At 44.4% G+C, this 72,089-nt stretch overlaps 1 long non-coding RNA gene across 2 annotated transcripts; it reads left to right on the forward strand.

The window, feature by feature from the left end:
- Positions 1–11,600: 11,600 nt before the first annotated feature.
- Positions 11,601–58,261, forward strand: LOC115089311. Of its 2 annotated transcripts, none has more exons than XR_003856062.1 (5): positions 11,601–11,640; positions 24,018–24,071; positions 55,725–55,812; positions 55,905–56,061; positions 57,322–58,261. It is a non-coding gene; the product is annotated as an uncharacterized LOC115089311 (long non-coding RNA). The 2 variants fall into 2 exon arrangements; XR_003856061.1 differs by lacking the exon at positions 11,601–11,640 and adding an exon at positions 20,881–21,012.
- The last annotated feature ends 13,828 nt before the right edge of the window (positions 58,262–72,089 follow it).

A 72,089-nucleotide genomic window follows, 5' to 3' on the forward strand; every position in this document is an offset into this window, starting at 1 on the left:
AGTGCAGGAGGTCGCTCCCGGGCCCCCGCTGGACCACCAGGGAGTTTTGGTAAGTCTTGGGGGGGTCAGGAGGGTGGGGGGTTGTAGTTAATTTAATTTTAGCGGGGGAACGAATCGAAATGGACGTATTAATGGATCAGGGCGCCATACGGCCGAATGCAACGTATCCGCCCCCCGACAAATCCGAATCCCGAATGCAACATATGGCATCCCTCTGCACATCCCTACTCTCTAGACACGCTAACCTTCAGTCTGTAAGCAGAGGCATTTATTTCCAAAGTGCTACAGCTAGCAGTTGAGATCCTATAACTTCTGTTTCTATTGACTTGATTCCATTTTGAATTTTACCAATAGAGTATTTCATTGTCTAAGTTTTATTCAGAACTGTAGCTTTGGAACTGAGAATGCTGTTTTGTCAGACTGGTTTGTAAAGCGCAGAGGCTTGCCAGAAGTCATAGCCATTGATGACCCTTTACCAGGGGCGGATTGACCTATCGGGGGATTGGGCATCCCCCGGTGGGCCGGTCTAGCTGGTCACGTGGTCTCAACCGCGTGCTTCTTCCTCAGCCCAGCCTCAGGGCCTCCCAGCCAGCCCCCGCCATTAGACCAAGCCAGCGTGGGTCGAATAAAAGAAGATCAGCCAGCCCCCGCAGAAGACCAAGCCGGCAGGGGCCGAAGAAATGAAGATGGGAGCCTCCCAGCCAGCCCCCGCCATAGAGCAAGCTGGCAGGGGGCTGACTAAATTAAAATCGAGGCTGACGGTGGCGGCCGAAGAAAAGAAGATGGGCGCCTCCCAGCCAGCCGCAAGCGGGGGCTGGCTGGGCAGCGCCTATCTTCTTTTCTTCGGCCGCCGCTGCCGGCCTCAATTTTAATTTCTTCGGCCCCCTCTGGCCTCGATTTTAATTTCTTCGGCCCCTGCCTGAGACCAAGCCGGGGAGCCGAAGAAATTAAAATCGAGGCCCCCACTGAACAGCTGGTCTCCGGCGGCGGTTAGCAGCACCGGTGTTCACTTCTTCGGCCCCCGCCGGCCTCGATTTTAATTTCTTCAGCCCCCGCCGGAGACCAAGAGGGCCGAAGAAATTTAAAATTGAGGCCGGCGGGGGCTGAAGAAATTTAAAATCGAGGCCGGCAGAGGCCGAAGAAGTGAACACCGGTGCTGCTAACCACAGCCGGAGACCAGCTGTTCAGCGGGGGCCTTGGATCGGAAGGGTGCTTCTGTGTGTGAGAAAGGAATGGTGCTTGTGTGTGTGTGTGTGTATGTGAATGTGAGAAAGGAATGGTGCTTCTGTGTGTGTGTGTATGTGAATGTGAGAAAGGAATGGTGCTTCTGTGTGTGTGTGTATGTGAGAAAGGAATCTGCCAGTTTAAAAAAAAATGAAATGTGATAGTACATATGCAACTTTTGAAAAGTTGGATGAAAGATTAAATTACTGAATGTTAAGCATCCCTCTTCTGGAAAATAAAATTTAGCAAAGTGGGTAGAGACAAATACTAAAGCAAAAAAAATTAAACTATTTAAAATGTTCATCTCAGCAAAATCACAAATTTAAGATACTGATGCCAGGTGGGGTTTGTTTGTTTTTTTTTAAGCATAATTTAAGCATGAAGACTAGAATAGTTCCAATCTGAAACGGTTTTGCCATTTTTTTTAAGCCTTTAGAAAATGTATATTTTTAAATGACTAAGACTGGAATCTTCCCATTTAAAAGGGAAGTTGACTAAGGATGTCTTTCGGTGCCATATCTCCCACATGAATAATCATATGACTGATAGTTTGAAGAAAGACACTTGCTTTATTGCCTGAAAGTGCAAAACAAGAGAAGCTGTACGGTGTGGGTGGCTGTCCCTTGGGAGGACAGAACCTGAAGGAAGGATGTCATTTCGCCTTCTGATAGGAATGTGGTTTTCTTATTTAATGGTTGGGATCATCACTTTCACTTTTAGTAAAAGTAAAAAATGCTGCAAGTCTGAAAGCAAGGTGCTTCTGTGAGAGTGTAATGTGTATGTGAGACAGGGAGGGTGCTTCTGTGTGTCAATGGTGTGTGCAAGAGAGATGGAGCAATTTTTTGGCTGGCTTGTGGCTGTGAGATAGAACATGTGTGTGATTGAGAGCTTGTGTGTAAGTGAAATAGAGAGAGCATGTGTGTGATTGAAAGCCTTTGTGTAAGTAAGCGAGAGCATGTGTGATTGAGAGAGACTGGCCAGAGAGGTGACGTGTATATGTGTGAGACTGATCAGGGAGATGACTGGTATGTATGTGTGTGTGTGTGAGAGAGAGAGAGACTGGTTGGGGAGATGATTGGTGTGTGAGAGACAGAAATTGGTCTTGAGGGTATGACTGGTGTGTGTGTGTGTGTGTGTGTGTGTGTGTGTGTGTGTATGTGTGTGAGAGATAGAGAAGAGATTGGTTGTGGTCCCTAAGGAAGAGGACCATGAGGACAGCTTCAGCAGCTACTGCTGCTTCTGGTGTGGCCTGCAAGGGAAAGGAGTAGGAGAACTGCTGGAGAGGGTAAGTAAAGGTGGCTTTTTAAGTTCATTTTTCTTGATTGACTACCATTTTAATTATTGGGTAGTATGTGATGTGTCTGCTGTTTGAAATATTTTATTGGTGTTTGGTAAAGGTTTCAAAATTTGCTTGAGTCTTTAATTATTGGATATTCTATTCATCAGCTGTTTTGAAATTATTTTATTAGTATGATTTTATAATTATAATTCATGATTTATATATCTTGATTTTATTGATTGTTTCATGATGATTAGTGACATTTTTGTTTTTCCATTGTTGCACTGTATAGAGTCTGGCATGATATGTTTTACAGTTTAGATTTTGTCTGCACATTTCTATTTATACTTTATGTGGCTTTATTCTGTATTTGGTGAAAGTTTGTGTTCTGCATGCAATGACTGAGATGAAGCATTCTTTTAGCATGTGGTTTCTCTGTAGGGATCTGTAATAGCTTGGCCTGTTCTGTTTTCCTGATAGGAGGTGTATTGATATTTTAGATTCTGGTGTAATATTTTTGGTATTCTTTTTCATAGGTGGGGTTGTTATTCTTTGAGTGTTGGCAGATAGTACTGTGTTGATACGGGAGGACCATGCTGAAATATAGGGGTGTGTGCATATATATGTAAATTATATATGTAAATTATATTGTATGTGTAATTGGGTACCCATGGGCCAGTATGGAGAAAAATCCCCCGGGCCACTATTTTCCCTCAATCCGCCCCTGCCCTTTACTTAGTGTCTGCCTTGGTACTGTGGGAAGCTACAATGGGCAGGAAAGAACATTGGGGCCGATGCAATAAATATGCGCAGGTGCCTCCCCCCCCCCAGGAGGAGCCATGCAATATTTAAATTAGGGGGTTGCATTAGCAAGGAGGCGCTAGGGTCACTTGCGCACCCCTAGCACCTCCTTGCTAATGGAAACCCGATCGGCGTCAGCCGTCCACCGGTTAGGAAAACCGACGCTGAGTTTATCAGCGTTGGTTTTCCTAAATGGCATACAACCTCACAGCTGGGGGTTCAAGAAATAGACGCTTGTCAGTTGAGCATCCATTTCCTGCACCAGACTGCCAGCGGTTTTTTTTTTTTTTAACTTTATTTAGTTTTGGTTTTCCTCCTACTTAATAGGAGCATCGGCCCCATTGTGGGCAAACAACAACACAAAATACCTGGATAGTGACTTCAGCTCAGAGGAAGTTTCTGAAGTTTTGACCTTCCACCCTCTGCTGTCTTTGCCTACCGCAATCCCAGCTTTAATTTAGCCATAGGAATTCAGAGAAAAGTGAGTGTTTGAATATTTACAGAAGATGAACGGATGTGACAGGACCAGAGGCTGAAGCCTTAACAACTATGCTTACTGCTCATAATGTTCAAGCTTGTCCTAATTCAACCATTTTTCACTATGGGCAAAGCCTGAAACCTAAAAGATCTTAAGACTCGACACAAGTATCTGCTGAGCTAGTGCTGCAGCTGAAGGGAAAGTAGGAAACATGGACAGGGAATATTTTTTCATGTAGTAGGAATAAGCGCTAAGGCTGGAACCAGATTCATTTGCCGGGTTAGCAAGCTTTGCTTGAAAAACAAAATTACTTTCTACACAGGGATGTTCCTCTTGCAGTTCTCTGTATACCACCTGCCCCCTCCGTTTCTGGGATCCTACTCGTCAACTTGGGCAGAATCTTCATTGCAGTTTAGGTGTCTGCAAGCCCCAAGCAAACCTTGCATGCAAGGGGAAGCCAAATCCTTGGATGGGAGATCCTAAAGGCCCCTACACCTCCAGGGCTTAATCTCTGACAATGAGTGCCAAGCTCTGATTTAAAATCAGCAGGAATTATCTGCAGAACTGAAGGATCACATCAAAAGAAAAGAATGACATTTATTGGGAAGAAAAGACCAATGAGGGAAGGATTCAGCCAAAATTTGCTCCAGTGCAAAATATTGCTCCAATTTTATCCAACATTTTGCTCATTGTGAATACAGGACATGTCCACTAATTCCATCTCACAACACCCAGGAAATCCTTAATTCATGTTTACATTGTTTTTCTAGGCTGACATAGTGGAGACAGTAATTTAAAAGTCACTGCTAAGCTGATTATCACATATCATGTACTTTCAAAGACTGCAGGGGTGTGACTGTGTGATCTTGCAGCAAGTACAAGATATTTCTAAATTGCGTGCCAGTCATAAAGGAAACTAGATTCTTAGTAGGTTGTGATATCTTCCATATGGCATCAATATAACAATTATCCAAAGGTGGCGTCCGTAAGATTTGAAATCACATAGGTCCTATGACATCGAAGAAGGGTTCTGTGTGGTTTCGAAAGCTCATCTTTGAGTAACTCTGGTCCAACAGAACATATCACAACCTGCAAAGAATCCAGGATATATCTGCAGCAATTTTCAAAATGATCTTGAATTGCTGTTTGACATGTAACACTGCCACTTTGCCACTAGATGTCACTATGCCCTCATTTACCTGCACTTAGAAACTGAAGCAATTAGAGCAATGAACTGTGTTGAATGATTACATATTAAGGCACTAAACAAACAATTAACACATAAATACTTCCGGCACTGTACTTCTAGGATTTAAACAGACAGTGAAAACCAGAATCCCACAAAACCTGCTGCCTTCACTCTCCTCTCTGCCTCCTTTCATCCGTTCCTACAGCCCATAAAACAGAGAATCTCACAGGAGAATAATCCGCATTAAACGTTTAGGATTTGCGGAATATAAATTGTTTTAAATAAATAAATGATAAATCCCATTCAGTCTGCCCATTTACCCTTCTCACTGTAGATTCTACAATATCTCTGGCTTTGCCAGGAGAGTTAAGTGCCATTTCTTGCACACAGACATTTCAAAAGCAATTAAAAACATATCTATCTAATCAAGCATTTGTAATAATGTTAAACACATGAGGACATCAAGACAAATGTCGGCCATTTCTTGGATTCAGATATTTATATATTTTTCTATCATGCTTTGACACCACTTGAGATTTTTAAGGTAGTTTTGTTGTTTTATTTACTCATTTGTAGCCTTTCGATGATGCATTTTAATTTTATGGATGTACATTTGTAACTTGCTTTGAACTGTGACGAGTGTGAGAAATCAATGTTTTATTATTATTATTATTATTATTATTATTAATAATATTATTAATTCTCACTTCTATGCAACTAAAGATCCTCTGTGCTCATCCCATGTCTTCAGAGCTGAGCATAGAAGGATGCAGGCCTAGGGCAAATCAACCGCAGCTGGGCCCTGGAAGTCTGATTATGCATGGCTCTACCCCCAAACTGACAAAAAATAATAATGTTGGGGATGGGGCTACCATGGCAGCATAGGGCCCCCCCCCCCCCCCCGCACATACAAACACAGTGTAGGGCCCAGGGCAGTCTCTCTCTTTTTGCCCCTACAAGGCCAGCCTTGCATGCCGTCGTGAGTTTTGTTTTCATTACTGCCATTGGGAAGCAATTCCATACATCCACCACTCTTTCTGTGAAGAATGATTTTCTTGTGTTACTCCTGAGTCTGCTCTACTTTACCCCCATACTATGACCTTTTGTTTCAGGGCTTCCTTGCCATTGAAAAACAGTGCTTTCCTCTTGTGCATTATTTATAGCTTTGAGGTATAAATAATGTATGGTAAAGTGGCTTACTTCAATAAAAGCAGCAGATTCTGTCAGAGCCTGTCTCACTGTGATGTTAAACACCAATAGGCAGAGCTTTTCTGGCTGAGACAGTTTGGCTCAAGCCCCAAGCCCTATAGACCCCAGGCCAAGCATGTGTAGTCCTTTGGACTCCGTGTCCCGTGGACTGGTTCGTTTGATGTATAAAATTACTAGTAATAAATGGCACCTAGGGAATCGTGGCAAAGGATGACTCCTGATTCAGCTTAAGCAGTTCTACATGATCTATCCTAAAACATTATTGGTAAGATCCTACAGATTTGCCAGATTGTCACCCTATATCATCTCTGCCACTCTTGGGTGAAAGAATCGAGAGAGTAGTTTGTAGTCAGTTATAGGAATTTCTGGATGAAAACATCATCTTAGATCAACACCAATTTGGGTTTTGTCTAACCATGGCATGGAGACATTATTACTATCTATCCTTGATATATTTAGGTGGCATGGAGACATTATTACTATCTATCCTTGATATATTTAGGTGGGGGTTTGAAATGGCACCAATTTGTTTTGGTCCTATTGGATATATCGGCAACTTTCAACACAATCAACCATCTTGCTGACTCACCTATCAAATCTTGGCATCTCAGCATTACTGCCGAAATGGTTTACATCATTTCTGACTAATCTTCCACAACAAGTAAAGGTTGGCCATGTATCATCTCACTGGTATTTGGCTGAAGCCAGTGTCCCTCAAGGCTCTACCCTATTGGCAACACTATTTAACATTTACTTACGTCCAATCTGTATTCTTTTAGTATTTTAGGTCTAGGTTATAGAATGTACACAGATGATATTCAGTTCTTTGTTCCTGTAACATCTACCTTTGATGATGCTTTGACTTTGGTTGCTGTTTCAGATGCATAAAATTTGAATGATCAGGAATAGCTAGTTGGCATTAACCTTAGGAAAAACTGAGCTCATGGTATTGATAATGTCGTCATGTTCTTCCACTTTGAAGCGAGGGTCATCCCAGTGGCCCAACATTTAAGGAACTTAGGAGTCTTCTTAGAACCTGATCTCTCTTTACATCTACAAGAAAAATCGGTAATAAGTATGGAAGCTGAAGCCTTGCTTATTGCTGACTGATTTTCATAGGTTTACAAACTTTAGTGTTGTCGGGTCTCCATTATTTCAATTCACTTTATATTGGGTTGCCAAGTTCGGTACTGTGTTCTTTGCAAGTGGTTCAGAATGCTGCCACCAGAGAATAAACTCATGCGATCTCATCATGCTTGTCGCGTCGACCCATATGCTGGTATATTAAATTTAAGATTTTTACATTGGTTTTGAAAACCTTGAGTGGTGAGACCTCATTTTGTGTCAGTGCTCTATTAAATATCTATAAGCATCCAAGGGTTTTAAGATCTGCTGGATGAAATCTTTTAGATGTGTTTTTGGCAGAAACTCGTGTAAGACAGCTGAGCCACTATTGTAGAATGCTCTTCCAGAAGAATTAAGGGCAATTAAGTGCACTCAAACATTTAGAAACAAGTTTAAAACTCTACGTTTTAAACAGGGTTTTGCTAAAGGTAATGGCTTAAGGCAGGGACACCCCCCCCCCTCCCAGCCAGTCAGGTTTTCAGGATATCTCTAATGAATATGCATAAGATTTGCATGCACCACTTCCTATGTATGCAAATATTTCTCTTGCATATTCATTAGGGATATCCTGAAACCCCAGTTGGCTGGGGGGGGGTGCCCAAGGACTAGTTTGAGCACCCCTGGCTTAAGGGGGGGGGGTGATAATTATGGATTTAGTTATTCACTGATAGCACCTGCTTGGTACTACTATTCTGGATAAATCCGTTTTTGTCTGTTGCTTAATGAGACATACTGTACAAGGATTTTGCTTATCTTGTTCTGGTTTTCCGTAGTTGTTTACCTGCATTCAATTGTTTTTAATTTCAGCGTTTTGTGGTATTCCGCCAAGAACATCAGACTGTGCGGGCTAGAAATGTTTTAAATAAATAAATGAACTCCAACCGCTGGTTTGGAAGTGTTTGTACCAAAACAAAAAAGAAAAAAAATTGACAAAAACTGATTTGAACATGTCTGATCCAAACGTTAGTCAAGCTGAAATGCTACTGTGTGGGTGTAGAGTGCTCTTAAATAGCTGGAGAGAGCTCATGTTACGCTGAATTCTATTTATGCAGGTGTTTGGAATTCGGCAACCGAGCTCCCTTCTCAGCCTCTGTGAGGCCCTATGGCTGAATCTTTGCCTTCTGAGCAGCTGTTCCTGGACAGACAGGCCCTAAGAAGGGTGGCAGTGGAAGCCAAGAATACTGACCTGATGCTCGCTCCAACATTATGGAAGTCAATCATTTTTCACTGAGAAGTTCTTTTTTACCCCCCTATACCCCTGATTGAAGAGCTGCGGCACAGGTCATTTTTCATCCAGCTGTACAAGAAGGGCTTCCAATGTGTACAGTTTTCCCCTGCAAACTGCAAAACAAAAAATCTCAGGTTTTCTATATACCTCGAATGGCTCATTGATCACAATCCCTATAGAAAAACGGGTTAAACTATTTAAAACCTACTAAGGTGCTTTTCTGTGCTATGCCCCCCAGTCCTTTGGAACTCTCCCAGACTACAGATTAGCAATAGTTCAGATGGCTACTAAAACTCCAGTTTTTCACTAGGCCTGTGGGGAATGATTTATAGAAATGTATTATTTGTCTTTGTGTAGGTCCCTGGAGTTGTGATCTTTGCAAGTGGTTCAGAACGCTGCCACCAGAGTATTAATGGTGTGTTCATTTAATTATTTATTCATTTCAGGTTATATGATTAGTTCCCTAATTCTGTGATTATAATGTTTTAATTTTGCCTTTATTTATTTGCTGGTTATTTTTCAATGTCCAAGACATTTGAAAGATATTAAGAGTGCTTTGGAAAAAGCACACGTGAACTGTGTGTTGAGGCACTGGTGTGTGGCTATTGGAGCACTTACTCCTCTTTGCAGTTTACAAGCCTTCTTTCAAGCTCTGGACTTCCTCCATTGCTATATTTCTCAGAACACGTTCTGGCACTGCTTTGTGGATTTGTAAGGAAGAAGTCTGCATTTGTAAATTGGTTGTCCCAGTTGTCCTGACATAGCTTTGTGCCATAAGTCTGCTCTCTCAACTTGTCGTTCTTAGGTATTGTGCTAAAGTCTTCACCATCATTTTTTTTGGGGGGGGGGGGGGGAGGGGAGGAGCAAGGGGGGGAAAACCAACAGTTTTCTTCTGTTCCTTTGGATTTTCAGCTCATTAGGAACTGGGGATGGGATCCTGGGCCCTGGCCAACCCAGAGAGCAGAGGACCTGAGCTGGGAGCTGCAAAACCAGGTTCTTCCATAGGGCAGTTTGCAGCACTTGCTACTGAAGTCACCGCTAAATGTATTCATGGTCTCGTTCCTCACGCTGTCTTCTTCTGGACCATGGCTTCTGCACGCACAGACTCACACTCTTCTTTGCATCCTGTCGTGCAAAACAGGCAACTTCCCACTTCAGTGCTCTTTTTTGTTAGAACCCGTCTCCTGAAAGATGTTTTGTAGGTCCACACTGAGAACTCACTTCTTCAGGTTTGCTTATCTGGATGTCTATATCTTTTGGTTTTCTTTCAGACTCTGATGGGTCCACTCATCATTTAATTATCTACTGCTTGCTAATACTTTGTTATTTCTCATCTCATTGTTAGGCACCCTGCAAAGGGCACCACATTAAAAAAGTGAAATTAATTAAATAAAAATAAATGATTGTGGAAGATCACTAGGCTTCCAGTGTCCAGCACAATATACATGTATAATGCAAGCATAAATTAACATAAAAATACACAGAGAGAGAGATCCATATTCAGAAAAATTTAGCCGGATGACTCAGAAGCCGGATCACTGGGAGGAGCTGAGATAGCCGGATAAGTTATCTGTCTAAGTCTGGTCACCCTGTAGACCTGTCCTAATCTTAACCTGCTAATGTTGGGATAGCCAGATATGGGTATCATCATGCTAATTACTCAGCGCCTAGAGAGCCCAGTTAAAGTTCTTTTAAAAAATCAAAATGAAAACCTCTTGGGAAATCAGCTGATTTATTTAAGTGCTGACTGCAAAATCTCAAAAACAGCACTATGGAGGCTCCCTTCCTCATAGGGAAATGTTATGTCGGAGGCAACAGAACAGAAAAGATTACTTTATGCAAGGTTGTCAGTCCTACCAATGCCATGCAGTGCTAGCTGCTGTCCTTAAGAGCTGGAATAATGAAGGAACAATGCTGTTTTGTTTTAATTCCTCGGGGATCTTGGACGGAGCCTTCCTATGCTGAAGTATCACATCGAGAGATTCTCGGGGGGGGGGGGAAACAGAGAAATAATGGGAAAGGAAATCACCTAGTTCATAATAGGGGCGAGGAAGTGTGTCAGGAGGATTACATCAACGCGCAGCGGCGTTTGAAATGCAATCGGAGCCCTGATGTGTTGCCAGGGGGGGAGGAGCTTGAAGTGGCCTCTGGGAATGATGTCAGCAGGGCGCTTTCGCCGGCGGCGCTCAAGGACTTCCCGCCCTTCCGTGTAACCCGAGCTCTGTTTTCATAGCGAACTTCACAGGCTCGAGCCGAGATTTTTTAAGTGTTTGATACGTGGGTCCCTCCCCCCCCCCCACGGGATGCGGGGAGAGCCGCGCTGCTTCTCAAGTGTTCAAGAGACCCTGACCGAAACCACAGCCCCGGACTGGTTTTGCCAGAGTGGGGGCGATTTTTTTTTGTTTGTTTTTGCTCTTGGTTTCTGAGCGCATTTTTGCAGCTCCAGGACAGGCCGGGTATTGTTCTTCACGCTGTGGAGGGTTTCTGCGATTCTCCCCGGGTGCAGAGGGAGGGGCCGTGAGCTGGCGGTGACAGCGCTAGAGGAGCCTCTGCCACTCAGCCTGCCGCACTCACTATCCCGGGTCCCTGCGCTGCAGGGAATGAGCGGCCGCGCGCGTGGAGGGGAAGGCAGCGATCGCTCTTTCTAACAGTCCTTCATCACTAAAACATCAACAAGTGCCCATTAGCTGCTGTTTGCCACCTCCGCAAAGGCCTTTATTAGTTAAGGATTTTTTTTTTTGGTCTAGGTACAAAAAGAGTAGATGTCCATAACAACAGCTTTGGTTTACAACTTTTTTTTTCCTTCAGGACCCACGTGAAATAAATCCCAGAACCCGCCATAAAATAAGACTACTTTGAATCCCACCAAAAATCACAGTTTCCAGTCATTTATAAACTGTCCCCTTATGCATTTCTTTTTAAATAGGAGGAAACTTGGCCGCCGGGACGATATTCAGCAATTTCTAGTCTCGCTGCAGCTGCTCCGTCAATCAAGAACATTTTTTTTTTTTTTTTTGCTGACCAAGCAGCAGCAGCAGGAGGTCTGTTTCCTCGGCTGTAGGTGTGATCTCTCACCACTAGAGGGGGCGCGTTGCAGCGTCACCGAGGTAATTTCACCATCGCAGCCTGGCTAGTGGGTCTCAGACCGTGATTTGGGGAAACCATTGTCTAGCAGATTAAGGGTCTGAGTGTTAACCCCTGAAAAGCTTGACATCGTTTAATGAAACACGCCTGAATGTGCATCCTTTGATCTTTTAACCATGACTGTGTATAATATCAGTGAAGACATTATATCCTTCAGTTATGAAAGCAATAAGGCCACCACCTCCTTGCACCCTCCTTACAATTATCTTGGCAGAGCAGAGACAAGGGGGCTACTGATTTCTGCAAAGTTGTTTCTAATGCCAACCATCTAAAGAGTCTGCATGCTGAAGAAATCATTTGTGTCATACAGCCTCTAATTGTGCTCGCTCCTCTTTTTAAGTCTGTGCAGCTGTGGCATGGCCACACAAGCCAGGCATTTTATTTTATCGCCAGGGCCTAATAACATAACACTGCATCCTTTATGAAAGCTGACTGTAAAAGAATAAACTAGGGGGAGGGGCTTTCACAGCTAAAAGTTCTGAAGAAACAGATCACAAACAGCAGATGGTATAATTGCAAAAATTTCATTTTAGCATTAAAAAAAAATAGTACTCATTTCGAGAGGAGCTCGCTGGCAGCCTGCTAGGAATGAAATGAGTTAGGTTTCACAGGGCCCGGCTCACATGCATGAAACACGTCTCTGTCTCTCAGCATCCAGAGGGAAAAAAAGAAGTGGAGGGGGGGGGGGCCTGATAGAAGTTAAGCAAAATTGCTTTCTGTGTATTAAGCAATTCTCCAAGGGAAACATAAGAAAGACATGCTCAGACTTGGCAAAGGGCTCCTGCAACCTAAATAATTATTCTTTCCTCTGGTAAATGGACCTGCAATCTAGGAATTTGTACAGAACCACTGAAACAAAGCCCCATTCACAGATTTCTTAGAACAGTTTCTCGAAAACTAAAAACAAAAAACCTATCCAATACCATGTGCCATATGCAAGATTTATAAAATATCAATCCTATTTGTGGTAGTGTAGTATTTCCTTCTGTGCATGTTAAGCTGGGCCCTTGTACTTCTGAATTCACTTGCCCTTGATTTTGGAAGTATTAAATCATCTCTAGCTAGCTATTTGTTTAAGGGAAGTTCACGGTTTTGTTTTTCTTTTCTCGACTGCCATATTTTTACAGCTTTGACAAATTGCTTGCCAAGTGAACCTGCAAGCCATAGATCAGGATTCTGAGCTCTCCGACGTGCACACGCCCTGGCAGTAGTTTGACCTGTCAGTTAGAAGGAGGCCTTATCTCATCCCATCGTTTTCTAGTGCTTCAGTACCATCATACCCTTGCATTGAGCATTACAGACACATAAGATCACAGCTAGCAAGGTCATAGCTTTTCTTTTAATGCCACAGTTCCTGGTGATTAATGCAACCTATGCTATGTTTGCATACTGATAAGACAGCAGATTTTGTCTGTGTTCACTGAATAAAAATAATAGTACTCCTAGCCAATAGCATTTGGGCAATGTGAATACAATTAGAAAAGTATCTCACAGCTGGCCTGGGGGCTCAGCTGATAAGTGCTAGGCACTGCCATGCAGAAGGATCCTGATTCAGTCCTTGGGTTGGTCTTCTGCTCTCCAGATCAGCCAGGACTGGGAATGCTGCTGAAGCAACATTCACAGTCCTGGGAGGAGAGTATCATGGTCATTGCTTAAGGGTAGTACCCAGCTGCCATGAACCATGCAAGGGCCCATGATTGCATGGTTCATGGCCCCCGGGCCAGGATTGTCACTGCAATAACTGGACGAAACGTAAATACGGGAGGGAATATAAACGGGGGAAGGGAAGGGGAATCCTCAGTCAGTTGTGAATGAAGGTTCATGGCACTAGAATTCCTGCCCTGGTTTTGATTGAGCTGGAAGTACAAAGGATCAGGAGGATAAAAAAACTGCTGATCTAACAAAAAAAAAAAGAAAAGTTTGTTATAAGCAGAGTCTGATTTCCCTATGGGGAAGATTACCATGCTTGTCTTCACCTCCTCTTTTGAGAGGGCATTCCATGCATCCATCACCCTTTCGGTGAAGAAATGTTTCCTGATGCTGTTCCCGAGTCTACCCCCTTGGAGCTCTACAGCTTCTTTTCCATAGGAAAAGGTTTGATTCATGTGTATCTTTAATACTTTCAGGTATTTAATAGTCTGTATCATATTGCCCCTGTCTCTCCTCTAGAACATACATATTTAGGTCCTTCAGTATCATGTGGCTTTTGGCGCAGACCTCACACTATTTTGGTTACTTTTCTTTGAACCACTTTCTACCTGTCTCTATACTTTTTGAGATGTGGTCTCCAAAATTGAACACTGTATTCCAAGTGAGGGCTTACCAAAGACCTGTACTGGGGCATTATCACCTTTTTCCTGCTGGTTACACCTCTGTATATGCAGTCAAGCATCGCTCTGGCCCTTGTTACCCTTGTCACTCTCTTGTCGCTACTTTCAGATCATCAGACATTATCATCATGAGTTCTCTCTCTCAGTTTATGTACATCAGTCTTCCCCCCCCCCCCCCCCCATCTCATACCACTTTTTTGGATTTTTGTACCCGAAATGCATGACTCTGCACTTATTGGCATTGAATTCTAGCTGCCAAACCTTCAAGCATGCATCAAGCTTTCTTAGATCATTTCTTATTCTCTCTATTCCTTCAGGTGTGTCCACTCTGTTACAGGTCTTAGTGTCATCTGCAAAATGTCAAACTGTTCATTCTTTTTTTTTTTTAAATTTATTCTTTATTAATTTTTTCAATAATTTATCAAGATACATCTCTTGACAATAAATCAAATGTATACATCATAATTTCTGAGAAAAAAGAAAGAAGCAATACAATCAAAATATTTTTTATTTATTTAAATTCTTTTACTATACCGATACTCAAGACGAGGTCTTATCGTACCGGTTTACAATAGAACAGGGGAAACCAAGTAACAACTAAGTAGAAGGTAAAGTTACATTAAACAGGGAGCGAAAACATAGGAGATGGAAGACAGGAAAGATTATAAACGATAACAACTGGAGAGTGATAAAATAATCAACTAAAAACCATAGAGTAGCGAGGCTTAAACAGAGATTTATCCTAGGTGATTTTTTTAATAATATATCCTGTGGGAGGAGGAGACAGGGAAATATACATTATTTGCACCTCTCAACAACAGCTCTCAACAACAGCCTTGCCAAGATTGCTTGCCAAGATTAATGCTGGATGCTGGAGTGGCTGGATGAATGCTGGATGCTGGAGTGGCTGGATGAATGCTGGATGCTGGAGTGGCTGGATGAATGCTGGAGTGGCTGGATGAATGCTTGAGGAGAAACTGATGTAGGGTGCTTAGATTAAGGAGAGGGTGGGCGCGCGACGCCAGGAGCCGTTTCAGCCCTTTAAAGGGCTCTGGGGAGGCGTCGGGGCTTCCGGGGAGGGCTTACCGGTTCCCTTCCTTTTTTTTCAAGATTCCTTCTGCCGCTGCTGTCCGAATTTTTTAAAGGCCGCTTTATTTATTTATTTATTTATTTTTCTTTAGTTTAAGATCGCCTGCCTCGGAGGCCTCGCGAGAGGCTCGTCATGGTCCACCTCCCCTGGCCCCGATGGGCCGACGCCGACCGCACAGGAAGGGCCGACCTGGGCCGAGGGGGAAGAGCAGGATGGCGGCGTGGGAGGAAAAGGGAGTGCCTGGAGTCGTTTCAGCCCTTTAAAGGGCTGAAACGACTTATACATTATACATTATATACATTATATACATTATAGAGTAAATATACATTACCAAGTCCACCATAAAGATCCAAGTGGTCATTTACCATCAGAAGACATACTAACTAAATTCATAGCATCAGCAGGGGTAGTATATAGATTATGTGAGGTGGATCAAACTCAGACTTTATAAGGCTACAGGAACAAGTATAAATTTTCACATACTCTGCGATTGAGACTTATCAGCAAGAAATTGTGTTAACTGCGATGGTAGGAAAAACAAAAATGATTTATCTTTAAACTTAATTAAACATTTACAAGGAAATCTTAACATAAAAGTTGCTCCTATCTGTATAACTTGCTGTCTCAACAACAAAAGCTGTTTTCTCTTTTTCTGGGTAACTTTAGAAATATTAGGGAATATCCTCACTTGCATACCCATAAATAGTTCTAAACGATGTTTAAAGTACAATTTTAGAATCCATTCTTTATCTATTTCCAATGCAAATTTTACTATTAAAGTAGCCGGCTCAGCTTGACCTTGGTCTGATAATTCCAAAAGATCTGTAACATTTAAACCAGTTGCACCAGGTTTAACCTCCCCTGTTTCCTTTAGGGGGTCGCTGCTCATTCCAATAACATCTTCTTTCTTTAAATTTTCCCTCATTGGGATATAGAATACTCGAATAAGTGGTGGTATTTGATCCGATGGCACCTTTAATATTTCCTGAAGATATTTACCAAACATATCTCTGGGTAACATATAAGGAACTTTTGGAAAATTGATTATACGAAGATTTCTATTTTTTAGTAAATTTTCCATATTTTCAATTTTGTTTAATAAACTTACGGTAGATTGTCCTTTACCAGAAGATCCTGCTGATTTTTCACGGATTTTAATAGTATTTTCTCTTCATTTTCTTGAGTATGTATAACCTTTACAGTATTTTCCAAAGATATAATACGTGCCTCATGATCATCCAATTTATGTGCAAGTTGCTCAGTTTGTTTAATCATTAGGTTGCCTAGACCAACCATTGCTTCCCATAAAGTTTCCAGAGTTATATGGTCTGGTTTTTGTAAGTAAAAAGAAGGAGATTTCAAACTTATCTGCTGAGGTGCAGATGTGGATGGTTAACCCCTGTATACTTGGTTCTTTATCGCCTCTGTCTGAGCTGCCGAGGAACACTTCACCCTCTCTGGGCGGTTCTTCTGTACTGCTCCCTCCCGAAGGGAGACTCCCTGCCCGAAACGCTCCACTCGCACTTTCGGCTGCCGGAGCTTCCGGGTCTCCATCCGGGGTATGCAGCAATGCCGGATTCCTCGGCGCCTCCCTCACCACCGGGGACAGTGTGGTCTCGGAGTCCAGCAGGGAACACACCTCCTCACTTTCTGTTCCCTGCTCCCGCGACTCTTCTCCCGGTGTCATGACCCCTCGGAGAACATGGGCGTCCATCGGGCCAGTCTTGGGCGTCTCGTGGAGGGCTCCAGGGAGAGTTTTCTCCCGAGCTCGCCTCTTCCTGACCGAATGAGGCATTTCAAATGGAGAAACTTTTGAAGAAATAAGTGCAAGGTAAGAGCCCACGCTCACGGTGCCAGCACAGCATCGCCATCTTGGATCCCACTGTTCATTCTAATCCTTCCAGAATATCACTCACAAAAATATTGAACAGAACCAGTTTCAGAACCGATCCTTGAGGCATTTCAAGTATCACTCTTCTATCCTTAGAGTAGGTTTCATTTATCACTACTCGTTGACATCTGTCAGTCACCCAATTTGTAATCTACCACCTTGAAACCCACTCCCAGGCTTCTCATTTTATGCAGAAGCCTCTTATGCAAAACTGTGTCAAATGATTTGCTGAAATCCAGGTAAATCACCTACAGGCCGATACAGAACGGTGCGCTCGGCTGAGCACACTGTTTAGCCCCCGTTTTTAGAAGCGCTATTATTACCCCTTATTCTGTAAGGGGTAATAGCACATGGAAGACGCACGGCCAACCACCCCGAAACTAATAGCGCTCATCACATGCAAAGGTAGGTGTTAACCATATAAAGCACCAGGAACGTGTACAGAATAGCGATATTAAGTCAAAGGCCCCAAAAATAAAAAAATCTTCCCACCGGTCGGCGGGTTCGAAAACAAACCCGCAGCTGTCAGCAGGTTTGGAAACTGACGCTGGTAAAGTTAAGCATCAGTTGTCAGACCCGCTGACAGCCGCTGCTTCTGCTAATAAGGAGGCGCTAGGGACGCGCTAGTATCCCTAGTGCCGCCTTATTAGCGTGGGCCCTAATTTAAATACAAAATTGCGTACCCAGGAGAGGTGCCGGGGCGCACGTCGAGAGAAAGGGTGCTCAGCACGGAGCGCTGGCTCTCCCGCACTTTTTAATTAATCGGCCTGCTTAAGTGCTCATCCTTGATCTAATTTTCTAGTCACCCAATCAAGAAAATCAATTAGATTTGTTTGACACAACCTTCCTGCTACTCCTTCCTCTGGTAAAAACCATGTTGCCTCAGATTTCCCATTGTGTATCTATAATACAATCTAAAAAACTAAATCCTTAATACTGCCCCAAAGTATCAACTAGTTGTGAGAATGCCACCTGACACTTGAATTTTTTTTTTTTTTAATTTTTAATTTTGCAAATTTCAATAACTCAAAACATTTTACATGTTCCAGCAAATGAGCATAATATTTCCATCATTTAAGGTAACTTTTTACAATTATCCAAATCTCTAATAGTGCCATCAAATACAAAATTAAGAAAAATATATTTAGAACAGAGATGGAAAACTGAAATATAGTATTACTATTGCTCTTGTTACTTTTATACAACATAGGAGAGATCCATTTCCACTTTAGAGCAATTTATCAAACATATAAAAAGAAAAGGAAAACTGAGAGTTAGGCAGTTATATATTAAATCGCTGATTCAGCCTGGATCTAATGTCCACTGATGTGATTGTATAAAATTGCCGAGCTGGTCTGGCTCATAAAAAACATATCTATTCCCGGACACTTTCATAACACATTTGCATGGGAACCGCAGAATAATCTGGGCTCCATGACTTCTAGCTATAGGTAACAATGTCAACATTTTTTTTCTTTTTCTTTGTGTTTCCTTAGAAACGTCAGGGTATATCCATACCTTCTGGTTTAGATATAAAACAGATCTATTTTGCAAGAACTTCTTCATAATATTTTCTCTGTCCAATGGTGTTGAAAATTTTACCAATAAGGTTCCTCTTCCTTCTAATTGCTGTTGTTGTGTGGTCTCTAGGAATTCAGTAATATTTAACAATACGTTTTCACCAGATTCCATTTGATTCTCAGGTGCTTCTTTAAGGTCAGACACAAAGTATGCCTTAATTATCTTAGGTTGTTCTTCCAAAGTAATCTTAAGAACATCTCTCAAATAGCTTTTAAATTGTTCTTTTGGAGATATTGAATTGCATTTGGGAAAATTCAATACTCTAATATTGATGTTTCTCAAGCCGTTTTCAATTATTTCTAACCTCCTGTTAGTAACCATATCAGTTTTTATCAGCGTATCTTGTACTGTCTCAATTTTATTTATTTTCTCCTCCATTTGAGTCATTTTCTTCTCCTGTTTCTCAACTGACGCTTTCAAGTTGCCACAAGTTTCTTGCATTATTTTCATAGGGCCTGATATCGTCATTAAAGAGTTTTGAAGTGTGGCTATAGCTAGCCATAACGATTCCAAGGTAATATTCTCAGGTTTTTCTAGCGGTTTCAGTTCCGGGAAAGGAATTGCTTGTATAACGACGTTTATATTTTCCTCAGCTCTAAGCAATTTTGTGGAATTTTCCAAGGCCATTCCCTCTCCTCCTACGGCTCCAAGGCTTTCGGAGGGTTCCCCTCCCCCCTCCGGGGTTGACGCCATTGGTCCTCCCTCCATAGCCGAAGTTAAGTTCTCCCCTGCGAAACACCCCTCGGGTGGACTCACCCCTTCCAGCGCGTTCCGTTGTAGAGGTGATTCAGTGCTCGCAGATTGTGTCCATGTCGGGGGGGGAGGTGTCAGCGGGGCTCCAGGGCTTAAAGTTGTTTCAGCCGCATGCGACAGCGTTTGCTCAGCGGGTGTCGCTAGCGCGGGCCACACTGGATTTACTGCCGGGGAATAAAACTCCGCAATAGTTGTTTGCTGCAGTGTCGGGCTCGGGACACTCGAGGAAGCCTCTCTGACCCGAGCTTTTCGCTTGGTATGTGGCATTTCTGCCAATTTCCAAAAAGGTAAAATGAGGTAATTTCTTGCAAACACTGCGGAGCTCCAGACACCATGTCCTCTCAGTGAGACGCCTGACACTTGAATTTTAATGTATTTTCATGCTTCTCTTAACATATTTTCTCGCTTAGCTTGACAGTGTTATTATAAACGGGGTAGAAGTATGATAAATAAATAAATATTTTTTACATTGGTTTGGATAGCCCATTGATCAGATCTTCATTTCCAATCCTTACTTTTCCAAACATCCTTTCTCAAGAAATACAATGTAAACACCAAACCTGTAGTTATCCATCCAGTGAGTGGACCCTTAAAGATTTCTTCTTCCACAAATTTCCACATTGTCACTCATGATGGTCCTCTTTCCCTGTTTGAAATATCAGGTTATGGTGAGTAAGAAAAGGAAAATACTGATTATGCTACCCTCACAATTACAGAAGTAATTTCAACTTTAAAAACATTAAAAATGTGGCCAGCCTGGTGGTAGTGCAACCTGGGTTTGAGTTGCAAGTTTCATCTTCCATTCCCTGGTCCGGTTAGAGCTGGGGGGGGGGGGGGGGGGAAAGAGGACATTCTAATCATTCCACAAAGGTGACATCTAGTGGCCAGATTAAGGACCCTCAATTGCAAGGTTCTGGAAGGAGCCCTGTAGCTTGGCCTTCAGCTGAGGACTGTCTCTGCAATGACAAGGCAAAGGCAGTTGGCAGGGAGATATAAAATAGGGGAAATCTCCCCCCTCCCTTATGGTACAAATACAATCTCCTAGCACCGTAGCCCTAGATAGACTGGTTCCCATTGAACTAGAAGCCCAGAAGAGCAGGAGGAAACTGCAGGTTCAAAGAAAAAAAACGTACAAAAAGTTAAAAACATGTTTGACCTTTATTTCCTAATAATGTCTGGCACTATGCAGACGAATTTAGGCAGAGCTCACTTCTGGGTTGGTAATGCTGACATCCTGCTTTAAAATATGTTATCACAGTGGGACCAGATTCATAAATCAGTTGACCTCCTATCCTTATTCAATTCAAATACATTTATGGGTCCATTTTCAGCCTCTGTGTGGCTCGGCTGAGATAAACATATCCAGCTAACAAGCAGGGTGTATTCAGCGGCATGCTGACAGCTGGGTTTCCTGTTGTGGGGTCTTTATAAGGCTCTGCCCGCGCACATGCCTAAGGGAGCCTGGGGAGCAGCGCTGCTGGTAGCGTCATGGCGGCATTCCTGTCTCTTCAGAGGCTGTCGGCATCCTGGGTGAGTGCTGCCAGTCACGGGACAGCCCCGTGACTGACAACCGTTACAGTTACCCCCCTTCTAAGCCCCCTCATAAGGCCTCTAGGTTTGGGCTTCTGGAGGAACCATCGATGGAAGTCCTGTTTCATCTGAGGGGCTTGAAGATTGGATGCAGATTCCCGTGAGTTTTCCTCTGGCTCAAATCTTTTGCAGGAAATAAGATATTCCAAACGGTTATGATGTCTCATAGAGTCTAGAATTTCCTGGGCTTTAAATTCAGTGTCTGTTTCAGATATAGCATCTGTTAGACTTGGAGGATGACGAGAAAGCCATGAGAGCAGCAGGGGTTTCAAAAGAGATACATAGAATATGTTATGGATCTTCAGTGTGGGTGAGACTGTCTGATTTCTGGAAGGAACATCAGCATGCAAGGAAGTTCCAGTTTTGAAAGCAAAAATTGACAAGTAGCATTTCAGTGGTACCAAAGATTGCCCCTTTCTACCATCCACTTGATAGCAAAAACTCATCAGATTGGACAGCTCTGTAGCTCTTCTGTTGTTCCATGCTGAGCCATGTACTGCATGTCTTTAACATGATGTCTTTCCCTGTGCTGTGTGTCTGCCTACAAAAAGGCAATAAACTGTTCTTATCAGCCAAAATTAACCTTCCTTGGGAGGTACAGATCAACACTTTCAGGACCATCTTCCACGGAGAATGAATAAAAAAGGATTTAATAATATGCATTCAGTTTTGTAATTAAGACAAGAAAGCAAATACACGAAGAGAAGACATACTCTTCAAATGTTTTAATTTGTTGTAAAAATTCCATAGATAGATATAGACTTACTCCATTCTTCATAGGTTGCTATGGCATGCCTGCTAATTTTTAACATTTGAGTAACAAATGTTCCAGAATCTCTGGAGAGCTGATATTCTACCAAATGTGTACATTTTCTGTTGACACTGGTTTATTCTTTTTTCTTCACAAGTAAATCATATTACTCTATGTGAATGAAAGCTCCCAGTAGAATTGCTTTGAACTGGTATCACATTCGTATTTTGAATAGGCTTCCACAAGAGATAAGGGCAAAGGGCATGGCTACTGTGGGCCTACAGAAATAGTGTCTTTGTAATTTGACTGGAGCAATGTGGTATTTCTGTTATGGGGTAAATGTTAAGAAATGTATATTGTCAGATGCAGATATTCTTAAAATTTTCTCAGAATCTCTTGCTTGCCAGCATTCCAGTGCACAGGGTACTTCAAAAAAAAGTAGTAAAATAATTTTAAAGGAAGACAAGCTTGTAAGTAAGAGAGCTAACTGGCTCTACATCAATCACAGAAGCTAAACCAGTCCTGGTTTTATCCCAATGCACCTATGCACATGTGGTTCCACTATCTGTAAGAAAAGTAGGGCTCAAAATCCTTAGATGCAGTAGTTTAAAACCAAGACTGACTCAGCCTGTTCAAAAGGCAAGGAGCCAGTTGCTTAGCATTGTATCAAGTATTATGAGGAACACCAGTGTGGTGAGCTTCTCCCATTCCTTTGTACTTGGTTCCTATTATAATGTATCTGTGTGTATCCTAATTCTGCCAGACATGTATCAGAAAACTGTCACTACTCTTCCTCACTGGTTACTAAAGATGTCAGACATTAACAAATGTGTCTTAATGCAAAACTAACCCATTATATAGAAGCGCATTAATAAAGCATGCAGTCAAACTTGTTTTACCTTTTTAATAATTTTATTCTGTGTTCAGGACATTTTGCCCAAGAGTAATGTTAATATAGACAGAGCTGGTGATAGGAAATAGTTTTCTTTCTAATATTTCTTAATTACTGCACTTAGGGGTTGATTCACTAAGACTTTTTATTCTCATTTTCTGAGTCTATGGGAAAAGACCTTGATGAATCAAGCCCTTATTGTCTTAGTTAATTTGTCCCCCAACACGTTTTATAAATCTGCATTCCGACTTGGATTTCCTTCTTCCTCTTACTGAGAGGATTCATTCCACTTTTACACTAGATCAGCAGAGTTGCATGTTGAATATTGACGTAGAGAGCTGTTTCATGATTCAGAACATACTCTATGGATGTTACAACCCCACCTGTCTAGGCTCTTCTTAGTGGGTGTGCTAGCCAAAATGGTGGTGGAATTAGGTATTGAAAGGTATGTTAATGTGGAAAAACATGATTATGAACAAAATTCATTGCCACCAGATGACCAGATCTTGGCCTCAATCCACTGCCCACAGTACTAAATTTCTCTCGGCACTTGGCACTTATTAAAATATGACTTGGCAGCCTCAGCAGAGAAGGCAAAGTCTGATATAGCATGGAAAGGAAAATAACTTTATATTATTTAAAGTGATACCTACAACATGAATTAATATGTATATGTGTGTGTGGGAAAACTGTGGGGGTAGGGTAATTTATCAACTGGGTAAAAGAAACAGTATGAAAAATATTTAAATTATTTTCAGCTACTAAGAGCGTGAAGTTGGAGATTACTCCAAGTTTAGTTGTTAGCAACATAATTGAAGTGTCCAGTTCAGGGCCTATCTATAGAATAAGAGTTCTCAACCCAGTCCTCAGAGCACCTCTAGCCAGTTAATTTTCCAGGATGTGCAAGATGAATATGCATGGAATAGATTTGCAATCATTGCCTCTCTAAACTATGTACCCTTGTGGTGAAGACCTCTCCTGCTGTCGAGGCTGAGGGTGATGGAAAATATTTGATGTTTCAAGATCTTCAGGTGTCATCTCACAAGGTGCACAGACCGATGCCCTCCTCCCAACTGGGTCTCCCAGAGGAAAGGGGTCCACAACCCACCTAGCAATGTCTCCCCCAGGTTTGGAGAAGAAACAGGGATAAAGCAAGGATTAAATTTTCCTTTTAAGTGTAACTAATTAAAATAACTTTATTTAAGATAATATTAGCTAGCAGTTATTTCTTGTTAAAGCAATACAAATTTAAATTAATATATGTGCACAAATACCATAAATAATTTGCTTCTCTTTTGCTTTTTTTAGTATTCTGAACTCATGAAATCAGTTCCTTCAAATAATTAAAAGATAGCTAGCAGATAGGCATAATTTTGAATACATAGCTCTTCCCTACGGACTTTTCTCTGTTCTTTATGTTGTAACCTAGGGATAGATTCTTTGTGTTTTCTTTTCTTTTCAGGAATATGCTACAGGTATTCTCAGGAACATGGAAACTCTGAATTTTCTCTTTCAGGTAAGTGTTAGTGTCCCTTTCTCTAATCTTGTGTTTACTCTCTTCTGTATACTTTCTTTTCTTACGTTTCTTTATTCTTTTTCTCCTTCTATCTTTACTTGTATAACACTGTCTCTGTTTATGTAGGCCTGCCAATGTTTGAGTGCCCACACTTAACTGAAGTTTTCCTTAAAGCTGATCTGCTTGTGTATGTAGCTCGAGTTTGTCGCAAACAAGTTCTTGTACTTTGTTGCCGTTGATAGCGTGTGTAGCTTGTGATTGAGGCTAGTGAGTGATGTCCAGAACTCTTGGTCTTGAATATTTCTCCTTCTCTCATTCTTCTTCCTACTGTCCTATTCTTTAAATAACTTAAAAAGAGAAACTAACTCCCTCTCACTGATGAATCTTTGCGTATCTACTGTGTTCCCTATATTAGTGTCCCTATTTACAGATCCATCATTACTCTCATTCCATTCCTTTGGTGGAACACCAGCCGACTATGTTTCAGGCCCTTGACGCGATATTTTTGCTAGATAATGTTATGAATGAGCGGTGTTTGGGTTGCTCCTTGGGTACTGTGGCAGTTGAAGACACCCACGGGGAGGAGCCCTGTGAGGAGCCACAGTACTAGGCTAGACTCAGAATGCACAAACACACAGCTCGATACAGTAAAGTTCAGTTGAAGATTTCTCGTCTGTAACGAGCTCGCTGCGCACAATTCGGACGCGTAAGGCAAACCAGCGATACAGTCTCCAGTTTTGCGCGTCCGTAGCGCTTCTTAAAACAGACGCGTAACCCTTCCCGCACCCGGCATGTAAATGAACGAATTAGCTGTATAATGAAGGAATTAGCTATTCCCCTCCGATACCGTAACGGGCACTCAGGTTCTCTCATTAGTAACGCACTGTTTTGCCGCGGCGGTAACGTGTTAGTTTACCGCCTCCCCCTAGTAGGAGTTAGGACTGTGAGTCTAGTAACAAATCCATCGACACCGCTTAAGATACTCAAAAACAATAAAACACAATTTAAAAAAAAAGCGATACAGAGATGATCGAGAAAATGTAATGATGTGGGACACATAAAACCTGTCAGAAGAAAAAATAAAAATTTTTAAATACCTGTCGGAGGGCCGCGTGGTTCCAGGCGGCCGGCGGCGGCGGGAGCCGGGTGGTCGCGTGTTAAATCTAGGCCGCGGGCGGGTGGGCGCCTGTTCCAGGCAGCGGCGGCGGGGGGACACGCATTAGTTCGAGACGGCAGCCCCCACCGGCAGTGAATGAATGCGCGCCTGTGCGACCCCTGCGATTCGGCGCTCAAGGCGTGACGTCACGGCATGTGACTGCCTTGAGCGCCAAATCGCAGGGGTCGCACAGGCGCACATTCATTCATTCACTGCCGGTGGGGGCTGCCGGAGAGGCAGCCCCCACCGGCAGTGAATGAATTCATTCATCCAGGCGGAGGAGCCGGCTGCTTTCGCCACCGGCTCCTCCGCCTGGATGAATGAATGCGCGCCTGTGCGGACCCGGCCTAGATTTAACACGCGACCACCCGCTGCCCGCCGCCCGCGCGCATGTTATAAAATCCAGGGTCGGCGCACTCAAGGGGGTGCACCCTTGTGCAACTTGCGCACGCCGAGCCCTAGGGTCCCTTGTAGGGACGAGTACATTATATTTGGGACACTTGTATGCTATTTTTGGGAATATGGATGTGTATATACTAATGAAGTAAAATATTGAAAAGAATTTGGTAAATGTGGATACATGTGTACACAACTTATATATATATATATATATTTAATTAAAAATTGTTTCTGTACTTTTGTATCTTGTGGGTTGGGTCTATTTAATAAGGTTATCTATGTGAGATATTAGACTCATTTTATATATCTCCACATTTGTATTGTTGACTTTGGATGACTCAAAGGCACTCTGCTTTGCGTAACTATGATTTCTTTGTTTAGAATGCTGTCTTGCTCTTTGATGTAAATAAAGAGTTTTAAAAAAACATTAAACTCTTACCTCTCCACCCCAGAACAAAGCAAAATTCAAAATGGGCCTCTAAAGTCCCTTGGACCACTGTCCAGCCTCAACAGAAGGCACATGGACATAGAAGGATTTGTATATTGTCAAAGTGTCACTGACCCTTACAAAGAGAAAGCAAGCTGCCCCTGTCATAATCAATCACTGGCCACTCCAAATATTCTGCAAGAGAAAATCAGTCTCTTTATGTTTTTTAGAGACACTGATACAGGCTGCCTGACAGCTGTAGAAGCACAGTTTTACCCAGGGCAGGCTCGTCCACTAGGCAAAACTAGGGGGTCGCCTAGGATGCCAACCAGTAGGGGGCGAGCAGAGTTCATCCCGCTTGCAGCTGAGAGAAGCAGACTCGGCAGGCCGTGAGCAGTGCCTCTGTGTTTGTGTATGAGATAGAGAGAGGGAGCCTGTGTGAGGGAGTGAGACTGCATGTGTGTATGTGATAAAAGGCACCTGTGTAAGGGTGTGTGTTCCAGAGAGAGAGGGAACCCGTGTGAAGGGTGTGTGTGTGTGTGTGTGCAAGAGACAGAGTGTCTGTATGAGGGGGTGTATGAGAGAGAGAGACAGAGGGAAGGTGTGTGTGAGAAAGAGGGAGCCTTTATGAGGAATGTGTATGTGAGTGTGAGATAGAGAGAGGGAGCTTGTATGAGGGTGTGTATGTGTGGGTGAGAGGGATTTTGTGTGTATGAGAGCGCAATGGTGTTAGTGACAGGGAGGGAGCCTGGGTAAGGGTACGTGTGTGAATAAGACAAGGAAACTAAGTGTGTTTGTGAGAGAAGGGGCCTATCTGAGTGAATAAGAGCATATGTATGTGAGGGAGAAGAGGGTGTGACAGCAAGAGAGTATATATGTGTGTGTGTGTGTGTGTTTAGTAGAGTGTGCATATGTAGGAGAGCCTGTGTGTATTTGTGTGCGAGAAAGAATGAACGTGTATAATTATGTGTGTGTATATGAGAGAAAGGAGAAAGGTTGTGCACAACACCCCCGCTTCTCCACCCCATCAGCTAATCCACGACAATCTCAGGGCATCTGGAAATCAGAAATTCCCAGGTAGTTTTGTTAGTTTTAATCATTGGGTGTTAATATTTGATGTGTGTGCTGTTTTTCAATTTTTGTTTTGGGGCTGGAACACTTTTGGGGGGGAGTTTTTAATTATTGGAATTCACTCTATTTGTCTGCTATTTTGAAATATTCCTTTTATTAGTATGGTTTTGCTATTATTGATGTTTTATGTTTCTTCATTTTATTGGTTGCATAATTTTTACTTGTGTGTTTAGGCCAGGGAGGTTGGGCCCGGGGCATGGACTGGGGGGGGGGGGGGGGGCAGAAGGTTCGCCTCGGGTGCCTAAAACCCTTGCACCAGCCCTGGTCTTACCCTGCTGATATGGTTACACTGAAACCTCTGGTTAAGAAATTATAGTTTCTGCTGCTGCAAGCAGCATTAGTAAAACACAGTGACAGTGTCTATAAGAGCACATCTTGCTTTCTCCTCTAAATTTAAAGTTTTCTTTCAAATCTTTTCTGTTACACTGGAACTTTGAATAAGGAGCTTCAAAATATCTGCCTTCGTTCTCTGAGGTCCAACAGAGGAACGACTGAGAACAAAATGGTCACTGACTGGTTCTCAAAGGAGGTGGCTGACAAAATTAAAGCTAAAAGAACTGCATACAAGATACAAAAGATCCCAAAGGGAGGAGCACAAAGAAGAATATCTGATTCAACTGAGGGAGACTAAGAAATTAATCAAGTTGGCAAAAAGTCAAGCGGAAGAGAGGATTGCCAAGGAGATAAAATATGGTGACAAAACATTTTTCAGATACATCAGCGAAAAGAGAAAAGTCCAAAGTGGTATAGTGAAATTGAAAGGTGGAAATGATCAATGTGTGGAGGGAGACGAAGAAATGGCAGAAATATTAAACGAATACTTCAGCTCTGTGTTCACTAAAGAAGACCCTGGAGAAGGACCATCTCTACACAACAAGAAACTGGAGGGAAGCGGAACAGAGGAAAATACATTTACAGTAGATAATGTATGGGAAGAGCTAAAGAATCTGAAAGTGGACAAAGCCATGGGGCCTGATGGGATTCATCCAAGGATACTGAGGGAGCTCAGAGATGTGCTGGCGGGACCGCTGTGCGACCTGTTCAATAGATCCCTAGAAACGGGAGTGGTGCCGAGTGATTGGAGAAGAGCGGTGGTGGTCCCTCTTCACAAGAGTGGGAACAGAGAGGAGGCTGGTAACTACAGACCAGTTAGCCTCACTTCAGTGGTGGGAAAAGTAATGGAGTCACTGTTGAAAGAGAGAATAGTGAACTATCTACAGTCCGGAGAATTGATGGACCAGAGGCAGCATGGATTCACCAGAGGAAGATCCTGTCAGACAAATCTGATTGACTTTTTTGACTGGGTAACCAAGGAATTGGATAGAGGAAGAGCACTCGATATCATATACTTGGATTTCAGCAAAGCTTTTGATACGGTTCCGCACAGGAGACTGGTGAATAAAACGAGAAGCTTGGGAGTGAGTGCCGAGGTGGTGACCTGGATTGCAAATTGGTTGACGGACAGAAGACAATGTGTGATGGTAAATGGAACCTTCTCTGAAGAGAGAGCGGTTTTAAGTGGTGTACCGCAAGGATCGGTGTTGGGACCGGTCCTGTTCAATATCTTTGTGAGCGACATTGCGGACGGGATAGAAGGTAAGGTTTGTCTTTTTGCGGATGACACTAAGATCTGCAACAGAGTGGACACGCCGGAAGGAGTGGAGAGAATGAGACGGGATCTAAGGAAACTGGAAGAGTGGTCGAAGATATGGCAGCTGAGATTCAATGCCAAGAAGTGCAAAGTCATGCATATGGGGAGTGGAAATCCAAATGAACTGTATTCGATGGGGGGGGGGAAAGGCTGATGTGCACGGAGCAGGAGAGGGACCTTGGGGTGATGGTGTCTAATGATCTGAAGTCGGCGAAACAATGCGACAAGGCGATAGCTAAAGCCAGAAGAATGCTGGGCTGCATAGAGAGAGGAATATCGAGTAAGAAAAGGGAAGTGATTATTCCCTTGTACAGGTCCTTGGTGAGGCCTCACCTGGAGTACTGTGTTCAGTTCTGGAGACCGTACCTTCAAAAAGACAAAGACAAGATGGAGGCGGTACAGAGAAGGGCGACCAGGAAGGTGGAGGATCTTCATCGGATGACGTACGAGGAGAGATTGAAGAATCTAAATATGTACACCCTGGAGGAAAGGAGGAGCAGAGGTGATATGATACAGACTTTCAGATACTTGAAAGGTGTTAATGATCAAAAGACAACGACAAACCTTTTCCGAAGGAAAAAAATCAGCAGAACCAGGGGTCACGATTTGAAGCTCCAGGGAGGAAGATTCAGAACCAATGTCAGGAAGTATTTCTTCACGGAGAGGGTGGTGGATGCCTGGAATGCCCTTCCGGAGGATGTGGTGAAGACCAGAACTGTGAAGGACTTCAAAGGGGCGTGGGATAAACACTGTGGATCCATAAAGTCAAGAGGCTGCCAATGAAGAGTGGGTGACTCGCCAGAATGATGGCTACTGCCTGGAGTCAATACCCTTATTAAATAAACATACACAGGCTTACGGTGACTCCAACATCGCTCTAAGCTTCAACAGCAAGAGGAAATGTGGAAAAAAGGATTCACACTCACAAAGAGGGGAGTAGCTGGCTTGTTACGGCGGTTACTACCCCAAATCAAATAAGCCTGATACTTCACTTTCAATGCATATACAGCAAAGTTCTCTGATTCAGCGGCAGGGGAGAAGAAAAACTGATACTTCACACATCCAGCAGAGCTCTCTGCTTCAACGGCAGGGGAGAAGAAAAACAACCAATAAGGGCTAATAACATAGTCTGGGTAAAACAAATAAGCATGGGTGCAGCTTGCTTATTGCGGCGGCTACTACCCCTAACGAATCAAGCTAGATATTTCACTTGGATGCAGCTCCATCACTGCTCTCTACATTAAAGGTGGGGGTGGAAGGGAAATAGAACCAAGAGCTAAGAGAAACAGATAAGTATGAGAGAAAATATGTGTGAAGCTTGCTGGGCAGACTAGATGGGCCATTTGGTCTTCTTCTGCCGTCATTTCTATGTTTCTATGTTTCTATGTTTCTATGACTGCTCTTAAATTTCACTTTCACCTAAAAAAATGAAGTCAATGCATGCAGCTGTTAGATGGGATAGGCTGGTTGAAAAACTGCAGAATTGAACTTGGTGCCAAACGCTCACGAAGTGAAGAACTGCTTACTGCCTTTTGAAGAAATATAAAAGGCTCCCCTGATGCAGACATGATATTCGGAAACACGGCCTGTGTCAGGATGATATATATGAATGGGACTACAGTTTTGGACTTTTGATTTATGTTGCTTGAACTCAAAAGCTGCAAGAATCAGAATCAGCAGTCATCAGACAAGCAGTTAAAAGATATGTTAAAAAGATGTATTTGTAAATATTTAAAATAAATAAATAAAGACTTGAGGACCAAGGATTATTGAGAAGGCAGTGAAGGTCTCATGACCGGTAGTGCTTATTATGACGGTCCATTTTCTGATTGGTCGTTGAATTTTTTCCTTTCCTTTCTGTAGTTTCTTGGTTGTTAGATAACAATTATATAAGGGTCACTTTTATTCGATTGGTTTGAAAAAGTGCTGAAATATAATTGGTCCTGTTCCTTCCTTGTCCCCATTCCCCATCCAACTTTGATTTGTCTGGTTTTGCTTCTCACTTAAACTTTAATGGGAGCAAACTAAGGGGCTGATTCATCAAGTTATTTTCCCGTAGACACAGAATGGGAGAAAAGCTTTAGTGAATCAGGCAGCAAATGAGCCAAAAAGGATTTGGATTTTATGGGGGACTGCGCCCATGCAGTGTGGATGACCCAAACCAAAATAAAAAATAGACTCATTCAGATCAAATTTTATATTTGGGTCATCTGATTGCACATTGCTAAAAAGGATCATTTCAAGGCTAACATAATTAAAACACTATTAAGCATATATCCTCTAGAGTCAGTAATCCCAGCACATCTTCTAAGGATTTCAAATATAATCAATAGGTCTATTGTATTGTGATTTACAGTAAGTGCAAATGAATTCTAAGATAACCTTAGAGAACAGAGACCTGGGAGACCAGCTCATACTTTGTCCCAGTCACTTTGAACGTATGAAGTGCAACACCATGGGACATGAATGGAAATATGTTTCTAGGTAGGAAAGGAAATCTGATGTATTGAGGGATAAATGTCGCAAACCCTCTGCAGGAATTGTAGTTGCACAATTCCTGTCATACAGCATCAGTCAGCATCTCCATTTCGGTTGAGATAAACAGAATATCCTCATTTGTAAGGAAAATACTTTATGTTAACAGAGAGGCCCTAGAACGTCTGATCGCTGTCAGATGAGATTACACCATAGCTCAACCTTTCGTCACAGAAAGACACAACAGACATTTGCATATTAATTGGCTTTTGTCTATACATTTTTATCATATGCTTGCTTAAAAAGGATATTTGGACACAGTATGTTGCTGATATTAATAGAGTTTTCATTTTATAAATGTGAGTGAACTTGTAAATGGCAGAGGGAGAGTATTAGTAGAAAGATTCCTCAAACTATCAAATTTTCCTGTTCCTTGATTCTCTTGCTTCCATTTTGAGTTTTATTCTTCAGCCTCTATTCTTCTTCTCATATTATACCAAGGGTAAGCAACTCTGGTGCCTGAGAATTGCAAGCAGGTCTTCTTTTCAGGATATCTGCAGTCAGTATTTGTGATTATATATTTGTACCATATTCAAAAGATACACAATTTAAGGTGAATTTTAAAAGCCTGGCATGTGCATCAGTCAGGGGGGATGCGTGAATAAGTCGGGCCTGCGTGTGCCAACCGTATTTTAAAAAGAACCCAGATACGTGCAAAAATGCCGTGGCATGCACATCTCAAACATTTCCAAAAGGGGCGGGATGAGGGTGTGGTCTGGGCTAGGCATGGATGTTTCAGGGCCTGGCTAAGAGATGTGCATATAAATACTCTTTTGTAAATTAAAAAAAAAAAAAAAAAAAAAAAAAGCTGGTAGTCTCTGGGTCTGGTGACTCACAAGGCACTGCAGGGGTTCATTAAAGAAGTAGTATATAGTAGTAAAATTAATAGTTCAGGTGCCTCTCCAGAGACACACCTACCTGAGCTTGTGACCAAAGAAGTTGAATTTTTCATTTGTTAGCAAACATATATGCTGACTTGTTCTATTTTCTGCTGTATTCTCTCCCTCCCTACCCCTCTACCTACCCACCCCAGAGGTTGTTATTCTAATATAGTCTTCTGGGTACTTAATTAGTAACAAAGTAATTTGCTAATTTTTTATCAGCTTAAAAGAGTTTGCTATCAAGTCCAAATGAACAAGATAACTATTATTCAATGTAACAACTCTGGAACTTTTATCTTGAAGCTTACTCCATTTGTTTGTAACTCTTCTCAATGAAAATGGAGTTAGATCACCTTAAAACTGAATTAACTACAATAAAAAAGAATTAACAGCCTCCAAGGAAGCCTCACCCACTCTGCAGCATGCAGGAATCTTCTCCCCCACCACACCACAGACGATTTGGAAACCTAGAAGCAAAGGTTCGCAGTTGGCTCAGGTAGGATAAGATCTGTGACCCAAAGTCACCCATTCGTCACAATAGCGCAGTCCAGATGCTCTCCTCCACTTGCACAGAGCATCTAGAAACCCAAGAAAAAATGGATTACAGTGGGTTCTGGTAGGATAAGATCTGTGATGCAGACACCCACTCTCTCAAGTGACACAAGTACAAAATGTCTTCTCTGTATTGGAAAATGAAGAAGATGTAGCCATGGAGATTGATGTGGGATAAGAAAGGAAAGAAGAAACCCAGTGTGCACAGAAATTCCATAACACAACCAAAATCCATAAGAAGAAGCTCATTGTGCTGGGAGACTCAGTCATCAGAGGCACTTGGGAACTCTTTTTGAGGGGAATACTACAGTTAAATGTCTTCCAAGATGCTCAGCTAGTAGAAATGCTAATCAGATAGTCAATGCAATCATTGAAGAAAGTTGGCCTTATCATCCATGTTGGAACCAATGACCTTGCCAGAAATAATATCCAAGTCATACAGAGAGATTTCCCAACTCTGGGAAAGCAGATTGGGCACATGGTGAAGAACACTGCCTTTTCAGAAGTGTTACCTGTTCATGGGAAGGGAAAGGAGAGGCTAAGCCATATAAATAATTTCAATACATGACTCAAAACCTGTTGTAAGGAAGAAAGTTTTGGATATACTGAGGGCTGGACCGTGTATGGAACAGAAAGAGGCTCTATCTCACAGAAGGCGCACATCTGTCTGTGGCAGGAAAAAGGATTCTAAGTGAAAAATTCAAATCATATACCATAAGGCATTTAAACTAGTGGACAGGGGTGGCAAAAGAAAATTGAACTGTCACCCCCCGACATCTCCAAGAAGTGGGTGAAGAAATTAACAAAAATCAGTTGAATCAGGCAGAAAAGATGTTCAAGGAGAGAAGCTGGAAAACTAAGAGCACAAATGCCCATAGTCTGGGCAACAAAATCCAAGACTTGTAGGCTTTAATGTTGGAAGCAGATTTGGGGATTGTTACTGTTACAGAGACATGGTTCACTGAGTCTCATGACTGGGATACAGCCATCCCTGGCTATAACTTGTTTAGGAAGGACAGAGAGTATAGAAAAGGTGGAAGAGTAGCTCTATATGTCAGAAACAATATCCAAGCAATTAAAATGCAAGAGATGTGGGTAGGGTAGAAGCATTATGGGCTGTCCTATACAGGCCTCCGACTCAAACAGAAGAACTGGACAGAGATCTGGTCGAAGACATCCAAAAGGTGGGAAAGAAGGGAGAAGAGTTGCTATTTGGAGATTTTAATTTGCTGGATGTGGACTGGAGTTTCCCCTCTGCAGGATCTACAAGAAATAGAGAGATAGTAGATGCTTTTTAAGGGGCTCTGTTCAAACAAATGGTAATGGAACCTGTGAGGGAGGATGTGATACTTGACCTGGTGCTCATAAATGGGGATAATGTCTCAAATAACCAAGTAGGTACCCGTCTGAGCACCAGTGATCATCAGATTTTATGGTTTGATATTGCAAACAGGATACAGAGAAGACACACAAAGACCTGAGTTTTGAATTTCACAAATACAGACTTTGTCAAAATGGGAATGTTCTTAGAGGAAATACTGGAAGACTTGGAAAAAATGGGTGAGGTGGAAAAGCAATGGGCCAAACTGAAAGAAGCTATTACAAAGGCAAGAAATCTATATGTTAGAAAAGTAAACAAAAGTAAGAAGAAAAGAAACTGATCTGTTTCGCTAATGAAGTGGCTGAAAAAAAAGGGCAAAAAGAACAACATTCAAGAAGTATAAAGGATCCCAAAAAGAGGACCACAGGGATGAATACCTGGTAAAACTGAGGGAGACGAAGAAAGAAATCAGGAAAGCAAAAGTTCAAGTGGAAGAAAGGATTGCCAAAGAGGTAAAGCGAGGTGATAAACATTATTCAGATACATCAGAGAAGGAAGGAAGGCCCGATGTGGTATAGTGAACCTGAAAGGTGACAAGGAACAATGTATGAAGAGAGATGAAGAAATGGCAGAAATATTAAATAAATAAATACTTCAGTTCAGTGTTCACTAAAGAAGACCCCGGAGAAGGACTGTTGCAATTAGACAAGATTGTAGATGGGGATGGGGGTAGACGAAACTCCATTTATGGAACAGAATGTATGGGAAGAACTATGCAAACTTAAAAGTGGACAAAGCCATGGGGCCAGATGAGGTACACCCCAGGATACTGAGGGAGCTCAGAGATATGTTTGTGGGTTCGCTAAAGGACCTTTTCAATAGATTCCTGGAAACGGGATTGGAGAAGAGGTAGCAGAGAGGAGGCTGGAAACTACAGGCCAGTTAGCCTTACATTAGTGCTTGGAAAATTAATGGAGATGCTGCTGAAGGAAAGGATAATGAACTATCTACAATCTGGTGGGTTGCTGGACCCGAGGCATCATAAATTCACCAGGGAAAGTTCCTGTCAGACAAATCTGATTGTTTTTTTTTGATTGGGTGGCTAGAGAATTGGATCAAGGAAGAATGCTTGATGTGATTTAATTGGATTTCTGCAAAGCTTTTGATACTGTCCCACATAGGAGGCTTGTGAATAAAATGAGAAACTTGGGAGTGAGTGCCATGGTGGTGGAGTGGATTACAAATTGGTTGACTGATAGGAGACAGTGTGTAATGGTAAATGGGACTTACTCTGAAGAGAGAGCCGTGTTAAGCAGAGTGCCACAGGGATCAGTGTTGGACCGGTTCTGTTCAATATTTTTGTGAGTGACATTGCAGAAGGAATAGAAGGTAAAGTATGTCTATTTGTGGATGATACTAAGATCTGCAAGAGTGGAAACATCTGAAGGAATAGAGAGAATGAAAAGTGATTTAAGAAAGCTTGAAGAGTGTTGAAGATTTGGCAGCTGAGATTCAATGCCAAGAAGTGCAGTCATGCAACTGGGCTGCGGAAATCCAAAAGAGATGTTTGTGATGAGGGGTGAAAGACTGATGTGCATAGACCAAGAGAAGGTTCTTGGGGTGATAGTGTCTAGGAATCTGAAGATGGCTAAGCAGTAAGCAATGTGACAAGGTGAGAGTTAAAGCCAGAAGAATGCTGGGCTGCACAGAGAGAGGAATAACCAGTAAACTGCAACATCGCTCTCTGCTTCGAAGGAGGGGTTGGGGGAGTGGAGGGAAAGAGGAATTTGGATTCAGAGACAACTCTCACAAGCCATGACCTTTTTACAGTCTGGGGTACTGATGTACAGACATTAAGGGAAAAAATATAGGACTGCTTTTACGGCCAAGTCCATAAGCAAAGCACGTCAAGCAGCACTGACTGATCCATGGGGTAACCTGCACAGTGTGTCAGATACTACTATGGGAAGTTTGCTAGCAGACTGAAAGGACCATTGGACCTTTTCTGCCATCATTTCTTGTTTCTATGTTATGCGCTCTGGCGTGCACCGAGGTCCTCTACTATGTAACTTAACTTCTATTATGGATGACATGTAAGTCATAAAATAAAAAGATCAAGCCATTTCTGAAGAGTTTAAAGGGTCTGAGGTAACTGGGGGAAGTGTAGGCTATCAAACCAGGGGGAGTTGGAGGATCTAGCTGTTGCGAACGGATAAGTGGACTCTTGGACCGGCCTTGCGGAGAAGATGGTACGTGCTCCGCTGAGAGTAGCAAGGCCGGACGGCGGAGTCAGGCGAACGCGGATGTGGTACTCTGGCTCTGGAGACCTAGGATGTGGACGAGATGACTTCGCCCTGGATGCTCGTGACCCCCCTGGAGAAGCCCATGAGGTCCGAGCTGCTGGGACTTAGGAGATCTATGAGGCTGAGAAGATGGATTCGCCCTGGAAGCCCGTGGGGTCCGAGCCGCTCAGATGCTGAAGAGAAACTGGAGACTAACCAGGGTCGGGGCAGGCGACAGGCAGCAGAGTCAGGAACAAGCAGAAGTCTGGAACCAGGAAGTCAAGCAAAGTTACACGGACAGGAATCCTCAGGAACAGGAACCAGCACGGACTGGAAGCACCTGAAGCAGCACAGCACAACGAGGATCAGCAAGAACCTCGTTGCAAGGTGATTTGTTGTGACCAGATGCCGGGTTTAAATACCCACCGGCGTCTGATGTCACTTTGGGGGCTGACCCGCGGTTTGGCGGGAAGTGCCCTTTAAATCCCTGCTCCTTGCGCGCGCGTGCCTAGGAGGGGAAGGGCTATGTTTAGAGAGTTGGCGGCACCACCCGACCAGGCCCAAGCTGGCGCGATCCCTGCGGGAGCGGGCACCCTGAACCTGGACCCCACCGGCCACGGCCCGAAGAGGCAGGTAAGGGCTCGGTCGCTGGACTGGCGACCGCGACCGCAACACTAGCTGTTAACTGGGCTAAATTGGTGGGTGAACTGCTAAACTGGGACTGACAAGGGCGTGTGCCCCTTTTAAAATCCCTCAATTTATGTGGTAGACGTGGGATTTGCTTGCCCACTTAAATTTTGGCACACGTGCGTACAGCCAGGCTATTTTATAACATGTGCGCATATACACACGCAAGTTATAAAGTAGCTGCATCCCTGGGTGCAGGCTGACGCACATGTGCAAATATGCACCTGCACGCCATTTTGAAAGTTACCATCCCTATTCCTTATTAATTCCAACATAGTCCAGAAAGTAGACCCTTTTCAGAAAATAAGGAATGCTTATATTTTATACTCACCCAAAGTCAACTATTCTCCCACTTACAGCATGTGCTTAACATGCCTAGAAAAGAGGCTCCCACTCCTGAATACTGTGTAAAAAGGATGAAAATAAAAACATATATATAAATAGATAGATAGACAGATAGATAGATATCTATATAGATAGATATACATAGAAAAACAAAAACAAAGAATTTCTTATAATTGGTAAGTAAAAATGAGCAGGTTGCATCAGATCCCCAACCAGGAAATGGTTAAAAGTGATGGGAGGGCTGGGGAAGGATGGTATCTATTCATTTATGAAAGTCTGCTTTCAGGACTGAAATGCTGGAACTGGTATGGAATAAACTGCATTCCTTTTGAATCTGGAGTGGCTGGTGCTTTGCATTTTCTTTTTTGGTGTAATTTCTGGAAGCCATTTTGGAACGTCAGCATTTTTCTGACCAGACGCACTCTTGCTTTTGTTGGCTTTATTGCTTCTTATGCCTGGGAGAATGCCGTTCTTTGTTGAGAGTCGCGATGCAAGACAGCCCCTTTAGAGCTGACATCCGTAAAGAAAAGTAACGCTGCATTTGCAAAGCACAATGAGCAGGTGGCGCAGTCCATGAAGTGCTACCAGGAAGAGCCTGGATTTCAGCTAATTAAATGCAAAAACTTTTGCATATGAGCTAAACTGTAGTCAGCCCACAGGAAAGGTGATTTGATTGCAATAATAAGCCTGTAAGCAATTATTTCAATTTAGAGTACTCTAGGAATGACAAACATTACATTAAATTATCCAGAAAAATAATATGGCTAGTTTTGTCAGGAAATATATTTTTATCTATGCATTTTTCATTTTCCTGTGGCAAAGTATCACTTTGTGTCATATTTTCTGTCGTCAATGAAGCTCTTGTTTGTTTCTAGTCTTGGCAATCATTTCTTTCCTAACACAAGAGCTTGGTTTGTAGTGAATTCCTGCCTTGTGGCTATATGGTACATAGAATATGCATTCACTGATCCAGTTAGGATTTTTGGTGCCCAGAATTCCAGGCGGAATAAAATGTCCTAGAAGAGGAAACTGTGAACCCACTAAGTTTAATAAATGCTTAACAAAGCAAACAAAAAAGAGCTGTGTGTTTGCATCAACTGTATGTTATGGATTCACACTACAAAAGCTTTATTGAATATTTGTAGGGGAAGGGGTTTCACTGAGTTGTTTTTTTTTAAAGCAGTGCAGTAATATGGGTAGCCAGTACATACACCTCTCCCTGCTTTTTATAAGATAGACCAAACACAATGTAACACACTGACACCTGAGTGGAATCAAACAGGCCGCAGCTTTATTACAGTACATAACCTAGAACTTGAGCCAACAGTACACCGAAATGACTAACCTACAGTGATCATCTGCCACCAACCAACAAGATGAACACCCCCAAGCCCCCCGGCCTGCAGGTTACCGGCATTTCGATACCACCTCTCCCATGACCCCCACCTCAGCCCAGCAAGGAGCCATGTATGGAAAATTTGCACCCAATTGTTCCATCCCAGAATTCCAGACGTGACCACCGGTCAAGTCGGCAAACCATTCAGCATACCGCTGAATACCGAACGGGCTCGGGCAGCCCGCCACAGGCAGAGGTAGGAAACTAACCTGTGATCCCCAAAGATGTGGCCATGATTCCTAACTCAGCAAACCCTCCAAGGCCTCCTGAAATGCATTCAGAAACAAATCCAACCCAACGAAGGACAAATGAACCCCCATCTGCTCGAAACAGATGCTATATAAATCCCATGACCACTCATGCTTGATATGACAACCCCTCAAAAGCATCTGATTTCTACCACCCGATCTTCTGATCACACCACCAGGCAAATCCAACTGAGCCGTCGATGTCGCCTCCCCAATTTTGAATGAATGAGTTCCGAACTGACCCACATCCAAACCAAGGGACGTCAAACCTGAGCGCAAAACCATTTCAAACTGGTACTTAGTCAATGGATAGAGGTTAGCATGCACTAAAAACTGGGACCCACCTGACGGTCAAATCTGACTAAAACCAACAGTGTTAGCAACCGAACAGGTACACAGGCCTGGGACAGCTCGAAGGACCACAGAAGCACCCTTACTTTCCTGATCAGTTTTAGACCTAGGAATGTAAAGAATAAGCGAATCATTGCACAACTTTACTTGTTGAACCTGCAAACCAGTGAAATCTGCCTCCGTAGCCACCCTAGCCACAAGCTCACTAATCCGAAACGCCCCAAAAAAAGTGAGCATGAAAATCAAATGGAACAAACAGCATTCAAATCGTGACACACAAATGCCAGACAGCACATCCCACAACATAAGCATTATATCATGAGTGATGTGCAACCGCCCGTCTGAACCTCGCACATCTCCTCTGGACCAATAAATCAACAAGCAACATACCACAGAATGAGCCATAGGGAAGTCCATCCATGGACTATGAAAAAGGAAAACCCTAAAGCTGCCTAGACACGGCAGCCTTCAAAACCTCCTCAGCCTCCACTTTCTTGATAAATTGCATCAAGAAAACATCAGGGTCAGGACCCCACTGCCATCCCAAAGAAGCAAGAAATGACACCAAATAATCAGCTCCCTTCACGGTACCTGCTAGGGATACTCACAGCAGCTTCCATACTTCTGGGAACCAAATTTCCATAGGAAAGGAGGTTCTGAGGCTCCACACTGATCCGCCTCTGGAGCAAGCTTCCAAAACTGCGCCCACTTGCAACAAGAAAGAGAATCAGCCACAGAGTTAGTCACACCCGGTACATGATGAGCCAAACAGTAATATTCAGCATCATGCAACGGAGCACAAACTCATGTAACAGATCAGAGACCATCAGATATTTGCAGATCTCTTATTGATAACCTCTACCATGCCCAGATTATCACACTAGAAAACCACTTTCCTGTCACGCAAATGAGAGCCTGTCAGGAGAAGAGTGACAAACTCCTAGCACGGCAGGATATTCTACAGGTCCCCGTTAAGCAGTGGTCCAAAGATACCAAGGGGAAACAGCAGGGGGAGTGGAGACACCCTGTGTGGACTACAGTTCCCAGAATCCCAGAGCGGCAGGGGAAGGCTCCTAACCAGAAGGAGGCTGAGGTGAAGGCCGAGGGTAATCTGGAGGAATTAGAGGCAGCTGAGAGCATGCTGTGGGAAGCAGAGGGTGTGTCCAGGAGTGAGGAAGAAAGCTCAGAGAGCAGTAGCATAGAGAGTGAGGAGGAGATGGACTGGGAGCTGCCTTCTGAGGATTCATCTGCGTCTGATATGGAGACGGAGTGAGGGTGTCCTGCAGCATCGGTGTTACCTGGTTTCACTACACACTTACAAGGAGGACAAGGTTGATTACCGCAAGAGATAGAGGTGAGACAGGACGGGGAGCACAACTGTAGGGGAGAAGGGGTGAGTTGATGCTGGATCCCCACGCTGGGTAGTCAGCGCAAGGTTAGAAGCCTGACTACAGACATTTCGGTTTCAGTGCAGAGGCAATAGTGAATTGCAATTTCTGCACAATCTTAGGAAAGGAAAAAAGACCTGGAGTTTTGCTAAACTATTATATGTTTGTTTGTGAACCCTTCCTCAGTGGAGGAGGGGGAAGAACTGATAATTGCATCTCGGTGAGAGCTCAGGAAAAATACCTGACTGGAGGAGGGACAGTCAGAGACAGAATGGGAAACCTCATTCAAAAGGTTGACTCCTAAACTGTTTTCAAGAATTGCCAGAACGTCTGAATTTGCAGCAGAGCCCAACCGTTTCAGCCTTGCTGCGATGCCTAGAGGGATGACAGCCCTGTGAGTGAAGGAACTACATCTCGCTGGTGAGAACTCCAGAGGGGCCCGCGACAAGCCCCATAAATACAGAATGACCACTATCGGAAACAATTCCAAGAAGGTAATGTTTCTTGTTGTACCAGCTAACTTCCAATCCTCAGGCCACAACGTCGCACACCAGGAGCCCTGACAATAAACCCCAAAACTGAGAGAACCCGCCACATCGGTATACAGCTCCAAATCATGACTGAATAAGGCATTAGACTGCCAGAGTGAAGTACCATTAAAATCTCCCCAAGAACTGATCCCATACAAACATATCCTCTCGTGTTCCATGAGTAAACCTAAAATGTTGATTGCTCCTCCTATCATCAGACATCGCTGATGACAACCGATGCAGGAATACCCTATCCATGGGATTGACCCTTCAGGCCAAGTTCAAACTGCCTAATAAGGATTGAATCTACTGCAAGGTGATTTTCTTGCAAAGAAGTGCCTTCTCCACCATCTCACTCATACCTGCCACTTTATCCAAAGGCAGCCAAGAAATCATGTCAACCGAATCCAATTCGGTCCCCAGAAAAACTAAGTGAGTACAAGGCCCCTCAATTTTCCCCTCCGCAATGGGCATATAAAGATGGAAGAGAACTCCTGGAAACACCATAATACTTCAGCACAGTGTTGCATCCATCAGTCTCAGACGGCTTCGACCTCTGTGCCTCACCTTTCTTCCTTCCCTCTCCTCAAGCCTTGGGAAGATGATGCGTGATTTACTCTACAAATGTGTCATTGTCTACTTAGACAACATCTTGATATTTTCCCAGGATCTGCAATCCCATCAAGAAGATGTCAAAAGAATTCTGCAGAGACTTCACAAGAACCACTTGTACGCCAAGCTGACTAAATGCGAATTCCACAAGGAATCCGTGCCCTTCTTAGGGTACATTGACTCAAACAAAGGTTTCCAGATGGACCCTCAGAAGTTTGAGAATATTCAAGAATGGACACAATCCACTGGCCTAAAAGCTCTAAGACAATTTTTGGGATTTACCAATTACTACAGGACCTTCATCAAAGATTACTCTTCATTGACTGTTCCATTAACAGCGATGACTAAGAAGGGAGTCAACATTGCCACTTGGTCTACGGAGACTGTGACAGCATTTCAGAAATTAAAAGATGCCTTCTCAAGCAAGTCTTGTCTCCGCCATCCGGACCCTACACGACCCTTCATTGTGGAAGTCGATGCCTTGGATGTAGGCGTAGGAGCCGTGCTAAGCTAGTCCAGTGATTCTTTCTTTTCCCAATGCTTTTCGCCAGCGGAGAAGAACTATGGCATTGGGGATAAAGAACTACTGGTAATAAAAATGGCATTTGAAGAATGGCGCCCCTGGCTTGAAGGTACACAACATCAGATCACTGTTTACACTGATCACAAAAATCTGGAGTACCTCTGTCATGCTCAACGCCTTAACCATAGACAGATTTGATTTTGTGCTGAAATATAGCCCTGGTGATAAGAATGTCAGAGCAGACGCATTATCTTGTAGGGATGTGAATCGTGTCCTCGATCGTCTTAACGATCGATTTCGGCTGGGAGGGGGAGGGAATCATATTGTTGCCGTTTGGGGGGGTAAAATATCGTGAAAAATCGTTAAAAAATCGTTAAAAATCGAAAAATCGAAAAATCGAAAAACCGGCACATTAAAACCCCCTAAAACCCACCCCCGACCCTTTAAATTAAATCCCCCACCCTCCCGAACCCCATCCCTCGCCGGAACATCGTTAAAAATCGAAAAATCGAAAAACCGGCACACTAAAACCCACCCCCGACCCTTTAAATTAAATCCCCCACCCTCCCGAACCCCCCCCCAAATAACTTAAATAACCTGCGGGTCCAGCGGCGGTCCGGAACGGGCTCCTGCTCCTCAATCTTGTCGTCTTCAGCCGGCGCCATTTTCCAAAATGGCGCCGAAAAATGGCGGCGGCCATAGACGAAAAAGATTGGACGGCAGGAGGTCCTTCCGGACCCCCGCTGGACTTTGGCAAGTCTCGTGGGGGTCAGGAGGCCCCCCACAAGCTGGCCAAAAGTTCCTGGAGGTCCAGCGGGGGTCAGGGAGCGATTTCCCGCCGCGAATCGTTTTCGTACGGAAAATGGCGCCGGCAGGAGATCGACTGCAGGAGGTCGTTCAGCGAGGCGCCGGAACCCTCGCTGAACGACCCTCCTGCAGTCGATCTCCTGCCGGCGCCATTTTTCCGTATGGAAAATGGCGCCAGCCATACGCGTATGGCCGGCGCCATTTTCCGTACGAAAACGATTCGCGGCGGGAAATCGCTCCCTGACCCCCGCTGGACCTCCAGGAACTTTTGGCCAGCTTGTGGGGGGCCTCCTGACCCCCACGAGACTTGCCAAAAGTCCAGCGGGGGTCCGGAAGGACCTCCTGCCGTCCAATCTTTTTCGTCTATGGCCGCCGCCATTTTTCGGCGCCATTTTGGAAAATGGCGCCGGCTGAAGACGACAAGATTCAGGAGCAGGAGCCCGTTCCGGACCGCTGCCATTCCGGACCGCCGCTGGACCCGCAGGTTATTTAAGTTATTTGGGGGGGGGTTCGGGAGGGTGGGGGATTTAATTTAAAGGGTCGGGGGTGGGTTTTAGGGGGTTTTAGTGTGCCGGCTCACGATTCTAACGATTTATAACGATAAATCGTTAGAATCTGTATTGTATTGTGTTCCATAACGGTTTAAGACGATATTAAAATTATCGGACGATAATTTTAATCGTCCTAAAACGATTCACATCCCTATTATCTTGCTCTTTTCTCTCTGAAGATGTACCTGATGAACCCCAGCATATCATCGACCCGAAGAGAGTTATCCTGACTGCTACACATCCGGTACCCCTGGATGTGCAGCAACTTAAGGAAGAAACTGCTAGCATGGGCTCACGATTCGAAACTGACCGGTCTTCCTGGTCAACGAAGGACACTGGCGAAGCTACAAAGGTTCTACTGGTGGTCCAACATGAAGGAAGACACCCTTGCGTACATAGCTTCCTGTTCAAATTGTTCCAGACAGAAACCTCCGCCCGGATATCCATGGGGCCTGCTTCAACCCTTGCCAGTACCAGACGAGCCCTGGACCCACATTGCAACAGATTTTGTGGTGGGCTTGCCACTTTCTGGAGGTAACAATACCATTTGGGTTACAGTGGACCGATTTTCGAAGATGGCTCACTTCTTGGCTCTCCCTGGCTTGCCTTCAGCCATGGAACTTGCTAACCTATTCATCAGTCACATCTTTTGCCTGCACGGCATGCCTAAACACATTGTGTCTGACAGAGGAGCTCAATTTACAGCTAAGTTCTTGAAAGCCTTGTGTAAGAAATTCGATATCACACTTGACTTCACCTCTGCGTACCATCCTCAGTTGAATGGCCAATCTAAGAGAATGAACAGAACTCTCAAACAGTTCCTTCGCGCCTGCCCAGTCAGAATGGCTGGGCAGAACTGATGCCCTGGGCTGATGTTACACTCTCCTTCTCCAAAGGGGGAGGAGCTAGCAATCTGTTACACTCACCTCCTCCAGAGGGGAGGAGTTAGCAATCTGTTGTTGCTCACTCCGCCAGGAGGGTGGAGTTGGCAAGCTGTTCTGCTGTGCTCCTGAAAGGGGAAGGAGTAGCGATATGACATGACCTGCTCCTCCAGAAGGGAGGAGTTAGCTATCTGTAATTCTGTTAGCGAACTGCTGTATGATACTCCTGTAAGGAAAGGAAGTAGCAAGCTGTATCAATCTGCTAAGGAGGAGCAATTTGTTATGGATCAACTCTCCAAGGAAGAGGAGTTGGCAATAGGTATATAGTACTTCGCTATGAGATAGCAATCTCTCATGCCCCCCACTATGGAGTAGCAATCTGTATATATATATAAGATGCTGGCAAGTCTCAGAGAAAGAGGAGTAGCTGTCTATATAATATTTGCGTGAGCAGAGTCAGTGGTCTGTAGTGGTTGGCTCCCACAAGGTGACAATAGTGAAAGGAATGACCACTTAGAGGAAATGGTGAATCCCTGGGCCGATGGCAGATGACAGCGCCCCCAGGAGGAGGGCGCTGTCAGGTCATGTCAGATCCTGAGAGGAACCACCGGCTAGGCTAGAATATGAGATAAACACAATAGTTCTTTGTTAGACTAGAAGCTGGACAACCAGAGGTGGTAGTGGTGAGACGCTGTGTCCGGCAAGGCTGAAGTCCTTCTGATACTGGAATATAATCTCTGGGTCGCTGAGCTGTAGAGCGAGACTAGAAGTAGTGAGTAGACAGGGTATACTGGATACAAGATGGTACACTCACAATAGTAGATGTCTGCAATGGTCTCTATGCCAAGGAGAGTCTTCAGTACATTCAGGAACAGGAACCATAGGCGAGCACTGTCTGTAATAAGAAAACACAAACAGTCTGTAATAAGAAATCACAATTGCTTTATATGAAATGGTTTCTAGAGTAGAAGAGAGTCTGTATAAGATTCTAGGAACATGGGCCCTCGTGGAGCGAGTACCGAATCCTATCTGTAATCTTGCCAATGTAACTCTTGATCTCTGTACCTGCGATAATGTCTTGGATGGAAGGGAGTCTTCAGAGCAATAGGAATGTAGGCCCTCGTGGAGCGAGTACCGATTCCTATGTAATAGAACTCACTGTGTTCACGTCCGCGTTCACTTCCAGGAAATGAGGAGTCTTCCGAGTGTTCTGGCAATCTGAAATCAAGAAAAGAGAGTGGAGCCCCCATGGAGTGGGTACTCCTGGTAAGTTTGAAAAGGCCGAGCAGTGGGGACGGGTTCCCCGGCTAACTCGGATTGTTGTTGCAAGTATCGTGGACTGCCGAAGCAAGTCCCATTGGAGTTCCTTGCTAACTCGTTAGAGGTTAGCAAACAAAGACCTTTTAAAGTGCAGATGGATGACATCACTACGGGGGGACGCCCCTGAGGTTCATGCCCTTGCTGGTACAAAGTCTGGAGCATGCGCATGCGCGTGTGTACCCTTACGTCATCGGGAACATGGCGGATCTGTAGTGTCAGGCCAGCCTGGGGGAACCGGGACCAAGAGGCGGAGAGAAGCCACGGCTGCACTGTCCGTCAGAGCTGAAGGGAGTCACATCCCAGGTAGAGAGGGTGGAGCGAGGGGTGAGAAGAGGCACGAACGCAACAGCTGAATTCACCATCAATTCGCATCCAGCATCATCTACTGGATCTACACCTTTTGAAGTGATCTACGGACGACAACCCTTACCGCCTATACCACTTCCTCTTTCCGTGTCATCCCCGGCAGCTCAATCTACTGCCAAAGATATACAGCAGCTCTGGAGAAAGACTAAAGAGATGCTCCTAAAAGCAGGACAAAGAGCAAAGAAAGGCTATGACACTCACCGTAGCAAGGCTCCTGAATTCCAGCCTGGTGATAAAGTCTGGCTGTCTGCCAAGCATTTGAGACTTAAGTTTTCATCTGCCCGAATTGCTCCACGCTTTGTCGGACCCTTTCCTATTCTCCGACGATTGGGCTCACTCACCTATAGTCTGAAACTTCCTCCAGCTATGAAGATTCATAATGCATTTAATGTTTCGCTACTGAAACCGCTTGTTCTTAGCGAGTTTTCCAGCAAGACACCTGAACCTACTCCTGATGATGCAGAAGACATTGAATACAAGGTTGATGCCATCCTTGATATAAGAAAGAGAGGCAGAGTTTGGGAATACCTCCTGTCTTGGGAGGGATACGGACCAGAAGAAAACTCTTGGGAACCTTTGGCTAATATCATGGACAAAGAGATGCTTCGTTAATTTCATCAATCGCATCCTCAAAAACCAAGACCTGGTAGGGGGTCTGGAGGGGGCCCTTTGAAGAGGGGTTCTGTTGCGTCCGTCGGTCTCAGACGGCTTCGACTTCTGTGCCTCACCTTTCTTCCTTTTCTCTCCTCAAGCCTTGGGAAGATGGCTGCTGCCGCGTCTTCATGCTGCTCTCTCTGGCGTCCCTGGAATGGCAACGGCGATGGTGTTCGCCATGTTTCTCCTGAGGGCCTCCTAGGGTGGGGGCGTGCATGCCACCCACGTCTTTATCCATGTCATGGCGGGAACCTCAGGGGCGTCCCCCTCGAGTGACGTCATGCCATCCGGGTATTTAGCCTGCTCTTTGTTTGCTAACAAACTGAGTTAGCAAGGATTGGAATGCCTCCGGTCTAAGCTGCTCTGCCGCTTCCTTGCTGCTGCTGGAAGCCCTCTCTGCCTTCGGGGTCATTCATCTCTAACCTGGGTACCCACTCCTCGGGGGCCCTTATGCTTTCTTTCAGGTACCTATCTGGGATACCGGGTACTCGCTCTTCGAGGGCCTGCTCTCCCTGCCTTGGTGCTTACAATTCAACTACTTCTGCCTGCCAAGATATCCATCAATACAGCTATCTACTTCAGTGAGTAATCTAACCTTGTCCATCTGTCTCACCTTCAGCTCAGTGCTGGGAGCCTGCATCTGGGACTTCCTCTACTACTCTGCGCTGCCTACCATCTACCCAAGTGTGGGACTGGTCTCCTTGGTTGAGGACCCCTGGACTACTTCTACTGGATCACCTCACTGCTGGAACCTCCTGGGCAGTACTACCAAGCTGTATAATAAATACCAATTCTCTGTGTCTGCGTGTATAGAGTCTAGCCTAGTACTGCGGTTCCTCACGGGGCTCCTCCCTGTAGGAGAGGCTATCGCCGCAGTACCCAAGAATCCACTCCAACACCTCAAAACCATAACACACAGACACCCGAGTCAGCCCGGCCCACAAATAAAAAGTCATCCAGATAATGAACAACATTTAGACTCTGGATCGCTGTTCCACTACCCACTGAATGAAGGTACTAAAATCTTGAAATAAGCACATGCAATAGAGCACCCCATTGGCATAAACTTATTGAAATAAAAAGAGCTTTTGAAAGGAAATCCCAGCAACGAGAAATTATCTAGATGAACAGGTAAGAGCCAAAAAGCAGACTCAATATCCACTTTGGCCATCAAGGCCCCCTGACCGCAACTCTGCACCAATTGAACTGCCGATTCAAAAGAAGCATATCACACAGTACAGAGATCTCGAGGATTGAAATGGTTCACTGAACAACCCTCAGGGAAGGACAAATTATGTATCAATTGGAATTTATTGGGCTTCTTTTTTGTGACCACCGCTAACAGTGATAAAATCATCCACTGAAATGGAGGTTCCACAAAAGGATCTGCAATTCTATTCAACCCAATCTCCCCCAGTAATTTGTCCCTTATCACATTCATCATTTTTCGCAAGAAAGGCAATTCACCCCCCCCCCCCCCCACTCACTGTCACCGGTCCCAAACAAGGAATCTGAAAACTATACTCAAATTCGTGAAACAAAAGAATGGCGACATCCATCTTTGAGTAAACCTGAAGCCAGGGCAGCAAAGCATACACCCTGATGGGAGTAGGAGCCCATTCCATGGACTCATTTCAAAGATCCCTTCGCTGCGGACCCCCCAGAGGCTTCATCGCCCGGTTGCTTAAGACATTTAGTGACCAGGTGACTGGCCCTGTAGCTGGAAGACAAATGACAGAATTTGAAGTCTGGGAAGTTGCATACTGATCGGTTGCAATACCAGCAAATGTGGAGCAGACTTGTCCCAGTTCTACCCGCACCCACCGGCATGGGTCCCGCTTGAAAGGGCTGCCCACTCAACCAGCCAGCAACCCCACCAGTATTAACCGCAGATGATTTAACCAAAAAACCAACATCCTGAGTACCCCAGGACATAAACTTATTCTCCTCGGGCCGACACATGAGACGCAGATGAGAAGCTCCGATTGATCTTGCCCTTGGAATTTCAAATACCTCGAATATTTTGCCTTTTTCCTGAATTAATCATGCCACATACGAAGCGTAAGGCTCGTGTGAAAGAACTTTTGAACGTAAAAGAAGAAGGAAGTCAACAGGGTAAGATCGAGAGCTTCTTTAACCTTACCCCAACAATGCCGGGAGCAAAGGCCGCGGAGGGAGAAGCCCAGGAGCTCGGGCTGACCCCTATGGCCGAGGACATCTCGCTCAGCCCAGGGGCTCCTGTAACGCCACCGCTGCCGGGAGACCGGATTGGAAAGGAGGGAGAGAAAACATTGCGAGATCCGCAGGAGGAGAGGAGTGAGCGGCCCCCCCCCTAGGCAATCCGACGTTGACGGCGAGGAAATGGCGTGCAGAGGAGCTGAGGGAGCAGTGGAGGGAATGGCGACCTCAACTCCGATACCCCACAGAGCTTTACCGGCTCGGGACACCAGCGGAGATACAGCACTTCAAGATTTGGTAAAAATGCAAACGAAACCTGTATTTTCTCTACAAAAACCCCCAGTAGTTACGCTGGATACATTGTGGAAGGCAATGGTGTCGACTGAAAATGCTGTGACTACTTTAACACAAGCATTCATCGAATCAAATAAAAGAAGTTTAAATACTGAGAAGGAGTTGAAGGTACAACAGGAAGATATAAAGAGAATGGAGGAGAAAGTTGTCAATTTGGAAAAAGTACAAGGTACACTGGTGAAAGCTGGGATTAATACGGAAAGAAAATGTGAAAATATTGAGAACTCACTCCGCTATTTAAATCTGCGGATAGTGAATTTTCCTGTGGTAAGGAGACTAAATCCAATTGAGATGTTTAAAGAGTATATGTTGGAAACTTTAAAGATTCCTAAAGAAATCCTCCCTGTTGTATCGAAAGCTTATTTTGTTTCCAAGAAAATAGAGGTAGCTACCGGAGAAGGAGAGAAGATACAACATCAATCGCAGCAATCTTTGAACACTTCAGAGTTGATTGAATTATCCATAAACACCGAAATTAGAACTAGAGGTACTTTATTGGTAACATTTACATTTGAGCAAGATAGAAATATTGTCTTAAAGTATTTCTTTAGAAATAGATCTGTAAAATATTATGGTTACTTAGTCTGGATTTATCCGGATATTGTGCGCTCCACGCAGGAGCGCAGGAAAATGTTCTTGCTCATGAGACCAGAGGCATTAAGTTATGGTGCCACTGTAGTGTTGAGATATCCATGTAAATGTTTACTGAAATATCAGGAATATAAATATATCTTTTATGAACCTGATCAACTCAGGGGTTTCTTAGATGGTAAAAGATAAGGTGCTAGACTCCTGTTAGTGAATAATGGGGTGGAGCGACTCTGTGAAGGTTTATTCCTTTATGTAAAACTTATATGTTTTAAGAGCTTCTTATTTCCTGTATACATCTTGGTCCTAGATTTCCTATTTTGTATAAGGGATCCAGATTAATAGGCAATATTATTTTCTTGGCTTGTTTTTTCTTTTATGTAATAATTTGCGTGTATCTCTTATTATTTCTTTGATATATGGTGTAAATATATCTGAAAACTGCATAAACAAAAAATTATTTAAAAAAAAAATAAAAAAATAAACTTATTCTCCTCCATGCGATCATGGAATTTCTCATCATAATTGAGCCAAGACCAGCCTTCGTATTCCCTGCTGGCTGCTAAGATCACATCTGTATAGACCAATAAAGGCCCATATTATGAAGCATCATGATGTCTGATGACACTATCCAACCAAAGAAAGCATCTGATCCAATTGTGTATATTACACGGAACCTTCTTCTGAGTCCCTGGGAAAAACTCAACATCCCCTTTTTTCTTTTTCATCTTCTTCTGCCCTCTGCGGCCTTCCAACAATTGAAATATATCGATATATTTGCAACACTGAATCTTCATCCTCAGGGACCTAGGTACATCCTTCCACAATTCAGAGAAAGTCACCAACGCCAGGGCCCCCCTATCAACACCTTTATCCACTGTCCCTAAACCCTCAGGAAACTTAGCTTGCAAAGAATCAGATGAGGAAGAAGAGGAGGTAGAAGACGACTAATCAGAAGAACTGGATCTATCCCGCTTCTTTCTACGCTTAGACTTGTCTCGCCCCTTGACTTAAGAGAATAATTGGACTTGTCATCAGCAACAAGTGTCTGCCCTACACCTGATGCACCCTCCAGCAAACTTGCCACAGCAGGAACAATAACAGGCTGAACTATCATATCCCCTGCCCCAGAGAAACCATAGACTGCCAACTCACTATGCTGTGCTGTGATTGGGTCAACCCCTCCAGATGCCTGGGTCAAAGGACATGAGGATTTAGCTGCTGCTGACACCGGGTCATTTCACCAGCCTTCCTAGCGTGAAGGACCTGGACCATCCACCAACTCCCGCAAGGCAGGTGCCTGTGAAGAACCAAAAACAGCCGAAGCAGCAGAACCAACGGACCCAGCTATCCCAGGACCACCATCAGCTGACCTCAACACATCAGGTAAAGTCCTCCAACCTAAAAAATATCCAGTTGCAGGAGTCAGTTGGACTGTTAGATGATCAAGGGGTTAAAGGGGCACTTAGAAAAGTTAAGGCCATCGTGGAAAGATTAAATGATTTCTTTGCTTCGATATTTACAGAAGAGGATGTTGGGGAGGTACCCGTACTGGAGAAGGTTTTCATAGGTAATGATTCAGATGGTCTGAACCAAATCACGGTGAACCTAGAAGATGTGGTAGGCCTGATTGACAAACTGAAGAGTAGTAAATCACCTGGACCAGATGGTATACACCCCAGAGTTCTGAAGGAACTAAAAAATTAAATTTCAGACCTATTAGTAAAAATTTGTAATCTATCATTAAAATCATCCATTGTACCTGAAGACTGGAGGATAGCTAATGTAACCTGAATATTTAAAAAGGGCTCCAGGGGCGATCCGGGAAACTACAGACCGGTTAGCCTGACTTCAGTGCCAGGAAAAATAGTGGAAAGTGTTCTAAACATCAAAATCACATAACATATAGAAAGACATGGTTTAATGGAACAAAGTCGGCATGGCTTTACCCAAGGCAAGTCTTGCCTCACAAATCTGCTTCACTTTTTTGAAGGAGTAAATAAACATGTGGATAAAGGTGAACCGGTAGATGTAGTGTACTTGGATTTTCAGAAGGCGTTTGACAAAGTTCCTCATGAGAGGCTTCTAGGAAAAGTAAAAAGTCATGGGATAGGTGGCGATGTCCTTTCGTGGATTGCAAACTGGCTAAAAGACAGGAAACAGAGAGTAGGATTAAATGGGCAATTTTCTCAGTGGAAGGGAGTGGACAGTGGAGTGCCTCAGGGATCTGTATTGGGACCCTTACTTTTCAATATATTTATAAATGATCTGGAAAGAAATACGACGAGTGAGGTAATCAAATTTGCAGATGATACAAAATTGTTCAGAGTAGTTAAATCACAAGCAGATTGTGATAAATTGCAGGAAGACCTTGTGAGACTGGAAAATTGGGCATCCAAATGGCAGATGAAATTTAATGTGGATAAGTGCAAGGTGATGCATATAGGGAAAAATAACCCATGCTATAGTTACACAATGTTAGGTTCCATATTAGGTGCTACCACCCAAGAAAGAGATCTAGGCGTCATAGTAGATAACACATTGAAATCGTCTGTTCAGTGTGCTGTGGCAGTCAAAAAAGCAAACAGAACGTTGGGAGTTATTAGAAAGGGAATGGTGACTAAAATGGAAAATGTCATAATGCCTCTGTATCGCTCCATGGTGAGATCCCACCTTGAATACTGTGTACAATTCTGATCGCCGCATCTCAAAAAAGATATAATTGCGATGGAGAAGATACAGAGAAGGGCGACCAAAATGATAAGTGGAATGGAACAGCTCCCCTATGAGGAAAGACTAAAGAGGTTAGGACTATTCAGCTTGGAGAACAGACAGCTGAGGGGGGTTATGATAGAGGTGTTTAAAATTGTGAGAGGTCTAGTACGGGTAGATGTGAATCGTTTATTTACTCTTTCAGATAATAGAAAGACTAGGGGGCACTCCATGAAGTTAGCATTTGGCACATTTAAAACCAATCGGAGAAAGTTCTTTTTCACTCAATGCACAATTAAACTCTGGAATTTGTTGCCAGGGGATGTGGTTAGTGCAGTTAGTATAGCTGTGTTTAAAAAAGGATTGGATAAGTTCTTGGAGGAGAATTCCATTACCTGCTATTAATAAAGTTGACTTAGAAAATAGCCACTGCTATTACTAGCAACAGTAACATGGAATAGACTTAGTTTTTGGGTACTTGCCAGGTTCTTATAGCCTGGATAGACCACTGTTGGAAACAGGATGCTGGGCTTGATGGACCCTTGGTCTGACCCAGTATGGCATGTTTTTATGTTCTTATGCCAAACAACCTGATGCTACCTGATGGAACCGCCCCAAAATCCATGTTACCCCTAGCCCAACCAGCTGGCCAGTAACAAGGAGCACTTCCCCAGTTACCTCCACTTGGAGTTAGGAACCTTCCCTGAAAGCCCGCCCCCAACCAAGTGGCCAGAGGATCCTCACCCCCTGCAGGGAAATACTGTCCAAAGCTTTCCCAAGACTCATGGAGGTTAGCAGCCTGACCCCCAACCCCATCCCCCAATCAGAGGAATACCCTGCAAAAGGAAGGAAGGAATTTCTGCCCTCACCAACCACCCACTCAGGACCCGTTCATAAAAGCCCCACAAAACCAGGGCCACTGATCTCAGGACACAAGCTGCCAGGCCCTGCAGAACCCAAATCAGAAGCCTGACCTGACAAATACCCAAAAGCTTGCCCCTCCGAGGTGCCAGAAACTGACATCCTTCCCGCGCCATTGGCAATGGCCTGCTTATTCCCACAAGCAGCAGCACTAGAAGCAGCAGACAGATGGACAGCAGCTGCAGCATCGATCCACCTGACTTCAGAAGGCACGGGAATCCAGCCTGATCCTGGTCTCCAATGCCCTCTCCTTCTGCGAGGTAGCAGGAACACTGCGACCTCGAGCCTGAGGATGCACACCCCGGCTTCCGGGAATGCCCCTGAAGCCCTCGCTCTCCACAATTGACACGCCGCAATTGGCAACACTCACCGGAGTGGCTCCCAACCTATCCAAAGGCCCCAAATGGGCTGCTCAATCCAGCACAAGGCTCCACACCAGCTGCAGTCCAATCTGACCGACTCTCCTCGTTCTGGACATCCTTGCCTACCATATCTGCCTCTTCCAAGTCCATGGCAATAGGAAACCACCGCTGATGGTCCTTGGGCTTATTTACTAAATTTACCCTAAGAAGATAAGAATTGCCATGCTGGGTCAGACTAGGTCCATCAAGCCCAGCATCCTGTCTCTGACAGTGGCAGTCCAGGTCACAAATACCCAGCAGATCCCATAAAGTAGATCTATTTCCTATCACTCACACCTAGGGATAACAATAGCTTTCTTTAGTCTACCTAGCTTATAATGTTTTATGGAGTTTTTCTCCAGGAATTTGCCCAAATTTATTTTGAACCCCACTAAGATAGTTGCCTTGACCACATCCTCTGGCAACAAATTCCACAGTTTGTGCACTGAGTGAAAAATTACTTGTTACAATTTCTACCTTAGATCTATGCTCTAAATCAAAGGAAGTATCACCCTCACCTGGAGTACTGTATTCACTTCTGGAGACCATATCTCAGAAAGGTTAGAGACAGGATGGAGGCGATCCAGAGAAGGGTGACCAAAATGATATGGGGTCTGTATAGGAAAAATTATGAGGAGAGGCTGACAGATCCAAATATGTATTCTCTGGAAGAGAGGAGGTGTATAATTGGGGGGGGGGGGGGGGGGGGTGAGAAGGGGATGGAGGATAAGATGGGATCAGCAAGGATGAGTGTGTGAGAGGGAGAAATGTTTGTGGATGTGAGAGAGAAGGTATTGGCAACATGTGTGGGTATGCATGCCACATTGGATGAGAGGTTAGAGAGGGGATAGGGCTCGTGTAAGAATATTTGGAGCCCTAGGTCTTTCAATCCTTCTCCCTCCCCCAGTTGATTTAACTATTGGCGGCAGCTCCAGCACAGTTCTCCCTCCTACTGGCAGCAGTGTCTCCAGTACAGTGCTCCCTTCTTTGGTGGTATTGGCTGTGGTGTGGCATAACTCTAGACCTTATGCTGGCAGGATTTTGCTGCTCCCAAAAGCTTGGGGCTCTAGATGACTATCTAGTTTGCCTAATGGAAGCACTGGTCCTGAGAGGGGATGGGGATGTGAGGAGGATCAGGACCACAACAGTGGTAGAGACAACTTCCTTTCCTGGGTGCCCCCCATCACCATGCACACATATACACACACCTCAAGTCATATCATCCCTCCCTTGATTCTCTCCCCCTGATACTGGAACCTCCCTTCCTTTCTACCTCTCATTTCTCCTTGGATCCTGGAACCCCCTCTCCAACACTCGATACTCCCTCTCTCTTACTACCTCAGTTCCAGAACTCCCTTTCTATCCCTCCTCCATCTCGCAGATTCCTGATCCTCCCCACCCCCTCTTCTTTGATCTTCCCTATTTTCCATCCTCGCCATCTCTGATCCTCTCTCTTTCCTCCCTCAATCCCCAGTCTTCTCACCTTCTCTTCATCTCTTTCCCAGCCTCCTACCACTCATCTTCCCATCCTCAAGATCTCCTGCCTGTGCTGATACTCATCCAAGAAAATCGAAATAAATTATAAAGATAGAAGTGAGTAGGAAAATGACTTTATTTTTATGATGTAATATAAATATTAAAATGTTTGCCAACATGCTTCATAATTTTCTATTTTTTTGCTGCAGAATATACTCATGAGCTATCGCAGGAATCTGTGGCACAGTGCCTTGGACCTTCTACTTCCTGTTGTCCAGCCTTCCAGGAGGGTTGGGGGTGTGAGGTGACAGCATCAACAGTTCCTAGGGTTGTCAGAAACCCAAATCCATCACTGGGTGGAAATAGGTACATAGATCATCGCAACCCACGTTAGACCTTGCGTCACATCCTGCAAAACCCCAGGTTTAACGCCCACTAATACACTGGGTCTAGTTAACTAGCCTACCTTTTCCCTTTTCCCTTAACCCTTAAAACCCCGCTAACACTTTAGGGGGTCATTTATCAAAGTGCTATATGGTGTTTTCGCATGCAAAAGGCTCACAGTTTTGTATGGCTTTAGCTATCAGGACCACAGTGGGGGGGGGGGGGAGGGAGAGAGAGAGAGAGCGAGCGAGCAAGACTAGCTGTAATGTTCTGTTCATACGTCTCACTTTGACATTCCAAGTGGCCTCTAACCCTACACTAATACCTAAACCTCACCTCAAGTTACTAGGTGGGCCTCCCATAGAGATATAAATACCTATCTAGTATAAGGGCATTATGGCTAGTTTCTCTGTCTCTCTCTCTCCCTCCTTCTTTCCCGCTCTCCAGGAGCTTGAAACTACTAAACATGGTCCCCCCAGTGGTTGTATGTAGGACAATAGTGCTTCACATAGGTATTATTGCAATAAACTGCCCATTACCATAAAACACACCCCTTTTCCTATTTCATGCATTTTGATAAATCCAGGCCTTAGTTTGTTAGAATCCAGCTGCCTTCCCAGACTCCTCGGTGACAGGTGTTCATTGTGCGGCAGGGAGCCACCATTGGATGCTCTGACATGTGTGATACTAGGATCCGGTGAAGAGACGCTTAGGGAATGCATGCACATTGGTGCGCACAATTCAGCACACTTGTTGGGAGAGTCGAGTACCACCCCAATAATGATGTCACATGCTCAAGACTACTTAACCTGCCTGGACTTGGATTTGTTGCCTCAGCAAGTAGGTTTTCTGGTTCCTGCTTGATGTGGTTCTAGGCTTTTGTTTTGTTCAGGCTTTGCTAAGCCTGGTTACCGACTCTAACTTTTGCTAAGTTCTGTCTTCTCAGCTTTCAGCTTTGCACTTGTGTGTGTAAGTATGCATGTTCCCCACCCAGAGCATGCCCACACCCCACCCCTTTTTTGCAAACATTTTTTTGTGTGCGTACCAGGAGATACGAAGGTACTTGCACACTTTTTAAAATCTGCGCAGCATACAAAAGATCGACTTGTGAATGTATCTCCTGACTTTGGCACGCTTAAGGCTTTTAAAATTTGCATTTAATTTGGAAGTGCTTCAAGAAATAACTTAAGCAGAGGCAGAGATATAGCAACATTTGCAAAAATGATTATCTTGTTTCCATAGGCTCCTTGTGCTGCTGTCAACTGTTTCCCTACCACTGTTGGAACCATTTCATAGTATCAGAGGCTCCTATCCATATGACAATATCAGGAAAATACCTTGAAGCTCCAATATGCTACACAAGAGAAAAAACAACTCCAACTAGAATTTTGAGCTCTGTGATTTGGAAACTGAACACACAGAACAGTAAATCATCGAAGAATTTCAAAGCAGGTCTTGGATACAGGAGACCCAGGGAACCACTTCAGGAATATTAAAAACATGAGGCTACCTAACTTTTAACTCAGTGTGTTTACCATAATATTTATAAAAACATATTTTCTAATCTAAAAGACTTTTAACTTCATGCCCTGAAAATGTTTCTGAAAAATCTGTTTAAAAAAATTGCCTTGATAATTGCTTTGGCATAATTTTTGACAGAGTTAGCTTGGATATTTTTTTTCTCCTCGCTCAGTGTTTTCTCTAAATACCCATAGATATGAATATAATGACGATCCATTTCACCATCTTTATAGTATTATAGTATCATTATGCATGCCACATGAAAGCAGTCACTTATTTTTAAATAGGCAGCTGCACCACAATCCAACCCTGAAAATGCATTTTTCTGCTTTTAAATTGGTGACAGTGTTCTACCCAGATAAAGACATTATTATCTTGCAACAGTATAAGACCCTTTGCCTCACTAAAAGTGTAAATGCATTCTTTAGCATTTATAGGGGCCAATATAGTAAGCCACAGTAAAATTGGCCAATAACGGTTGATTTTACTATGGTCATTATCTGCTGGTAAAACCTGCATTATCCTTTACCTGAGTGAACTGAAAACGAACTTGGGAAACTAGTAATTGCATTGGTGCGCATGTCTACTAAAATCCTCCCACTTACATTGTTAGAGGTGTGATTTGCATGCACATACGCGTGTCCTTATAAAATTGTATGCAGTTGCACATGTACATGCGTACAGCCTATTTTATACTATGAATGCATATATGAGTGTATATTATAGAGATGTGAATCGTGTGATCGATCGTCTTAACGATCGATTTTGGCTGGGGGGGAGGGAATCGGATCGTCGCGGTTTTGTTTTTTTTTTTTTTAAATCGTGTAAATCAGGGGAGGGCGGGAAATCCGGCACACTAAAACAACCCTAAAACCCACCCCGACCCTTTAAAATAAATCCCCCACCCTCCTGAACCCCCCCAAAATGTCTTAAATTACCTGGGGTCCAGTGGGAGGGTCCCGGTGTGATCTTCCACTCTCGGGCCACGGGTGCGTTAATAGAAATGGCGCCGGCGCTACCTTTGCCCTGTCATATGACAGGGCAAAGGTAGCGCCGGCGTCACGAGCGCAGGAGATCGCTCCCGGACCCCCGCTGGACCCCCAGGGATTTTTGGCCAGCTTGGGGGGGCCTCCTGACCCCCACAAGACTTGCCAAAAGTCCAGCGGGGGTCCGGGAGTGACCTCCTGCACTCGAATCATATTGCCGTATTGCAAAATGGCGCCGGCCGTATGGCCGTATGGCTTGTCCATTGGCTTGAAGATGGTATGCTGTTATTAAACTTATATTAATGCCAAACATTTTACAAAGGGCACGCCAATATCTGGCGATGAATTGTGGGCCTCTGTCAGAAACAATGTTCTTGGGTAAGCAGTGTAGTTGGAAGATGTGTCGAAAGAACAGGCGTGCCAATTCAGGAGCAGATGGTAGGTCTGGCAGTGGAACAAAATGGGCCATTTTGGAGAAACTGTCAATTGTAACCCATATGACCATGGATGGTGGTAAGTCCATGATGAAATCTGTGGAAAGATGTGTCCACAATTCTTCGGGAGCTGGGAGTGGCTGGAGTAAACCCCAAGGTCGCCCGACCGGGGTTTCTGTTGAGCGCAGGAGCTGCAGGAATCGACATACGCTTTAGTGTCAGAGACCATAGTGGGACACCAGAAGAACCACTGAAGCAGCACTAAGATTCACGCTCGCCCTGGGTGACCGGCAAGCTTAGAGTCATGTGCCCACCGGAGGACTCTTTCATGGAGTTGACGGGGCACCACCGTTTTCCCCGTAGGAACAAGATGAGTAGCTGAAAGACAAATGCAGACTGGGTCAATAATATGACCGGGTTCATCTGGTTTGTCTTCAGGTTCAAACGAGTGAGACAGGGCATCTGCCCGGAGATTTTTCTCTGCTGAGTGGTAGCAAAGCTCGAAGTTAAATCTGGAAAAGAACAGAGCCCATCGGGCTTGACGGGCATTGAGATGTTGGGCTTGGCTCAAGTATTCCAGGTTTTTATGATCTGTGAACACTGTAAATTTATGTTGGGCGCCCTCTAGCCAAGGGCGCCATTCCTCCAAAGCCAGCTTGATGCGAGCAACTCGCTGTCTCCAATGCTGTAGTTTTATTCTGCAGCAGAGAATTTGCGCGAGTAGAAGGAACACGGGACCATGGATCCGGAAGCAGAGCGTTGGCTCAGGACCGCCCCCGACCCAATCGCGGAGGCATCTACCTCAACCAGGAAAGGACGATTCGGGTCCGGATGATGGAGACAGGATCCAGTTAGGAAAGCCTCTTTGAGGCGATGAAAGGTGGAAATAGCCTCCGGGGTCCAGTTTCGGGTGTCCTGACCGTTATGAGTTAGAGCTGTAAGAGGAGCCGCCAACGTAGATTAGTGCGGTATAAAGTGGTGGTAGTAATTTGTGAATCCTAGAAAACGTTGAAGTGCCTTCAGGCCCACGGGTTGTGGCCAGTCTTGGATTCCCTTTAGTTTCACAGGATCCATCGAGAATCCTTGTTGTGAGATTATGTACCCCAGAAAGAGCAAGCTGGATTTTTCAAACAGGCACTTGTCCAATTTCGCGAACAGATGGTTCTCCCGAAGATGTTGAATTACAGTATGAACATCGGTATGGTGCATGGCCAGGTCCTTGGAGAAGATAAGAATGTCATCCAGTACACCACAACTTTGATGTACAAGAGATCCCTGAAGATTCACTGGAAAACTACAGGTGCATTACAAAGGCTGAAGGGCATCACTAAATATTAGTAATGTCCATCTCTGATGTTGAAAGCCGTCTTCCAGATGTCATCAGGGCGGATACGCACCAAGTTATAGGCTCCACGTAACTCTAACTTAGTGAAGATAGAGGCTCCGTGTAGCCGATCAAACAATTCATATATCAAGGGCAGAGGTACTTGTCCTTGAGAGTGATCACATTCAGACAGCAGTAGTCGATACACGGTCTTAAAGATCCGTCCTTCTTCATAATGAAAAAGAATCCTGCGCCAGCAAGGGAGGTAGAGGGGAGAATGATCCCCTTTGCAAGATTCTCCCGGATGTATTCAGTCATGGCCTTTATCTCGGGAAGCGACAGCAGATAGGTATGCCCTTGGGGGGGCATGGTTCCAGGCAGAAGATTGATGGGACAGTCAAATTTCTGAAGAGGAGGTAGGAGGTCTGCCTTCTGCTTCGAGAACATGTCTTTGAAATCTGCATAGGGAGCAGGTATGCCTGAGGAAGTGGTCGCCAGAGAAACCACTGGTGGGAGCGCCACTTTCTGAAGACAAGACTGATGACAGGCAGAGCCCCATTCTGTCAGCTGGAGAGACCCCCAATTGAATTGGGGAGAGTGACATTGGAGTCAAGGTAGTCCCAGAACTACTGGGTGAACGGACTTTTCTAGAACTAACAGTTCAATTTCTTCGGAGTGGAGCGCACCAGTAAGAAGTCGAACTGGCTCTGTGTCTGTATAGGAGACTCAACCGGGTAACGGTTCTCCATAGATTGAAGCAATACACAAGGAAGTCTCGAGAGGACAGGTTTTGATACCCAAGAGTTGAACCAGGTCTCTAAGGATACAATTACCATCTGCTCCGGAGTCCACCAGAGCAAGGACAGGAAATGATCGAGTGTCCCAGACAATAGTAACAGGCATGGATAGTTGAGGGGCTGGGGACGTTGTGCCCAAGTTCAGGACTCCAACTGAACTTAGACCGGGAGGTTTCCCGGATGGACTGGGCAAGTCTGTAGATGATGGCCGGGTGCTCCACAATACAGACACAGGCCCGTTTGTCTCCGCCGGAGGCACTCTTTTGGGGACAGGCGCCCACGACCCAACTGCATGGGTTCATCGAGCTCAGCCACAGCAGAATTCCTACCGGAAGTAGGGTTGGTAGCAGGTGGCAAGTGGGAACGGACCCGAGAGGGTTTCTTGGGCATCTGATTCTCCTGGTGATGCTCTTGGAGACGGTGGTCAATTCGGCCTGTTAGATCGATAAGATCTTTGAGAGAGGAAGGGAGCTCCCAAGCTGCCAGCTCGTCCTTTAGTTGCGGGGAGAGCCCGTCCAGGTAGATAGCTCGCAGGCAGTCCTCCTGCCAAGCGAGTTCAGACGCTAAAGTCCGAAATTCAATGATGTAGTCCAAAAGGCTTTTTTGGCCTTGTCGCAGGTGTAGTAGACTAGTACTTGCCACGGCATGCCGCCCAGGATCATCAAAAGTTTGCCGAAACACGGTCACGAACCGAGACAGTTCCCATAGGAGTGAGTCCGATCGCTCCCACAACGGAGAAACCCACGCCAGCGCCTTCCCTTCTAGGCGAGACAAGATGAAGGTAACCTGGGTTAAATCATCTTGAAAGATGGAGGGTTGAAGAGCAAACTGCATATAGCACTGGTTAATGAACCCTCTACACAGCTTGGAATCACCGTTGAAACAAGGCTAGGTAGAGAGTGCATCAAGCTAAGTAGAGAGTATATTGTACAAATCAACTCCTCTGTACCTTTCATCGATTCAAACAGCAGAAAATCTTCAGTGCTGTCAACTTTGCTGTTCATACCTCCTACTGTGTACGTAAAATCACCCCCCCCCCAAACATACCCCACCCTCTCAAACCCCTACTCCAAGTTAAAAGTACCCCCTCTTACAGTGGTATAAATAGTAAAGTGACATATTGGTCTCTACAGAGGCTCTTTCTCTCTCTCTGTCTCTCTCTCTCTGTGATAAAAACCTTTTCACCCAGGACGCACAGCTAACGTGAACACAACATACAGAAAAAAGATGTAATTATTTTTGGCATTAAAACCCATGTTGCAGTGCATTACTGTATCGTACTTGATGTTAGAAGATGCTCATTACCATTAACACCGCCCTAACTCCTCCCACTTGCATAGCAAATGTAACATTTGCATACTAGTGCGCATTATCACGCTAGCGTTAAGGCCCTAACGCGAAATGATAAATGACCTTGAGAGACATTCATTGACAATCTGCATCAGTTATGGGATTTTCAACAGGATTCTGAATATAGGAAAAAAACTTTCTAAGAGTAGGGTCTTGTTTTTGTGCATTAACTAGATCAAAAGCTGGCACTGCACTATACCATTATATAGTTGTTTAGCATGATGTCTGGTTATGGCAGTACTAATAAAGGGAATCTATTTGCCAGAATTCTCCTAACATAGACCTTCTTTGGTAAATTGATCAGCAAGATAATTTCCAAGTCTGTCAATCTCATTTACTGTAGAATGCCCTTTCACCTTTTTCCAATAAATTGTTATATCATTCTTTTGTACTAATTGATCCAAAACTAAAATCAGCTCACAGGGCCCAATATTAAGAAGAAAATGTCTAAGTAAGTTAGCCAAACAAAACGTATCCAGCTAACTTACATAGGATATTCTGCGCAATTTAGCCAGATAAGTAGACCTGCTCTGTGTTAGGTAAAACTTATCCAATTAACTTAATCGGATAAGTCCACATAACAAATGCGAAAAGCACAGTGTGTGCTGGTCACAGTGTTGTCTGAGGTAATCCTAGTAGGTGGGATGAGTGTGACTCTAGAACCCCAACCTCAAGCCTAGCTGGTGGGAAGTCAGATGAAGGGGACTGGGGATGTGAGGTACTTCTCTGGATGTGATGTAGGGGGAGTGAAAATGCTTGAACCAACAGGTCCAAGCTAGGGGGTATGTGATGGAGTGACCCTCTTTTCTCCCTTTAAACCTGTACAGGACTAGGCATTTAGTCTGGTTCACCTTAAATCCCAGCTGGGATCAAGGGTCCCGAGTTTCCAGGAGCAAGGAGCTCCTGTCCCTCTCTGCTGAAGGTTTGTGACTACCCTGTACTGAGGTAAGGCAGTCTACTGTGATATTGTTTTGATATAAAAGTAACATTTGAAATTTGATTAGAAAAGGCTGGAGTCAGTGTGGTTTTCTGCTCCAGCCCAGACTTGCTTGGTCATCCTCACACCCACTCACAGTAAAAGGCCTTCCCTCTGCCAGAGTAAAGGGCCTCTCAGTGCAACGTTTTTCTTCCCACACAGTAAAATTCCCAACCACCCCCACCCCCAGCTTACGTCTTCAGAGGTGTCCAGAATGTATGGTGGGGAGTAGGAGGGAGTGAGCTTCCATCTTGACCTGCAGGTGCTATCTGATGAACAGGTGTCTAGTGATTGCATGTGCTCCTTACTGACCCTATATCACATAGATAGCGAAGAATTTGGGAGTATCAAACTAGTGTGGTATGCTTTTTTGTGATAGCAGCTAGCATTAAATGGGCACTCCCCATTGATGGGCCCTAGAGATTATCCACTCCTCCTAAACATACCAGATCCCCTGCATTCACCTCATATTCAAGTTAGCCAGCGCTACAATGGGAAAATGGATTGTGTTTCATAGGGGACATGAGGCTAGTCATTCTGGCTGGCTGGTTATTGCACATGAAAGGAACAATTCAGTGGTCCTGTAGCTGGGGCACTCCTCTTTCATAGGAAGATATGATGCAGTGAGCTACCCTGAGGACCTGTGCAGTGATTTATGCAAAGATCTGTGGCTCTTATTGATATGTCAGGACAGTCATCCTGTCACACTAACCACATAAAAAGAGGGGGATTTTCTGCCTTCTTTGGCAGTGACACTTTATGACTTCCTGTACATGTTTTATGGTCACAGTAAAAGAAATGCCGTACTAGTAACTAAAAGAAAGTCTGACATTATACATTCCATTTCCTATACGAGCTGCCACTTGAATGAATGTCCTGTTTTAGATTGTGGCGGATGTATCCCATATCCAGATGCCTTCATTGTCATGTCTGCAAAACCTTCTTACTCAGGTTAGAGAGTATTATAGTCCTGCTTAAATCTGTCCCCATTAGAAGTTCAGGGAAAATGGCAAACATTTGTTGGCATTCTTGGGTTTGTTTTTTTTTAATCATTTTGCCCTACTGTTCATAATATGCTTGGCTGGAATGGGCTGATGGCCATCAGTCGGAAAACAGGAGTCCTAGACAGTAAGTCATGTGCATCCGCACGCTGCATTCAATAATCATATTGTCTGGATCTCTTCTGCCTTAAAAACTTAATTTCACATTCTTTCAAGTAACATGTCTGGATAAGTAAATAAGGATAAGAAACGGTTTTCATTCCATGAATTGATCTAATCATAAATGTTCAAAAGATAAAGAATAATTGTAATAAAAGAAAGCTGCTTTTGGTTATCCCAGTAATACAAAGCTGGAACATCTGGTCCTTCAGTCCTGAAAAATATAACTTGTACCTAGAAAACTGCAGGCAGCTTGAATCGTAATATAATTTCTAGATGAACCCTGTGAAATATGTCTGCGTAGGTAGCTTGTGGGCGTTAGTATTCCAGTCGTTCCCAAAGAATGGCCAGGTAACCCTTGTTCTTGGCAGTACTCCACAGGAAGAGCTAGCCCACTCATCAGGTTCCAGTCATCCCTCAGGACTGAATTTTAAATGCGGCAAGTATAAATAAACTCCAGTCAGATCCACCGTGTGCACATTTATCACATCCATAAGGGCTGTCCAGACATCCTGATGATTACAGCACATTTATTCCCTATATAGACAAAGAATGGGGGAAAGGCCCTAGTGAATCAGGCCTCAATAATGCTAGCTGCCAACTCTTCCATTAATATGTACAGAATATGGAGGTCTGTATTAAAAAGCATTTAGTCAGCTAACTCAGAAGTTAGCCGGCTAAATAAATATTTGGGCACGCATCTGGCTAAATTCTAGCCGGCTAATAAAATAACTGTCTAGAATTTAGCAGACTAAGTACCTGATTCATTTAAGGATTTTTCCCGTAGACATAAAATGGAAGAAAAGCCTTAGGGGCAGATTTTATAAAAGTACGCCCGCACGTACTTTTGTTCGTGCACCAGACGCAAACAAAACTACGCCGGATTTTAATAGATACGCGCATAGCTGTGCTTATCTTTTAAAATCCAGGGTTGGTGCGCGCAAGGCTGCGCAAAATCAGCAGCCTGCGCGCGCCAAGCCGCGCAACCTGCCTCCGTTCCCTCTGAGGCCGCTTCGAAATCGGAGCGGCCTCGGAGGGAACTTTCCTTCCTCCTCCCCGCACCTTCCCCTTCCTTCCTCTAACTAACTCGCCCCCCGGCCCTAACCAATTCCCCCCCCCCACCTTTATGGCAAAAGTTACGCCTGCCCGAGGCAGGCGTAACTTGCGCACGCCAGGCCAGCTGCCGGCACGCCATGGTCCGGTCCGGGGACTGGTCTGGAAGCCACGGCCATGCCCCCGATGATGCGCCGGCCGCAACATGCCCCTGACACGCCCCCAGGAAAGCCCTGGACTTACGCACGTCCCAGGGATTTGCGCACGCCGGCAGCCTATGCAACATAGGCTCGGCGTGTGCAGAGGGAGCTAGGGGCAGTTTTCAGGGGGTACGCGCGTATCTTACCCGCGTACCCCTTTGAAAATCTGCCCCTTAATGAATCTGGCCCTAAGTTAGGGGTGTTCCAGGGACATAAATGGAGGGAGCTGAGCTAGCCAGTGAAGTTAGCCGGCTAACTTTAATATTTAGAATTAACCAGATGACTTAGCTGGCTAAGTCTGTTTGGGCAAAAAGCTGTCAGGCAGCTATAGTTGAAGATCCCTTCAAAGTTAGCCGGATAAGCTGGACTCTGAATATGGACCTCACACTATATAAATATGAATATGAGGACTGCACAGGGCTATACCAGAAGGGAATCTCCTGCCGTGCAAGATGCGCTAGGCACAGACAGTCCATGAATCAGCTTCAGCTGATCAGGTTAATGTGTAAAGAATTCTGCACAGCCTGAGATATTTGTCTAGATGGGGCCCATAGGAGGAGCCTTGCAGCATAGGACTAAATTGAAGGATTTACTAATTATTAACAAAGAAGATTCTGATCTGCACAAGGAAAGAAACACTATACTTCTTTTAGTTTCATAATATCCCTTAAGTGGATTCCATGTATTTCTATCAACTTTCAGTCAGCCAGAAGTATACTATTTTGATGAGAGATGCGAGCTCAAAATCATCTATATATCATTAGTCAACCAAAAAAAAAAAAAAAAAAGGGAAGAAAGCACTGGGAGCATTCATCCAGTAAGGATATTTAATTCAGCTCTCACAAGCAGGATAACTCTGGAGCCATCAGTCTCTCTATTTATAAATTGCTAGATGTGCGAGTTGGTCACTGTGTGCATCATGCTCAAAAATGAATATTTGCCATCACTTGATTTTGGTTCTTTAAGCTTTCCTCCTGGCATTCCACTCAGATTTGTCCCTTGGAAATGTTAATGAAGGAAGAAATCCAATTAAAATGGTTTTGCTGTTGTATACGCAGTGTTCCAACTATTGTGAGAGAGATGCACATTGGGCTGATTCAATAAGAACAGCGCTCAGTTTAGCCCTCAGTTGTGTGCATATTTCTTCTGTGCAAACTTTATTGCCAATGCAGCAAGGAGTTTTGCACAGAAAAACATATGTGCACAACAATATAAAGTAAAATTTAAAAGCCCAACGCATGCCAAAATTGGGGGATGCGCGTACATGTAGGGCTTATACATGCCTGTCATATTTTAAAAGCCGCCTACATGCGGCTACATGTGTATCTCCTGCTATGCACACATCTCACTCAATATCAAAAGAAGGCGGGGCTTGGGTGGGGCATGGGCAAGGGCATTCCAGGCGAGGCAAAGAGATGTGCACGCAAATACTTAAGTGCCTGGGTGTGTGCCCAGGTCTAGTGCTGCATAACTACTTCTGCTATGGAGGAGGTACAGGTGTAAATAAAAACACAAAACTGGTTAACTGGGGGCAGTGCAGGCTATTACACTAGGAGGGGTTTGGAGGACCTAGCTCTACACCAGATGAACTGGTGGACAAACTGGTGAAACTGGCGAAACTGGCCCCTGACTAACATGGCCAAAACCCATTTTTTGCAGTTGGGCACACTTACTTGCATAATTAGGTGCACACATACGTGCGCCAAGGCTATTATATAATGTACGCGCATATGTGCACGTATGTTATAAAATCACCCTGTCCCTGGGCGCACGCCAACGCGTCAATGTGCGCCTGCACAGCCCACACTGGAAATAAGCCAGCTCACCTCTCTGCATTGGGAGGTAATAGCTAATGCCATCAATGGCATGGAATTTCTTTGGGAGGACACTAACAAAACATTAGGACGTCCTAATGTTTCCTGGTTCCTGGGTTCCTGAGATCTGGTTTGTGCATATTTTTTAATTCCTGATGCATTAACATACCATTAGCTTACTGCATCGGGAGTTAAAATGAGCTTGTGCATTAAGAAACTGTGTATTGAACTTGAGAGCACAATTTTAACGCTCAGCTTTTACATCGACCCCATTGTATGTCTGGTGATGGCACAGTGTGAAACTAATACTTACGAAAGTAATAAATAACTACATATGGTAGTAAGTGCATACAGAGCTACTAGCAGTTTCACTTTCTGCCTGGGCCATGCCCTGTTCGAGCTACAGTGCACAACTGCTTTTCTTTCTTTCTTTAGTTTTTTTTTTCTCTTCAAAAGGAAAGAAAAATTAAAAAGTCCCTGCCTCACCGGCACTAACTTCATTGAGTATTACAGTTCTATTTCCAGGCAGAGCTTGCCTCCTTTGCCTGCTGAAAAAACTAAACCTGCTTCCCTCCAGGCCTCATAGATCACTCTCTGCTTTAAAGGCAGTTTTGTTCTTTTTGGTTTTTTTTGCTCTTCTGAGCCAGGGGGCTTTACTTCAGTGCTCTGGTGAACACTATAGCACTGCTTTGCCTCCAAACTTCCTCTTTGGCAGGCACCACAACAAATAAACTTTATTTCAGAGTTCTCCCCGGTGACTTTGAGATTTTTTTCTATGCCAAGCTTAGAAACAATCCGCGACCTGATACCCATATGTGAAGATGACCGAGCAAGTCTTCTGGGCTGGAGCAGAAAACCACACTGACTCCAGACTTTTCTAATACAATCTCAAGTTTTATTATTATAACATCAAAACAATATCACAGTAGACTGCATTATCTCAGGACAGTGCACTCACAAACCTACAGCAGAGAGGCACAGGAGCTCCTTGCTCCTGGAGACGTGGGCCTTTTGATCCCAGCAGGGCTCTGCTTCTTAAGTTCCCCGCAGGGTCCTGCCCATAGAGCTCTCTTCTTCTGTGGAATTTAAGGTCGACCAGGCTAAGTGCTTGGTCCCACACAGGTTTAAAGGGGCAAAATAGGGTCACTCCATCACAGTGGGACAATGCTGTTTGCAGAAAGCTTTATTCTGGGGAAGGGCTGATGATGCACTAAGGGGGGGAAGGGGGAACAACCCAGATGGGAATCTTTATTCTGCCTTGAGGTGGGGGCAGGCCTGGATATGCCAATATACACACTAGGCCTTTACCTAGAGTGGCAAAACTTTAGGGGGCAGAAGACTTGCTGAAGATTTTGCTGTGCAGAGTCTCATTCAGTAGATCCAGAGCAGAGCAAAGCAAAGCAAGGACGAGCCATTGCTTCCTAATCCAGCCTCTCCACTCCTGTAAATCTTCTCCCCTCCTATCCTGTGCAAGTAACAGGAGGGGTGGAGGTGAGGCTGGAGCAGTGCAGTGTGTTTGCCTGCATGATTGGTGCACATTGTAAAGACAGGAGGATCTCAGATATACTCATGTTTTGTGTTTTTACAGGTTTGTTCTAGGAGGAACGGCTTATCGTGACTGTTGAGTTTGACTATCAAAATCCCAGGACAAGGCCCTATGGGCCTTAGTCTCAAATCTTTTAAATACCGAATAGTGCCTTTGTTGGCACTGCCTCCCCCTGATGTGAGTTGCTAGGGGGGGGGGGGCAGAGGAATTAAAGCCTGTGATATCCTCCCTTCTTTACCATATTGCCTGTGGAGTCAAAGATCTTAGACTCACCAACCACCCTCTTTGATCCCCATTACCCCCCCCTAGTGATATCTATAAACCCTGCTGATCTGAGCTAGTAGGAGAAGGAGGGCCAACTGTGGCACCTCAGGCTCTGTCCTTCTTCTCTGCTGCCATGTTGAGCTGCATGGGGCATCAAAGTGCTCTGCATTCAAAGCAGAAGTGGGGCCCAAGGCAGCAGAGGAGGATGAGACTCAAGGCACTTCCTGCCAGCCCAAACCAGCAGCAGTGACGGAGGATATATGAGATGGAAATTAGAGGGTGAAGATGGAGGAGAGAATACGAGAGGGGGATTATTGTGGTAGGGGCAGAGAGGACTGCGAGAAAGATCATTTGGAGGAGTTAGCTAGGGGAGCAAAGAAGGATCTTTTTGGGGAAGGGTTAGGAGGGGCTGCAAGGGGGATTATTGAGAGGGGTGAGAAGGGGCTGGGAGAGGAAAGGGAATTGGCAGGGGCGGGTGTGTATGTGAGAAAGAGGGGAACAGAGAGGCCCAGTGTTTGTGTAAGTGAAAGAGAAGGGATTTATGTTGTATGGTGTCTGTATGCAAGAAGGGAGGAGGGTGTGAGAGAGGGGGGAATAGAGAGGCCCAGTGTTTGTGTAAGCGAAAGAGAAGGGATTTGTGTTGTATAGTGTATGTATGCGAGAGGGGAAGAGGATGTGAGAGAGAGGGGAACAGAGAGGCCCAGTGTTTGTGTAAGTGAGAGAGAAGGGATTTGTGTTGTATGATGTCTGTATGCGAGAGGGGAGGAGGATGTGAGAGGGAGGGGCATGGACACTGCCTTCTTCCTTCAATCACAGCAGTTCAAATCCTCCCTCCCTTGATCTTTTCCAGATCCTGGAATCTCCCTTCCTTTCTTATCTCTCACTTCTCCCCAGATCCTGAAATAGCCCCTCCAACCCTTGATCCTCCATCCTCTGTTCCCCCTCCTACCACCTTCTCCCCTTTCTCAATTCCAGAACATCCATCCTTCTCCCTCTTCCTACATCAGAAATTACCAGTTATCCTCCTTTTATTTTCCCCATCTTCCCAATCCCTGGTCTGCTGGTCTGCTGGGCTGCATAGAGAGAGGAATATCAAGTAAGGAAATGGAAGTGATTATCCCCTTGTACAGGTCCTTGGTGAGGCCTCACCTGGAGTACTGTGTTCAGTTCTGGAGACCATATCTCCAAAGAGACAGAGACAAGATGGAGGCGGTCCAGAGAAGGGAGACCAAAAAGGTGGATGGTCTTCTTCGAATGACTTATGAGGAGAGATTGAAGAATCTAAAAATATGTATACCTTGGAAGAAAGGAGGAGCAGAGGTGATATGATACAGACTTTCAGATAATTGATAGGTTTTAATGATCCAAAGACAACAACAAAATCAGCAGAACCAGGGGTCACGATTTGAAGCTCCGGGGAGGAAGACTCAGAAGCAATATCAGGAAGTATTTCTTCACGGAGAGGGTGGTGGATGCCTGGAATGCCCTTCCGGAGGAAGTGGTGAAGACCAGAACTGTGAAGGACTTCAAAGGGGCGTGGGATAAACACTGTGGATCCATAAAGTCTAGAGGATGTGAATGAAGAGTGGGTGGCTCGCGGGAATGACGGCTACAACCTGGAGATAATACCCTTATTCAATAAACATGCACACGGTTAATGTGACTCCAACATTACTCTAAGCTGAACAATGGCAAGAGGAAATGTAGAAAAAAGGATTTGCATTCACAAAAAAGAGGGGAGTAGCTTGCTTGTTACGGCGACTACTACCCCAAACCAAATAAGCCTGATACTTCACTTTCAATGCATATCCAGCATAGCTCTCTGCTTAACGGCAGGGGAGAAAGACTGATAGTTCACTTTCAATGCATATCCAGCATAACTCTGCTTCAATGGCACGGGGAATGAAGAAAGGTGGATCTATATACAGACAACAACCAACAAGGACTGAATTATTTAGTCTGGGTGGGCAGGTGAACATGGGTGTGGCTTGCTTATTGTGGCAGTTGTTACCCCTAACTAATTGGGCTAGATATTTCACTTAGATGCAGTTCCAACACTGCTCTCTCATTAATGGTGGGGGTGGAAGGGAAATAGAACCAAAAGGTTACTAAGAGCCAAGAGTAACATAAGTATGAGAAAAAAAAAAGTGCAAAACTTGCTGGGCAGACTGGATGGACCATTTGGTCTTCTTCTGCCGTCATTTCTATGTTTCTATGTTTCTCTTTCCTCCTCCCACCCTCATTCTTCCCACATTCTCTTCACCCCTTTCCTGCTCTTCCTCCCTCTCCTCTGCCCCTCTCTGGTCCTCTCCCCCTCTTCTTCTCTCCTCATTCCCATAATCTCCTCACTTGCTGATACCTGATATCCCTTTTCCTTATCCAATAAAAACAAATTAAATGATACAGACACAGTGTTGGGAAATTGCTTTATGATGTAATATAAGATATGAAAATATTTGCCAATGTGCTTCAGGATTTTCCATTTCTTGCCACGGAATCTGCCCCCTGAGCCACTGCAGAAAACTGTGGGACTGTGCTTGCAGTTGTTCAGTCTTGTGGGGGATTGGGGGAGGGAGGCGATAGCA

Source organism: Rhinatrema bivittatum, chromosome 4, assembly GCF_901001135.1.
Source record: "Rhinatrema bivittatum chromosome 4, aRhiBiv1.1, whole genome shotgun sequence".
In the NCBI taxonomy this organism is placed as follows: domain Eukaryota; kingdom Metazoa; phylum Chordata; class Amphibia; order Gymnophiona; family Rhinatrematidae; genus Rhinatrema; species Rhinatrema bivittatum.